We start from the raw sequence: 72,089 nt of genomic DNA, 5'->3' as shown, positions 1-72,089 counted from the left end.
AAATCCAAAATAGCAGAAACCAAATTTTGGAGGTTAGGTCTGGCTGAGCCCACCCACTGGTGGGGCTACAAATCCTTAACACACCCCTCTCCTGCCCTCTCCTAATCTAATCAAAGAAAAGGGGGAGGTTCTGAGGAGCTTTAAATGTCCTTCCCTCCTTTGAAGACCAGTTTGGCTCCTCACCCCCATCCTGTTTCGCAATCTGCTGAGGCAGATCTCCTACCCCAGGCACTTTCTTTGTGTTCAGCCCAGGCCACTTCACACCTCATAAAGGCAGCCTGGCCAGGCTCACAGAGGTTGGCCAATCAGAGATGGCCACTACATAGCTGAAACAGGTAACTTTTAGAAATAGTTCTAAAACTCTTTCCCTGAACTAGTTATATATTAAATCCAACAATGGCAAGTTGTTGCATTCATTATAACAATCAGGTTGAGACCAAACTTGCAATATCTAGCTCCTTTGGAGACTTTATCAATTAAAATAAAGTCTCCCTATTTTAGCCTATGGAGCCTATTCACTACAATGAGGGAAAACAAGTGTGGCTAGTTTTTCTCACCAAGGCTTATAAAACATATTTTATAAGGTTCCTACCTATAGTTCCACTGCACCCAACCTTAGGGATAACTCATATTCAGAAATAAGGTAGTTTAAGACTTTAGAAGTACTTTAAATTCCAAAGACGAATTTGCATATAACTTGAGTTTGAAAACAGCCAGCAAGGCCGGCTTGGCTTTCAAATGACCCTGGGCACCTCGGCAGTGCACCTATGGCTCCACTACCTATGCTGGGGGTCCCTAAACCTACATGCCCTTCCATAGACTAGGGACTAATAGGTAGGTTGACATATCCAATTATAATTAGCCTAATTTGTATACTTATTTTATACAGAGCACTGGTCCTATGACTGGTTAGCAGTACCCAGGGCACCATCAGAGCTAGGAAAGCACCAGCAAAAGTGAAAAATGGGTGCAAAAAGTTAGGGTGCTTCTGCAATCAGACCAGTTTACTCACATGTGCACCATCCCTTCCCTGAAGGACTTTAGAAAGCAGCTCAAGACTTGGCTCTTCAACCTCCAGAACCAGCCATATGAGGTCTGCAGCAACCCCAGCACCTAGAGACCCCCCGGGCGTGCCAAGATCATGCTACATAAGACCACATGATTTATTGATTGATTTAAGTGATATGAATGATTTCTTATGTAAGTTAACAATATCCCATTGAAATCCACCTATACAATGTTGACAATTGATTTGACCTCCTTGCACACCTCCATAAAACATAATCTTGGAATTAAAGCATGTTCATATTTCCTAAGACCTTGAACTATTAATCTTTTACAACATACTCAAATGTTGATGACCATGCTTCAATAGTGACTCACCTATAATGTGTTTTTTTTTGACAGCAGGATATACCTTCAGAAACAAGGAACACCTATGGTGATTTATCTTGCTCCATGTGCACTTTGTATTTATTGGGTAGTGGGAAAAAGTGATAGCATTGGCTGATGAATGTACAAGTTTTGTGGAACAGACAATAGTATGGTTATGTTTCATTGACAACTTTTCATTTGGAATGGAGAAGAGTCAACATTGAATGAATACATTGAGAGGTTGAATGATAACAAATGTAACATCCATTTAACTGCTAAAAGCAGTACAACCAGCATGAAATTTCTTGATGTATCCTTTTAGGTCGAGAACACTATACTACATTTTCGCAAGGAAAATACAGATAATTCTATATTTCACAGGAATAGTGGGTACTCTAACGCGTTAAAGTGGATGATCCCTTACGGTCAGCTACTAATAGCCAGAAAAATCTGCTTTTCTGATGACAAATTTGAAAATGAGGCTAATATGATGACTTAAATATTTTTGCAGCGTAGCAAGCTCGAAAAAAATACTTATGAAGCCTATCAACGTATCCATATACAAAACAGAGATAATTTATTCCAAAGGAATCAGAGGGATTACTCTGATGTACAATTGCCAAGAGATGGTGACTCCAGGAAGCATCAGATTAGATTTTGTATGGAATATAATGTGGAACATCAATCTAAGAGAAGAACTGTCATATCCTCCAACATGATGAACATTTAAGGGAGAAGTTGAGTCTGCATCTCCAGATCACAAATCACAAAACTAGATCAAGGAGCAATATACTTACTAGTAGCATGTATGTATCAGAAGGGAAAGGAAGCGAATGGCCAACATCAATGGGTTTTAGAAATGCAGGAAGTGTAAAGCGTATTTTACTGAGTGAACAAAAAAGAATATGAAACATTTAATGGCACAACCAGAGAGATTACTGAAGGAATTACTTGTAATACAGAGTGTGTGGTCTATGTATTACAATGTGAATGACAAATGAAGTATGTTGGGATCACTACCAATAGAGTAAAAATGTGTATTCTACAACATATAAGAACCATAAAGAATCGAGTCAGGAGTTATCCAATGGTAAAACATTTTTGAATGTGCATAACAAAGATCTCACTAGCTTCAGATATTATGGAGTAAAACATATTAAAATACATCCACAGGGTGGGAATAGTTCCAGGAAAGAACACTCTTTTTGGCATGTTTCTCCCAATTTCTGCCTGATGTCAGAGTGTTTTGACTGTGTCACTGGGATCCTGCTAGCCAGGGCTCAAGTGCTTATAGTCTGTGGCCTGCTTGTCAGTGTGTTTCACTGTTTTCTAAATTGTCACTGGAGTACTGCTAATCAGAACTCCAGGGCTCATGCTCTCTCTGTTTCTAAATTTATCCTTACATACTGATAAGTCAGTATTTCACTCTAAATTGGCACACTGGACCCCCCTTATAAGTCCCTAGTATATGTTATTTAGGTACCCAGGCTAGGTGCAAAGTTACTGTGTGTGAAGGCACCCCTTCACTAGCAGAGATGCCCCCACATTGTCCAGGCCCATTTTCCCAGACTTCATCAGTGCGGGGACGCCATTATAAGTGTGCACTACATATAGATCAGTACATATATGTAGCTTCACAATAGTAACCCCGAATATAGCCATGTAAGGTGTCTAAGAACTGGAAATTGTACCCCCCATACTGACTCTGGTATTGGGGGGCAATTCCACACACCATGGACCCCCGTACTGCCAAATCAGCTTTCTGAGGTTTCCACTGCAGCCCCAGCTGCTGCCACCTCACAGACAGGCTTCTGCCCTCGAGGGGCTTGAGCAGAACAATGCATTTCCTTTAGGAGAGGGTTGTTACACCTTTTCCCTTTGGAAATACGTGTTACAGGCATGGGAGGGGAAGCCTCCCAGAGCCTCTAGAAGTGCTTTGAAGGGCACAGATGGTGCCCTCCTTGCATAATCCAGTCTACAGTAGTTCAGGGACCCCCAGTCCCTGCTCTTCCGCAAAACTGGACAAAGGAAAGGGGAGTGACCATGCCCCTGTCCATCACCACCCCACGGTGGTGCCCAGAGCTCCTCCAGAGTGTCCCTGGGTTTTGCCATCTTGGATTCCCAGGTGGTGGGGCACTCTGAGAGTATTTGAGTGCCCAGTGCCAGCAGGTGACATCAGAGCCCTCCCCTGATAGGTGCTTACCTGGTTAGTTGACCAATTCCCCTTTCATGGCTATTTAGAGTCTCTTCTCTGGGTGTTTCTTCAGATTTGGATTGCAAGACTCCAGCAGGAATCCTCTGCTTCTTTTTCTTCATCTTCTACTGACAGAACTGCAGCTGAATCCTCCATGAACTCTACAAACTGCAACAAAGAAGCATAAACTACTTCTTTCACATTGTTTCTTCAGCTCCTGCCCATCTTCAGCCTGCACCAGAAGAACCGAAGGAATATCCTGTGGAGTGAGGGAGTCACTTCCCTGCTTCAGCAGGCACCTCTCTGCAGCGAGGACCAGTGGCGTGGGTCCCATCTCCAGATGACGAGTGTGGATCCAGCATCATAGGTGGTAGACTAAAGTGACTGCGACAGTCCCACAGTCGAGCTGTCCAACTTTGGACGAAGTAAGAGCTTAACTCCCCACGCAAGACAGTACCCCCATGCACCATGTGACTTGCAGTTGCCAAGGCTTATGTGCGACCTTCAAAAATGTTCTTCATGCACAGCACAGCATAGGCCCCCAGCAAACCATCCTGTGATGCACAGCTTCCTGAGTGGCTTACCGGAGGCATGGGATCCCTTTGAGTTGTGCAGCATGGGGCTCCATTTGCACCTTCTTTGTCCTCGTGCTGTGGGACTCCTGTGCGTGCTGCCTGGTCTTCTGGGGGCTCTCTGAATTGCTGAGGCCCCCCTCCGCCTCCCCCTTCTGTGAAGAGGCCACTAGGTCCCTCTTGGTCTGGGGCAGGGCCATTTTCTGCTAAATGCCAGCTTTGCATGTGCCAAGGTTTGTTGGCTGAATCCAGCAACGCAAACCAGACTGCAAACATCCATCTGGCGTGGGACATCTTCTGCACCAACCAGGAACCCTCAGCTTTCTTCTTCGGTGCATAACTGACTTTGTCTTCTCACTGGTGGTTCTTCTTTTGCAGCTTCATCCGGGTTAGCAGAGGCACCTGTTTTTCCTGGACTCTTCAGTGCTTCTTGGACTTGGGGCCATATGTACAAACACATTTTCCCATAGACACAGAATGGGTACAACCCTTTGCTACATCTGGCCCTTGGTCTCTTTCTTCCACAGGTCTTCAGGTCTAGAAATCCATCTTTGGTGTCATGCAGTCTCTTCTGGTTCTTGCATAATCTTCTATCAAGTCTTCTTGTGTATTTCAGGAAACGTATTGTGATTTACTCCTGTTTTCCTAGGCTCTGGGGGGAGTTCTATTACTTACCTTTGGTGTTTTCTTCCACTCCCAGCTCCACTCTACACATTACACTTGCCTAGGTGGGAAATCGACTTTTGCATTCCACTGTTTTAGTATATGGTTTGTGTTCCCCCTGGGCACATTGCAACCTATTGTGATTTTCACTATTTGCACTGTTTTCTGACTGTGTACTTTCCTGTTTTTGGATACTAGTGTATATATTGTGTATATTACTTACCTCCTAAGAGAGTATAGTCTCTAAGGTATTTTTGGCATTTGTGTCACCAAAAGAAAGTTCCTTTATTTTTGTAACACTGAGTATTTTCTTTCATGTGTGTGAGTACTGTGTGACTACAGTGGCATTGCAAGAGTTTTACATGTCTCCTAGTTCAGCCTCGGCAGCTCAGCCACAGCTACCCTTAGACAGCCTGGTTGCTAGACACTGACTACATTTCACTAATAAATAATAGCTGGACCTGATTAAAGGTGTAAGTACCTTTTGTACCCACTACAAACCAGGCCAGCCTCGTACAACAGAGAATTGGAATTATACAAATGTAAAACAAGAATTATAATATTACTGGTGTCTGATAGAACTTGGGTCCATAATCTTGATGCAGAACTCCATGTACATGTATGATTGCACATATAGGGGGTTATTACGAGCCTGGCAGTCTCATGACCGCCAGGTTTGCGAATGTAATTTAGACCGTCGCCAATGCAACGGTCTTATTGCCATAGCAGTCTGGTGGTTGCGGCAGTCCTAATCCACCAGGGCAGAGCTGCAAGCCGCTTTGCCCTGGGGATTACGACCTTTTTCTCCACCTGTGATTTCATGGCGGTAACACCACCATGAAATGGCGAGCGGAGAACGGGTGCAGGAGGCCCCTCTGGCCAACACCCTTGCAATGTTAACAACCTGCATCCTACAGCATTGCCACGGCTCAATTACGAGCCAGAGACAATGCTGTAGGGTATTTCCCGCTAGGCCAGAGGGCAGGAACTCAGGTTTCCGCCCACTGACCTAGCGGGTAACTCTCAATGGGCTGGGTGGGCAGGTAGACACTATGGCAGCAACCTCCCTGTTGGACATTTGGCGGATGGGCAAAACTGTCCATGAAACTCATAATGAGACCCATAATGTTTGATGTAGGCTGTTACCAATCATGTGATTTACAAATTGTAAAAACTACTATCTAAATATGTATTTCCCCATGCCTGTTGTAATATGTAAATCCTGTATCAAGGTAAGTAATCCTAAAAATGGGGAATGGAAATGGGAAACAGGAGTACCTGGACAGGTATTTTTGTCTTCATTGTCTTGATGTATACAGACATATTTGTACATATCCAAGTCTCATTTATGAGGTGGTGAAAAATCACACAGGAAATAGGATACAGGGGTACTTTGACATGACGTTTCATTCCTACTGATTTGTTTTGCACATATCTATAGGTTTCTTACATCATTTGATAACATTGGTTTTTAACATTTATAGACTAGTACTACTGTTTAGTTTTGCACATATATAAAGGTTTCTGCCATAAAAGAAGAAATTGCTTTTAATATTTATGGAATTATACATGTGGATTTTGTATTTATTCCATATTTATTGGAAGTAGTGGAATGTGGCAATATGAATGTAGATAGGATCAATAAGGATATACGGCTACAATTTCCACAGATTTTTGCCCTAGGACAGTTTAAACAATTTTAAAAATTTTTGCTCGCTTGGCACCTGTCACTTTATAATAGGATTGCCAAGAAATAGAAGTGCAATGGTAAAAAGTTGGGTACACGGAATTTAGTAATGAACAATATGTCTTAGATGAGATTACATTTAATTATCTATCAGTAGATAACACAGGGTTTGCCAGAGAAATACCTCCTGCATAAAAGATGACAACGTGATATTGGTGAGTTGGTCCAGTCTGAAGATGTTTGCTGAAACACATTGGCTGACTTTCTTTTATGGTGGTGGGACTGAAATAAGCAAGGAGAATCCTAAAATGCCTATGGAATTATCATTATATGTGGTGCATATTTGGTGTAGCTGTATCCTCGAAGAAGGAACATTTGAGGAGAACTCTACATATATATATTTATTATATATATATATACATTCACTGAAAAATAAAGTCTAAAGTAACGTTATAGTTAGGTAAAATGTTCAATAAGAAAGTAAGGTTTCAACTATAAAAAAACACAGTAATCCACCAGTTATATTTATATTTATAGTTATAGTTATCTAAAGTAACAATAACTCTTTCCGTAAGGTAATTATGACTTGTGCCCCTGCGTTGCACAGTTTTCTCATCAACAATGCTCATGTTGCAGTGATATTACCAATACTGTTATAAAAGATCAGGAGTAGTATAATTAGCAGTGCACAGGAGGGTGCAAGTTATAGTTACTTTAGAGTACAGCCCTATCCCCCTGAGCCAAATTTATTTAAAAAAAGTAAGGGAACCAGAGCCTCCCCAAACCCTATTAGGACATTGGGGTCCCCTCTTCTCTGACCAAATACAATTAAACAGTTGAGTCATTATGCAGCCCCTTTCCCTGATCCTTTTTGGCTCTGGTGACCCCACCTTCCAAGGCATTTCCACCTTATAGGTGGGTACCCTGGTGTCCACCTGGGGCATCCACTAAGTACCACATTAGCAGCCATGGAGGGAATGTCGCGTCACCTGTGGCCCCAGCCAGCTTCCTGCATGTTGCTAGGAGGCATTACTCTGGCCGTGAGGGAGCAGCTATCTTTGCATGCTCCCTCCGAGGGGAGCAATATTCATTCTGTTTCCTTGCTCACACTCCTACAGGAATGGAAACAGAACAGAAGTCTTCTCCCAGAAAGGCATAAAATCCTAACTATAACTTCCCACTGGCGACTGCCACTGAGTCATGTGTGTGTGAGTGTGTATATATATATAAATAAATATATATATATATATATATATATATATATATTTATTACCTAGAAGCAGTTCCCCCATACATTTTTCCATAGGGATTTTGAACAGGAGTAGCAGTTGTTCTTGTTTTGTAAACATCTTCCCGGTGGCAAGGTCCTGGGTACATTAAAAAAAATAAGAAGGGAGGTGCACAGGCCCCCTCCTGGGCTTACTGAGGCCCCCAGGGACTGCCACCTCCCTGTGAATCATATTACAATAATTTTGAAGGGGCCCCACCCGTGCACCTGGCACCACCAACTACCCGGGGCAAAATGCTTTCATTGAAATAGGGTGGTTCTGCAGCCCCCCGCAATCCCTGGGACTGTCAGCTCCCTGGGGTCAACTTTAATTATATGTGGTGGGGCTGCAGGGCCCCTGTAGCCCAGGGATCTCCACATCACCAGGGCAAATGTTGACTGAAATGCAGGGGTGCTGTCCACCCCCTTTCTCCCAGCAGCTCCGGAGACTGCCACCTTCCTGAGTAAATGTTCATAGAAATGCAGGAGGGCACACAGCCTCCCCAGCCCCGGGGACCACCACCTCCCCACGGCTAATGTTAAATTATATGCAGGGGGCCACAAGCCCCCCCATGCAGCCCCCGGACCTTCCTCGCCATGCACTGTTAATTACCCCACAAGTTACAGCACTCATGACATCTTTGATGACATCATTGCTAATATCAATGTAATATTTGCAGTAAAAGTATTGATGAAAAACTGGGCATGGCGGGGACGTGAGTTATAGTTACTTTAGGGTATGAGTTATAGTTACTTGAGATAACTCCAACCACAACAGGTGCATTTCTATGGTTTTCTATGTTTAGAATGTGAGCATAACCATAAGCTCCCTTTGTTTGATTTTTAAGTGAAGATATATATATATTTATATATATTATCGAACAAAATGTGCCCAGTGACAGAGAGGACCACTCTCGAAAAGTATAAATAGCCAAGAGTTTTCACTGCACTCCACGAAGTATCAATGATGTGTATTTTATTTAAGTAACAACCACCAACGTGTTTTAACTCCCCATGGAGTCTTGTTCACAGTGAATGAGTCCCTTTTCCCTTTTGCTTTTTATTCTCAATATCACTTCATCATGCCAATGCATTCTGGATATCGTAGTTCACATACATTACACTTAAAGTTAAAATTGATAGTTTTGGGAATTTAAAATTCAAAATCCCATTTTAAACACATAATCTTACTCACTTTTGTTTTTCTACATTCTTCCAACCCTTTATACTTTCACACTATTTGTATTTGATATTTTCTTTACACTACTTCTACTGCACATATAACAATATTTCTCCTTTATCATTTGTTTCATTTGACATAGACTCTTTTATGTATACGGTACCGCATCTATTTCTCATAGACATTCTAGTCTGATGATTGTTTCTTTCTATACACATTGATTTTTGAATTTTTGAAAAGTTTATTGCATTTATTCATTTACATGTTTCTCTTTTCAATTATTTTATTCTATCAATTCTACCACAAATGTCATAAAGACCTTTTCTCTCCAACTCAATGACTAACATTCTTTGACTAGAGTACCATATGATATAATAATGATAAATGACCACCCTACATGCTATCCTTACTATCATTACCATATGTCTTGTCATGTTCCAAGTTATAGATGTACATGTAATTCCTCATCCATGTTCAGCCCATACAGCATTTTCGTGCGGAGCTGGGTGATGTATTTACTCTCCAGTTGTTGTAACTTTCGAATTCTATCACCCCCTCTCTCACTCTTTTTCATCTGCGCTATTCCCATAAATCTTAATGATCTCCAATCATTGGTATGTGATCTCGCAAAGTGTTTTACCATTGTATAGCCCATGTCTTGATTAGTGATGGCTCTAGTGTGTTCCAAGAACATAATCTTACTCACTTTTGTTTTTCTACATTCTTCCAATCCTTTACAACTTATACTTTCACACTATTTGTAAATTTAGAAAACTATCAATTGTAACTTTATGTGAAATGTATGTGAACTACGATATCCAGAATACATTGGGCATGATGAAGTGATATTGAGTATAAAAAGCAAAAGGGAAAAGGGACTCATTCACTGTGAACAAGACTCCATGGGGAGTTGAAACGTGTTGGTGGTTGTTACTTAAATAAAATACACATCATTGACACTTCGTGGAGTGCAGTGAAAACTCTTGGCTATATATATATATATATATATATATATATATATATATATATATATATAGATATATATATATATACTGGGTGTATGTGTGTGTGTGTTTGCTATGCATACTTTTTTCTTCAGAATTTGACTGCTAATGTCTCATTGTATATAATGTTTCATGTTTTATTCATATTTTTAATTTCATTATGGAAGTTATGCGGACTTTCTATGGTTTTGTGCGAGTAAATTCAGAACCTAACCATAATGTCTCTTAACCTTTGTTTTTTTCAGTGACTTTTTATGGATTTCTTCATGTAAAATAATGTTAATTACTATATGTTAATCCAACCTCTGCCATGTACGGCCTTTGGCCTTGTGTGACGGGGGTTGGCTGCAGGGGTGGTCTCTATCAGTGTGAGAATAGGCGAGAGGGTGTTTCTGGTTGTGAGAGGGTGTCTCTGGGTTTTCATATTGGGGAGAAGGGCTGCACGGCCCACCTCCCCTGGCTGATTTTGGCCCTTGGGACCTCATCCTCCAGACCTTAGCCTTAAAACAAATTCAGGGCCAGCTCTAGGTTGGTGCGACCTGTGCCACCACACTAGGTGCTGACTTTGGTTGGGGGTGCCATGTTTGCAAGTTTATTAGGGTTTCAAATGCATCTGCTGCTGCACTTCTTGCCTCCAGCCATTTTTAGGGAACAATGCAAATGTCAAAATAACTGTGTGATTAAAGTTCTTCCTGGAGCCAGATCAGAGTTATGTCTAGTGGAGGTTTTGACTCATTATAAGGTAGCGCCCTCACAGAGGGTTATTGTGTCTGCTGTAAAGAATGTCTGCCTTGCAAATCACAAAGTGCTTGTAATTTGAATAAGTCAGTTGGTTACTGCTTTTGTCAGGTAGATCATTTTGTTGCTTGAAGTTTGGAAGTTAAAATCCTAATGTAGAATAGTGAGCAATTAACTGTCAACAAACAGCTGCATGAAAAAACGTCAAGGTATGGATTAGAGTATTATGATTTTATCCCCAGCTTTCATTAACCTGATATTGCAAAATGGGTAAATTTGAGCAGAGTTCAAATCTCATTATTGAAGAAACCCCCCAACCATGGTGTTACTGTGGGAAAACTGGGATGATTGCAGAAGCCCCCTCAATTTTTGTCCCTATTTTCACTCATACTGGTGTTTTTCCTGACTCGGATGGTGCCCTGGGCACTGCTAAACAATCCCAGGGCCTGTGTTGTGATTAAAATGGTATCTACAAATTAGGTTAATTATAATTGGCTGCACCACCCTACCTGTACGTCCGTAGTGTATGGTAGGGTATGTAGGTTTAGGTGCCCCAATATATATAGTATACCCATAGATGCACTTCTGTGGTGCCCAGTGTAATTTTAAAAGCAGGCCCGCCTTGCTAGCTGCCTTTAATTTAAAGTTAACCTCAAATTCCACTGGAATTCAAATTATTTTGAAAGTACTCAGCTTCCTTATGTTTACATATGTCACCCCTAAGGTATGACCTAAGTTCCCCCAGGGTTGGGTGCAGTGTAACTATAAGCTGGGACTTTATAAAGGTGTTTTATAAGCCCTGGTGAGTGAAAAATAGCCAAATGTATTTTTCCTCATTGTAGTGTATGGGCTTGTGAGAAACTTGGGCTAATTGCAGATCCCCCCTAACTTTTAGCCCCCATTTTTCACTTTTTGCTGTGGTTTTCTGTCTCTGATGGTGCCCTGGGTACTGGTAACCAGTCCCAGGGCCTGTGCTCTGTGTAAATAGTGTATGCAAATTAGACTAATTCTAATTGGCAGTATCAACCTACCTATAAGTCCTTAGTGGTAGGGCATATAGGTTTAGGGACCCCAGCATAGGTTGTGCCCCATAAGTGTATTGCTAAGGTGCCCGGGGTCATTTTAAAGGCAGGCTGTTTTGCTGGCTGCTTTTAAATTAAAGTTACATGCAAATTCAACTTTGGAATTAAAAGTACTTCCAAAGTCTCAAACTACCTAATATTTACATATAAGTCACCTCTAAGGTGTGCTCTAGGTGCCCACTGGGTGGGTGTTGTGTAACTATAAGGAGGGACCTTATAACATATGTTTTATAAGCCATGGTAGGGAAAGACAGCCAAATTTGTTTTTCCCTCATTGTAGTTAATAGGCTCCACAGGATAAAATGGGGAGACTTTATTTTAATTAATAAAGTCTCCAAAGGAGCTGAAGATGTCAAGCCCTGTCTCCAACTAATTGTTATAATAAGTGCAACAACTTGCCATTGTTTAATTTAATATAACTATTTCAGGTAAAGACTTTTAGAACTCTTCCTAAAAGTTACTAGTTTCAGTTCTGAGGTGCCCTTCTCTGATTGGTCAGCCTCTGGCAGTCTGGCCAGACTGCCTTGATGAGGTGTAAAGTGGCCTGGGCTCAACACAAAGGGAGTGCCTGGCAGAATGTATCTGCATCAGCAGAAGGTGAAACAGGAAGGGGGAGAGCAGCCAAACAGGTCATCAAAGGAGGGAAGGACATTTGGAGCAGCTCAAGACCTCCCCCATTTTCTGCTACCCCAGACAACCAGGTGTCCTCTTTATTAAATTTGGAGAGGGCAGGAAAGGGATGAGTTAAGGATTTTTAGCCACAACAGTAGGTGGGCTCAGCAAGACCTAACCTCCAAAATTCAGTTACTGCCATGTTGGATTTTTAAAGAATGTTGCTCCCTGGAATTGATTCTTGCCTCACTTCCCAGGAACTGTTCATCCAAAGGGGTAGTGGCCTGCTTGTGTTTGGACAGTTGCCCCCTTGCTTTTCACCTCCGGGACACAGATAAATATGGCAGATATACAGCCAAACCTCAGATCCTTACAAGGAACAACATCAGAAGAAGAAGGACTGCCCTGCAGGACACCTGACCTGCACCTGGCCACTGCACTCTGAAGGACTGCACCAGCTGCACACTTTGCCTTCACCACTAAAAGGACTTTGCCTGTCTTTGACTGGTTTAAGAAGGGACTCCCTGCTTGCTACAGGTGAAAAATAGCTAATCAGAGTCCCCTGTACCAAAACCTGAAGGAACTGACCAGCTGACCAGTGGCTAGTGGTCATTTTTGGATTTGAACCAGGTGCATACTAGGAGTTGGAGTCCTAACCCTTAAGGAGCAACTCAGAGCTTGTGGAACCTTGGGGTGAGCTGTGGACTCCTAAAGGCCCTACAAGGCCCTTCTGGAAGAAGATCTAGAAGTTTGGAGAAGTTTAGAGAACTTTTGGAAAAAAGCTCCATAAAGGGACCGACCCACCGTCGAGAGTCAAGCCAGCTTACGTTGACCGCGTCCCGGTCTGACTTGCAGGTTCATCCGGCTGAAAAGATCTGGAGACCCAGACTTCAAGGATTCCACCGGGGGTTCCTGGAAAGGCAATCCGACGACATTGAATCAAATTCGGCTTGCTTTGGAGGGTCGCCCGACTTCGGAGAGAAAAAGCTCCAAAAAAGTGACAAAGTCCGAACGTAAAAAGTTGACCGGTACTTCTTGCGCAGCACATCCGAGGAGGGCTCAAGGGACGTTGGATCAAGATTCAGGTCTGGCCCGGATGAAGACTTCCATTCTGGAGAATCATCTAAGTCCATGGAAGAATTCTTCACTGAGGTCTCCTACAAAGAGTATCTGAAGAAGGCTCCAAGGAAGTTGGATCGAAATGGTGACTTTGTCCCGCTGAAGGAAATCTTCAAGAAAAAGACTAAGGCCCATATTTATACTTTTTTTCGCCCTACATTTGCATCATTTTTTGACCCAAAAGCGGCACAAACTTTAAAAATACAATTGTATTTTGTGAGTTTGCGCTGCTTTTGCATCAAAAAGCAGTGCAAATGTGGTGCTAAAAAAGTCTAAATGTGGGCCTAAGTCTGAAGGTAAATTTTTTGACTGAAGCCTCCCACTTGCCGTAGCCGAGCAGGGCTCAATCATGATCAAACTTTGACTTTGCCCTGGTCTGTGACCACATGCCCAAATAGGCAGTTTTAGTTTCTATGCAGTAGAAAACATGAATTCTTTAGAAAATTCATATCTCCGGTTCCCCTCATCCAATTTAATTCATTTTGGTGTCATTATAAAGAAAAAAATATATTCTCTGTTATCATAAGTTAGTGGCAGATTTTTATTGTGTTTTACTTATTTACTGTTTTTTTATTTATTTTGAAATGCTTTACACATGTGTCTCCTAAGTTAGCCTTGTCGCTCGTTGCCAAGCTACCAAGGGTTAAGCTGGGTTTAATTTATTGAGACTTAACTGGACCTAAGTGGGGGACAGTTGCCTATTGATAAGTGTAGGTACTTACCTGCTCTTACCAATAATTCACTTTCTAACAGGGCTCCACAGGCTAACACAGAGAGATTTTATTGTAAAATATTATTGTAAAATATTAAAGTCTTATTTTCCATAGGAATGAACTAAATATATAGCAAGTTTAGTATCAAATTAAAAATGATAAAAAATCCAACAACTTGCCACAGTTCAATTTAATAGAAATTGAATAGGGAAAGAGTTTTACAACTCCTGCTAAAAGTGACCAACTTCATCCCTGTAGTGCCCTTCTCTGAGTGGTGAGTTTCTGGCAGCTTGAGCCGGGCTGCCTTGATTAAGTTTGAATTGGCCTGTGCTGAAACAAAGGAAGCATCTGGTGGGAGGAGATCTGCCTCAGAAGGAAGAGCTGCCAAACTGAACTTCAATGGTGGGAAGGACATTTGGGACAGGAACTGGACCTCCCCCATTTCCTACAGCCCCAGACAACAAAGGGCCCCCTGATTAGATTAAGAGAGGGATGGATATTGGTGTGTTAAGGGAATCTTAACCACACCAGTGGTTAGCCAGATCTAAACTCTAAGATTTTGCCATCTTGGATTTTGGAGGAATGTTGCTCCCCGGGATCGATTTTTGCCACATTTCCCAGGAAGTGGTCACTCATGAGGGTGGTGACCTGCACCTGATTGGACAAAAACACCCCTCTGCCTGCCACCCCAGGAACAAGGATAAATATGGCAGAGCTGCCCAACACTTCAGATCCCTACTGGAACAAAACAAGTAGAAGAAGGACTGCCCTGCTGGACCATTGGCCTGCACCTAGACACTCCACTCAGAAGGACTGAAGCAGCTGCAAACTTTGGGCTTAACCAAGAAAAGGACTTTGTCTTGCTTCTGCAACTCCAACAAGAGAGTCCCTGTAAGCTACAGGTAGAAGGGAGCTGACCAGAGTTCCCTACATCAAGACCTGCAAAAATAGCCCAGCTGACCAGTGGCCAGAGGTCATTTTATAATTTGGACATTTGTTTATTGTGGGAGTTGGAGTCCTAGCCCCTAAAGGGAAACTCAGAGCATCTGGAAATTTGGGGTGAGTTGTGAACACTTGAAGGACCTTAAAAGTACTTCTGGAAGAAGATCCAGACATTTGGAGCAACTTTGGAAAAAAGCTCCATAAGTGGACAGATCTGAAGTTGTGAGTCAATCCTGCATCGTTGACTGCGACCCGGCCTGACTTGAGGGTTCAACCTGCTGAAAAGCTCTGGAGCCCCAGACTTCAAGGATTTTATCGGGGGCTTGTTGAAAGGAAATCCAGAGACGTTGCATTGAAATCAGCTTGCTGAGGAGGGTCGTCCAAGGTTGGGTAAGAAAAGCTCCAGAAAAGATTCTAAGTCAGAAGGTAAAAGTTTGACCAAGGCCTCCCACGCAGTGCATCCGAGGAGTACTCCAGTGAGGTCAGCTTCAACTTTTGACTTGGACCCAGATAGAGGATTCGGTCCCGAAAAAGCTTCTAAGTTTGAATGTAGAAAACTGACCGGGGCCTCCCGTGTAGTGTATCCGGGGAAGGCTCCAGAGAGGTCAGCCTCAAATTGTGACTTCGTCCCAGTCGAGGAAAAATCTTCAAAAGAATGACTAAGGCCCAGATTTAAGAGGGTCTAGTGCCATTCCAATTCCACATTATAATTTTTTTTTTTTACGCTATCGTGGAATTGGAAGGCCAAAACTCCTGTGTCATATTTAAAAAGTGGAGCAATGCTTGCTTTGTGCCACTTTGTAACCCCTTGCTCCACATTATGCCTGCACCAGGCATAATGTATGCAAGGGAGTGTTCCAGCACTTACGGGGTGTGAACAAATCTAAGAGATTTCTTTGCGTATTTTTTATTGGTATTTTTAATGCCTGCTAAGAGCAGGTGTGAAAAAGAGGCTCCCATTGTTTTCAGTGGGCCTCTGGGTGCTTTGCAGGATTACTGTGAAAAAGAATTAGGCTAATCCTGCAAAGCGCCGGACCAGCATAAAAAATTATGACGCTAGTCTCCCTGACTTCTGCCATGGTGCGCTGTATTGTAAATAAGGCACACACATGGTGGCTTTAGCGCGGTGCTAAGGGGTGCAAAAAAAGTGGCGCTGCACTAGGTGCAGCGCCACTTTTCCTGAATCTGCCCTAAGTGTGAAGGTAAAACTTTAACTGAGGCCTCCTGCTCAGTGTAGCCGAGCAGGGCTTCATTGTAGTCAGCCTCAACTTTTAACTTTGCCCTGATCGAGTTCAACCAGGTGTCCTTGATGGTGCTATACATTTCTAGGCGCTACAAAACATTTAGGCCCTCATTATGACACTGGTGGAAAATCCTGCTTACCAACATGCTGAAGGCCGCCAACTTACCGCCGCGGTGGCAGCTATCCTTTCACCTTATTATGACACACCGATCTGACACAATATAGCCACATACAGAAATCCACCAGACCAAGGGTCAATGATGAATTGGCGGTCAACACTGTTACGCCAACAGAACAACGCCCATCACATTATGACCCACCAATCACCACAGCGGACATTTAACAGCAGTAAACCATTAGTGGTACATACCGCCGTGCTCAGAATGGACACCCACAGACAAAACAACACCACATTGGATAATTCAAGCAACACACACCTGACAACCATATACACACCACACCCACACCACTATAAAACACACACCCGCAGTACCCACATCCCATTATGAATACAAATCATTGTTACCAGACAGACACCAATACCACTGTGACAACTAGACACACACACACCACCCACACCCATACACTTCTCACGCACTCCACATCACACACCCCAACATATTACCCAACACACCCTCACCAACAGACATCACATAACACCATAGCACCACAAGGGCACCCTCGTTTCACTGAGGAGGAGTTAAGGGTCACGTGGAGCAAATTGTCAGGGTAGAGCCACAGCTATTTGGAGCACAGGTGCAGCAGATATCAATAGCAAGGAAGATGGAGCTCTAGCGGAGTATCGTGGACAGGATCAAAGCTGTGGGACAGCACCCCAGAAGAAGGAAGACATCAGGAAGAGGTGGAAAGACCTACGGGGGAAGGTACGTTCCACAGCAGCAAGACACCAGCTTGCTATCCAGGAGCCTGGAGGTGGATCCCCACCTCCTCCTCCACAACTCACAGCATGGGAGGAGCAAGTTTTGGCAATACTGCATCCTGAGGGCCTGGCCGGAGTTGGAGGAGGACTTGACTCTTGTAAGTCAACTTTCAACAATTATTAGCTCCCGTACCTGCATGCCATCACACACCCTCACCCTCACTCCCATCACTCCACTCCATCCCACACACTCCACCATCACATCATACTAATCCCAATGCCAAGCCCTGCATGCTGCACCAATGCATGGACACCTCTCATAGCACTGCATGTACACTAAGTCATGCACAGCATAGGGAAAAAATCCCACCATACACTAACATACACAAGCAAAAGCTGGCAGAGCAACATCAACCATAGAGGGGAAGCTAGGGAAGAACAAATGTCAGATACCTGAAGCATATTACATCATTTACATCCCCACATGTACCCCAGCCTACGTCACTGGAGAGGAGGTGCCGTCACTATCCAGTTCCCCCAACAGAAGGAGCCCAAAGTGATGATAGTAACTCTGGACTTTAGGATCTGGATGATCTACCTGGCTCATCAGGGACCACTGGACAGTCACAGACCACCACAGAGCCTCCCCCATCAGGAACCAACACCACAGCACCCACCCAGCGTCCCCAAACCTCTGTCCCCAGGACAGGTCAATCAGCAGTGTGCCCACCTGTACAGGAGCCCCAGCCTACACCTCGCACACAAGAAAATCAGGGACCTGGGGTCAGTGGCAGTGGGCACACAGTTCAGGGGACACAGACACATGCCAACAGGGACACTGGGAGTTCTGCTGTGTGCCAGGGGGAGGACAGGACAAGGAGGCACTCTCCGAGATCCTGGGAGCCTACCAACATTCCCATGATGGGTCCGATTCTAGACAACGTGTATGAGAACAGGTAGCTGTAGGAGGGACAGTATCAGGGGATCAGGGAGGACTTGCAGGCCATCAACAACACCCTGAGCTCCATAGCAGGGGTGCTGACAGACATGGCCAACATTATGAGGGTGGCAGTGTCCCACCAGCGAGCCCCTGCCACTAGCCACTAGTCATCTGAACAGCCCTCCACTTCTGCTGCCACTAGTGGCCAGGAGGCCCCCCACAGGACCAACAGGCCACCAGCACACCTTCCCTGCAGAAGGTGAACCACCCCACAAATGTTCCCTGCGAACCAGACAGAAGCCAGAGACACTTGCCAAGACCACCGTCAGGAAATTAGACTCTCCTGATTGTCTCCCTTGTGTCCTAATCAGACACCTTTTCTACCTTGAACTGCCATTGCTCCCCTTCCTATGTCTCCATGGACAATGCACCTGTGCTACAAACAGACTGGAACAATACCCTGGACTTTCCTTCATCATCACCCCATTCCATTGCACTTCCCTTCGATATTTTAGCACTACAATAAACACACTTGAATACAAATCAACTACTAGTATTTCATGTATTTCAAATATGTATTGATTGAAACAGCTAGCACCATTGCAAATAACTGTGCATAGAAGGAGCATAGAATTAATGACCTGTAGCTGGCTGTTGTCATCACACCAGGAGAATTTGCCAAATCACCAACATCTGCAAAATGAATATCCAAACGTAACAGTAAGTGGGCAAAGAAGTGGGAAATGCCAGCATGCCAATGCCACACAGAATACAATCAAAGTCATAGAAATGTAAAGTTGCACTGTCTCACCTGTGTGTCATTGGAAGAACTGACATATCACAGATGTGCTGTTGTCCACATCCTCATCCTCATCCTCTGCCTCCTCATCCTCACTCTCCTCAGGGTCCACTGCTGCCACAGGGGCATCTCCAGTCTCCTCATCCTGCAGAAAAGGCAGATGTCGTCTGAGGGCAAGGTTTTGGAACATGCAGCATGCCACTACTGTCCGGCAGACCTTCTTGGGTAAGTAGCACAGGGATTCACCGGTTAGATGGAGGCACCAGAACCTGGCCTTCAGAAGGCCAAAGGTCCTTTCAATGATCCTTCTGGTTCACCAATGTGCCTCATTATAACGTTCTTCTGCCCTTATCCTGGCATTCCTCACTGGGGTCAGCAGCCATGATAGGTTTGGGTAACCAGAGTCACCTGCAAATATTGAGGGACAACATTTAGCAACACAATATCCTATAGGGCCCACACCGTAGGCATGCACCAACATATATACCCTGTGCCTCTGTAGTTGGGACATCACATTTGGGATGCTGCTATTCCTCAGGACAAAGGCATCATGCACCGACCCTGGACACTTAGCATTGACAATGGAAATGTACTGGTCCGACAAACGCACCATCTGCACATTTTTGGAGTGGAAACTCTTACGATTCCTGAACACCTGTTCATTCTGGTGTGGGGGAACAAATGCAATATGTGTTCCGTCAGTAGCACCAATTATATTGGGGATATGTCCCATTGCTTACAATCTGGCCTTTACTGTGGCCAAATCCTCCACCTGGGGGAATGCAATGTAGCTGCACATGTGTTTTATCAGGGCAGACAACACTCTTGTAAGCACATTTGAGAACACTGGCTGTGACATTCCTGCTGCCAAGCCCACTGTCAATTGGAAAGAACCATTTGCCAGGAAATGGAGAACTGATAGCACTTGCACAAGAGGGGGGATCCCAGTGGGGTGATGGATAGCAGATATCAGGTCAGTCTCCAATTGGGCACACAGCTCTGTGATTGTGGCCCTGTCCAATCTATAGGTGAGTATTATGTGCCTTCCCTCCAGTGTAGCCAAGTGCAACAGGGTCTGTACACAGGGGTATGTCTCCATCTCCTATTCATCTGCAGCGGTAGGTATTTAAGGGACTCAAGAGTCACAAACTGAACAATGGAGCCATACAGCAGTCCACAATGTGCAAACATGTTATAGGACAGTGTAATGTGCGAACTATGTGCCTATTTATCCTGTTACGCAGCATTAATCCATAGGCCTGTTCACCCCCACTGAAATGGCATCTGCTTGTCCTGTGTGGAGGGACAGGTGGAAGTAAAGTAATGCCGCTGACATTGTGCGCCGTGGTGGTAGGCGGTCATGAACCGCCATGCAATTCCTCATTGGTTATAATTGGGCCCTATTGGGTACAGTGGCCAATAGTGATCTACGCCGCGGTGACAGTATGCACCGCCACGGACGTGACCGCCATTTTCTATCAGATTCCTCACTTGTTTCCTGACCTTCCATAGGAGAGGACCTACACTGCATGTGCTGCTTTGGTCTGTGTCTGGAACCTACCATGGCCCGTGTGACCGTGTAAAGGGCCCCAGCCTTCACTTCGGAGGAATTGGAGAGACTGGTAGATGGGGTCCTACCCCAGTACAGACTACTGTATGGGCCTCCAGACAAACAGGTAAGTACACAGTGGGCACGATGCAAGTAGAATGAATGCATGGAGTTGTGTGTGAAGGCCTTGTGTAAGCGGGTGGGCAGATGTCCTCTTGGCTGTGTACACATTGTGTGCTGGGCTATGTATGTGCCAATGGTTATGAAAAACAGGTATGGTGGGCCATTTGTGTGACTGGCTGGACTGCTGGTCTAATGGTGTTCTCCTGTCTGTATTGCCTCTGCAGGCCAGCACCGATCAAAAGAAGGGAATATGGCATGCCATCTCCAAGGATGTGCGGTCCCTGGGGGTCTATGGCAAGCGGAGCACCCACTGTCACAAATGGTGCGAGAACCTGAGACGCTGGGCACGAAAGACTGCGGAGGCCCAGCTGGGGATTTCCTCCCAATGTGGAAGGGGTACCCGCTGGCCCCTGACCCCCCTGATGCCCCACATACTTGCGGTGGCCTACCCTGAGCTGGATGGGTGCTTGAGGGCATCACAGCAGCCACAAGTCGGTGAGTACAGTGGTAATCATTGAAACGCACAACTGGAGGGGTGGTATCCAGGTGGTAGTTGTGTGTCAGTGGGTGCCCCTAGGTGAGGCCAGACATAGCAGCATAGATCATCTGGTGGCTAAGGGTTTGCTTGTGAAATACTGCTTACCTAGCTTTTTAGCTTTCACTACTGGTCAGGGCTGCGTGGGTTCTAGGTGTGCTGCAGTTGGCAGTGTGTACCCATCCTCATTCCTTGTTGAGTAGCCATTTCACTGGTAGTTCCAATCATAGTGTCTAGGCCTATTCCCTTTGTGTGATGGTGCTATGTACGCCAACTGTGGTGTTGGTGCAGTCATTGACCCAGTGTAGCCTTTGTTTCTGTCACCTATTTCTTGTTTTGTCATCCTGTCTATGTGCATAGGCATCATCTGGCAGGAGAGCAGAGGCACTGGTGAAGGAGGGAGCTGCATCCCACAGGACCCTGGAGGCAGAGTCCACCAATGCTGAGGGCACCAGTGGGACAGAGGGCGAGGGGAGCACCATGGCGGAGACTGAAGGGGACAACACGGACTCTGATAGGAGCTCCCTGGTTGTGGCAGACACCTCTGTGACCACCATAGCTGCAGGTACAGCTCCGTCCCCCGTACCAGCACCGCCCTCCCTGTAGCCCCTCAGCGAGTTGCCGGGCCCGCTCATCCAGGAGGGTGGGCATCTCGCCCAGGCACCTCAGGCCCTGCCCCAGTGAACCCTCCTGCCCTGAGTGAGGAGGCTGTTAACCTTCTGAGATCCATCTCTGTAGGGCAAACAACCACTGTGAATGCCATCCAGGGGTTGGCAGCCCAGATGTAGCAATCTAATGCATTCCTGGAGGGCATTCACAATGGATTGGTGGCCCAACAGAGATCAATTCATGCTCTGGCCTCCTCTTTGATGGCAACCATTGTCCCTGTTTCAAATGTCCTCCCTCCAGCTTCCACTTCCCAGTCCCATTTTCCTCAACCCCGACCCATCCCAAGCACACAGCCAGATGCGCATGCACACAAGACAACACCCAAGAGTGTCACAGGTAAACACAATCACCACACTACATCCCACAGGCACTCACACAAACACCATTCTGTTGCAAACACAACAACATCCACTATCTCCACTGTCTCCCATTCCTCCTCCTCGACCTCCCACCCAGTTATGTCCACACTCACACCTGCATACACTACATCAGTGTACACTACCAGCATCACCACACCAAGCAGAACACACACCTCACTGGCAGATACCTCCACAACATCCATGCACACGTCCCCTGTGACCTCTCCCACTGTGTCTGTCCCCCCTCCTAAAGTACACAAACGCAAACACTCAGACACCCAACAGCCATCCACCTCACAACATCACACAGCCCATGCACCTTCACCCAAATCCAGCAGAAAAATACCTCCAACAACCACTCCCTCATCTCCCACTCCCATTACTCCTACCTCTTCCCGCCCCAACATCCCTAAAAAGCTTTTCCCAGATTGACCTGTTCCCTACCCCTCCACCCCCATCCTGCACATATGTGCAGGGTAGCAAGGACCCAGCCAAGCACCTCAGCTAAACATTCCGTGGGCCCAGTGGTAGCACCACCTACTCGTGGTGGAAAGGATACCAGGCCAACAGTACTGAAGGGGAAGGGGCCTGTAGCTGCTGTGAAGAAGGGGAAGGAGCTTGCACTAGCTGCAAAGAAGGGGAAGGAGCCTGCACCAGCTGCAAAGAAGGGGAAGGAGCCTGCACCAGCTGCAGAGAAGGGGAAGGAGCCTGCACCAGCTGCAAAGAAGGGGAAAGAGCCTGCACCAGCTGTAAAGAAGGGGAAGGAGCCTGCACCAGCAGGAAGGGGGGCAAGAGCCCATACACCAGTGCCAGGAAGGGTAGGGGACCCCCAACCCATGAGCAGAAGGAGAGGAGGTAATCTACCCCAGCGAAAGCTGACAGCCAAACACCACCACCTCCAGCAGCTTTCACAGAGCCCCCACCACCAGCCGTGGTTGTGCAGCCATGAGAGAGTGCAGATGCTGAGCAGGAGCCTCCCACAACCACCACCACACAGCAGCCATCAGAGGGTGCAGGGGCTGATCAGGAGCCTCCCGCAACCATCACCACAGAGCAGCCATCGGAGGGTGCAGGGGCTGAGCAGGAGCCTCCCACAACCAACACCACAGTGCAGCCATTGGAGAGTGCAGGGGCTGAGCAGGAGCCTCCCACAACCACCACCACAGTGCAGCTGTCACTGCCGGCGGATGCCATATAGGCCTGACCCCTACAGAACCAGTGGGCAAGTCACCCACTTGAGAGACTGTGGCCTTGCACTCCCCAGAACCAAGCACAGGGCATGCTGCCCCCTCCAGAACCAGTGGGCAATTCACCTACTTGAGAGACTGTGGCCTTGCACTCCCCAGGACCAAGCAATGGGCATGTTGCCTCTTCCGGAACTAGTGGGAAAGTCATCCAATTGAGAAACTGTGGCCTTGCACTCCCCAGGACCATGCACAGGGAATGTTGCCCCCTCCAGAACCAGTGGGCAAGTCATCCAATTGAGAAACTGTGGCCTTGCACTCCGCAGGACCAAAAACAGGGCATGTTGCCCCCTCCAGAACCAGTGGCCAATTCACCCACTTGAGAGACTGTGGCCTTGCACTCCCAAGGACCAAGCAATGGGCATGTTGCCCCCTCCAGAACCAGTGGGAAAGTCACCCACTTGAGAGACTGTGGCCTTGCACTTCCCAGGACCAAGCACAGGGCATGTTGCCCCCTCCAGATCCAGTGGGCAAGTCATCCAATTGAGAAACTGTAGCCTTGACCTCCCCAGGACCTAGCACAGGGCATTTTGCCCCCTCCAGAACCAGTGGGCAATTCACCCAGTTGGAGACTGTGGCCTTGCACTCCCATAGGACCAAGCGATGGGCATGTTGCCCCCTCTAGAACCAGTGGGCAATTCACCCACTTGAGAGACTGTGGACTTGAACTCCCCAGGACCAAGCAATGGCCATGCTGCCCCTCCGGAACCAGTGGGCAAGTCACCCACTTGAGAGAGTGTGGCCTTGCACTCCCCAGGACCAAGCACAGGGCATGGTCCCCCCTCCATAACCAGTGGGCAAGTCATCCACTTGAGAGACTGTGGCCTTGCACTCCCCAGGACCAAGCACAGGGCATGTTGCCCCCTCCAGAACCAGTGGGCAATTCACCCACTTGAGAGACTGTGGTCTTGCACTCCCCAGGACCATGCAATGGGCATGTTGCCCCCTCCAGAACCAGTGGGCAAGTCACCCACTTAAGAGACTGTGGCCTCGCACTCCCCAGGACCAAGCACAGGGCATGTTGTCCCCTCCAGAACCAGTGAGCAAGTCACCCACTTGAGAGACTGTGGCCTTACACTCCCCAGGACCAAACACAGGGCATGTTGCCCCCTCCAGAACCAGTGTGCAAGTCACCCACTTGAGAGACTGTGGCCTTGCACTCCACAGGACCATGCAATTGACATGTTGCCCCCTCCAGTACCAGTGGGCTTGTTTTCCCATCTGGCTGAGGTGCCCCCCAAGGTAACTGCCTATTTGCCAACTGGTGCCCCTGCAGTGTTCTCTCCAGATTGGTGCAGGATTCGAGTGGGCATTGAACTTTGCCCTATGGCCATTTGGCCCTGTGAACTGTGAACTGGGCAGTCTCCCTTTTTTATACACATGTACAGATCTGTTTAATGTGTAAATCGGATTTCTGATTTTATTGTTCGTCTGATTACAATCATTTTCGTAAATTCCTGTTGCCTTTGCATTATTCTGCAGATTTTCATTGGTCAAATTGTTTTTGTAATGCATATGATTGTGTGTATGGCATGTGGTTGTTGGGTATGTGTGGTGCGTGTGTGTGTCAGTCTCTTTTTCCTCCCATCCTCCCTTATGTGCTAGGCATCTGTACTCACTGCCATCGTCTTCGTCGGTGTTGGTGTTCCAGGTGGAGCATAAGGTAGAAGATCATCGGAAAGACTTGCAGTTCGGGTTCCATGGCGGCGTCGTTCATCCCTGTGTCTCCGAAGGTGAATCCTTTCTCTTCTGTGATGTGTTTCCTCTAGGCTTTTGATGCCATTGGTACCGCCCCGGAAAAGGTGGTAGAATTGTGAGTCAAAATATGGTGGGTGGGATTTTGTCTTCCGCCTGGCTATAGGCACCTACCGCCGTGGTGACTGTTTTTTGCGCCCTGGCGGTCAGTGTGGTACATTGGCTGTCTATCGGAGATATCACCACCATGGTCATAATTTGGCGGTACTTACCGCCAGCCTGATGGCGGTATTTCTGCCACTTTATCACCCACCACCAGGTTCGTTATGAGGGCCTTAATCTTTAAATATTAATTTCTCCAGTTCCTTACATTGGATGTTTGTTCTTTCAGTGTCATTTTAAAGAAAAAAATATAATCTATTTTTATAAATTGGTGTGGGATTTTTATTATGTTTTGTGTTTTACTTATTTACTGGTGGTCCACGGTGGTCTGCAACGGGTCTGCAATGGGTCTGCAATGGACCCCCTTCATTCTTTATCCAGGGGAGGTGGTAGCCACCAGGGCTGTGGTGTTTGGCTGCACAGTCCCCCCTTATTTTGTTTAAATTGCCCTGAGGATTGGCGGTCTGTAGGACTGTGGAGGGGGCCATGCACCCCATAGGTAATTGAATGAAATAGCTCTAGGCAGGTGGTGGCACCTGGGGCTCTGAGGGGCTATGAGGCATCCCCTTATTTTGAAACAATTGCCCCAGGGATGTGGCGGTCCTCGGGCTGCAGGGGGGACCATGCAGCCCCAAGTATAATAGATTGTTAACCCTGGGGAGGTGACAGTTCCTGTGGGTTCCACATGTCATCGCCTACTATAATTCAAAGATTTACTCTGAGAAGTAGTGGTCCAGAGGGTGCAGGGGGCTGCTCACCTCCCCGCATACTAGTTAATTTAAGTCCCAGGGAGGTGTTATTCCTAGGGGCAAAAAGAAGGTCGGGGGCCCGGTGCACCCCCTCCTTTATTTTGTATACCCCCCGCAGGACCTGGCCCACCCAGGGTCATTACTAAAACAAGCACTAGAGACCACACTTGCTTTTGGTTTTTAATTTTTGCTGCAAATTTGAGATGTCATTGTGAATTAGCGGCAAACTGTTTTTTTTTTTTTAATGCCTTTTTACCCTGGGACCCTAGAGCAAATGGGTAAAGGTGTCCCTACCATTGCCTTTTTTTCTTTTTTTATCTTGTTTTTTTGGAACTAGAAAGATGGCTGGCAACATTTGAACCAGGTCTCTTCACAAGATCAGGAGGCTTTGGGAAGCCTTGCTTCTTGGGTAGAAAGCAGGGTGGAATGCAGGGGGGTCCTGGTTGCCCAATCACAGGCAGGCTTCTTTCCCCTTTGATGACCACTTCCTGGAAAGTGTGGCAAAAGTCAATCTCAGGGAGCAACATTCTTCAAAAGTCCATCATGGCTGAAAGTGATTTTTGGAGGTTAGATCTGGCTGAGCCCACCCACTGGTGTGGCTAGAAATCCTAAACACCTCTCCTGCCCTCTCATGATCTAATCAAAAGGACACCTAATTTTCTGGGGTTTCAGGAAGTGAGGGGGGTCCTGAGCTACTCCAAATCTCCTTCCCGGCATTTGAAGACCAGTTTGGCTGCTCTCCCACAACCTTTTTCACCATCTGCTGAGGCAGATCCCCTTTCCTCAGGCACATCCTTTGTGTTCAGCCCAGGCCACTTCTTACCTCATCAAGGCAGCCAGGCCAAGCTGCCAGAGGCTGGCCAATCAGTGAAGGGCACTACAGAGCTGAAGTTGGCCACTTTCTGGTACCGTTTTAAAACTCTTTAACTTAACTAGTTACATTAAATCCAAGTGGTGGGATTTATCATAACAATTAATTTGATACCAAACTCAAGGTATCTGTCTCTTATGAGGAATGTGTTAATTAAAATAAAGTCTCCCCATTTTAGCCTATGGAGGCCATTCACTACAGTAAGGTGAAAACAAATTTGGCTTTTTTACCTCACCAGGGCTTAAAAAACAATTTCTGTAAGGTCCCTGCTTATAGTTACATTGCACCAAGCCCTAGGGGCACATAGGGCACACCGTTGGGGTGACCCATATGTAGAAATAAGGTAATTTAAGACTTTAGAACTACTTTTAATTCCAAAGTCAAATTTGCATATCACAATAATTAAAAGCAGCCAGCAGTGTTTCATTAGGCACCTCAGCAATGCACCTATAGGGGCACTACCTATGTTGGGGTCCGTAAACCTACATATCCTACCATATATAGGGACTTATAGGTAGGTTGACCTAGACAATTACAATTAGCCTAATTTGTATACTCATTTTGTACAGAGCACAAGCACTAGACTGGTTAGCAGTGCCCAGAGCATCATCAGAGTCAGGAAAACACCAGCAAAAAGTGAAAAATGGGGGAAAAAAGTTATGGGCCTTTTCAAGCAGCCCCTTTTCTCACACTCATGCACCTACTCACAGCCCCAGTCAGATCCTCACACGCCCCCTCACCGACCCACTTAGACAGTTACGCACCTACTCACAAAACCACTCAGACTCTCATACACCCATTCACAGACCCACTGACAAAATGGTTTGGGGGGTGGCCGCTGAGTTTAGCTGCATGCCATATCTTTCAGGCAACCTCGACTGTGCATGGCCAAAGGCAGATGATGGAGCAAGGTTGGCCCACAAGGTCATGCGCAGCAGTTGTTGGATTGACATATAGTAATAAACACTAATATATGTTGAAAAAATCATAGAAATTCACTGAAAAAAACTATTGTTATGGGGTCATTATACTTAGGCTCAGATTCTAAATGTACAAAACCCCCAAAATTCATCAGTTATAATTAGAGTTGCCACAAGTAACTATAATGCATGCCCTAAGGTAACTATAACTCGCACCCTCACCATGCGCTGCTAATGACCCCACAATATACAGCACTCATGACACTTTTGTTGACATCACTGATAATATCCATGCAATATTTGCAACAACATTTTTCACAAAAAAGCTGTGCGTGGTGGGGAATCTAACTATAACAGGTGAATTTCTTTGGTTTCGTACATTTAAAATGTGAGCATGTATTACATCCCTGTAACCTATGACTATATATATTTATATATAGGCAGTAGGTTATATATATATATATATATATATATATATATATATATAATAACACCTACTGGTGGTTGCCAGTAGGTATTTAAAGTTAGGACCTAGTTTCCATAGAAAAAGTATTTTTTGACTTGCTATATCTTTTGTGTGGTTTGACAAATCTTCACACAATTTTCATAAAAAAGGCTTGAAGTTGGGTCTTAGTTTGCATGGAGAGTTTTGGGACGATCTGTCAAGCGGGCCTAGAATAAGGAGGGGTGTCAAAAAAGTGTGTTTCCCTTATTAATTACTATAGACTCTTTAGAACCGCTGGATGGAATTATACCAAATTTGTCAGAAAGGTAGATTTTTTGTCCGCAGAGCGCGCTCTTTGTTATTTGGTGTAAAGCCATTCTGTAGTTTTCCAGATATTAAATGAAATCCAAATTTGTATACCTAGAAGCATGAATACTTTGAAAATAGTCCTGATTTTGTGCTGAGATTTGCTTTGCAGTCAACACTTCAAACAGGCACAGTGTTGGCAGCCAAAAATGCTCAAGAACATAGGGACAGAGTGCAGTTACCCTAATCCCTTAGCCCTGGTCCAGCAGTCCCCGTGGGACCAAACAAGGGCAAAAAATATTTTTCTATTAATTCATGGCAATATTCTCAAATATTTGTGAATTTTGCCAATAATCCCCAAAAAAACAAGCTGTGGCTCCTGCCCTTGTTATTTTTGTTGCCCTCAGGTGGCCCAAGTCCAAGGGGCATGCAGGCTTATGTGATGAATAATGGAAATGGCCACCGGGTTCCCCTCAAAATGTTTAATAGTGCCCCGGGGACCCCACCTCCCCAGGGCTTATATTAAAATTTGGGGGAGCTGCATTGATCCCTTAGAGCCCCGGGGACAACCACCTGCTTGGAGCAATAAATAAAAAATAAAATAGGGGGTCCTGGGGACCACCACCTTTCTAGGGTGACAGCATTACAGATGTAGAGGCTCTGCATGCCCCCCCCCCAGTCCCCAAGTACCACAACCTCCCTGGGGCTAAAACAAATTATGCAGGGGTGCCAAGTGTACCCCCCAGGCCCAGGGGACCACCACCTCCCTGGGGTCAATACTTTAACCAAAGTATGGGATAGGGCCCCCCTTCTTGGTCACATACGGCCCTGGGGACCACCAACTCCCCATGGCCAGCCTTTGGAGATCAAAGGAGGGGGCCATGTGGTCTCCCTCCTGGAGCCATATATGGTCGTGGGCACATTACGCCAGGTCTGGCTCCTGCACCTCTTGAGGTACCAACATTTGAAGTTAACTATTTGCAAACACTCTGCCTTCATCTCTTTCACTGCCCACAGACATGCTGTCAGGGAAATATATGAAATTATTGCTCTAACACGCCGGGAGTTACATTTACAACAGCTCCCTGCATGCGGGAGCAATACAAGCTCTCACAGGAGGCGGGGAGGTGGCTGGGGCCGCAGGGGCCGCAGGGGCCGCAGTGGCCTTGGGGATTCCGCCATGGTCCCTGACAACAACAGAAAAAACTGAAGCACTTGCTTCTATAAAGTAAAAATCATCCAAGTGTGTCTTCTATTCAGTGACACCCTACTGAATTATCTGATGAAGACGCTCGAGGAACAATCACAATTGTAACTTTACAGACACACAACATCACTGGAGACATAGTTAGGCTTCATTTACCTAGCTGTGTTGTAGTATAGGAGGTACAATATACATTTACCCAAGGAGGAGGCACTTACTAATTAGCCATCAGAAAATACACAACCATTGAAAATCAGCTGTTAAAGTCAGAGGTATTTCAAGTAATTATAACTTGTGCCCTAAGGTAACTATAACTTGTGCCCTTGACAAGCACTACTAATTATCCAAAGTATAACATCACACATTACACCTTCTATGACATCATTGATAATATGACTGTAACATATGCATTAAAATTATTGATGAGAAATTTGTGCATGATGGGGTGCAAGTAAAAGTTACCTTAAGGCACGAGTTATAGTTATTTGAAATAACAAGGGAGTACACAGACCTCAGCAGGTCAGGAGGAATGACATCTGGCAAGTCCCAGTCAGTATCCCAAACAAGGAAGAAAGGACAGCAGATACTAGGTATGATAAGAAATCCAATCTTCTTCAAAATTTCAGAACAAAACTCATGGACCTACATGCTTGATACCCTCTATGGGGGAAATATTTCAAAGGAATTAGGTCACCCGTCTCCGTTTTTATGAGGACTTGGATGGCTTGCCAGAGCCACTAGCCCTAGACGTTTTGCTTGACAGCCACATCCAAACCATTTTTCCAACTACCCTGGGGGTAGCCAGCCCAGAGGGAGGGTCCCAAGCCTTCAGGTTTCTTTCAGACAGGAGCAACAGGATGAACAGGATTACCAGCCCTCAAGATCCAAAGAGTTTGGCATGATAGTAAATCTGGCAGACTTGGCTACACTTATGATACGTCCGCCTCAACCCACAAAGCCGCTTCTAAAGGTGGATGCCGAGGTTTATGGTCAAGGCCTAATAGGCACACTAGCCCTAGAGGGAGTAGGAAATGGAACATGGTGCTCATCAGCATACCTACCCACCCGGGAACAAACTCTTGCTGTTAATTTTCCTCCCTGTCATCTACAGACTCTACCAAAGCTACCAGCACCAAGTGTGCACAGTTATCGGCCCAAGCGTTATCTCCACTAGGCATTGCTGCATCAATGAAGTTAACACTTGCACATATGGCCGAGACTATCAAAGGTGCATTTCCTTTGGCACTGGAGCAGGAAACGGCTGGCTCATCCTCAGATAATACATCTTTGCAGATCCATGTGACTCTCTACGGTGCACCTACTAGGCCCTAACCCATCTGCCTTCGAGGAATGGTTCCCTGAGTAGGAGCTCAAGTCAACGCAGTGCCATTGCAGACACCTGTTCTTTCCTATTAAAAACTTTTCAAGCATCTATAGATGCTCTTTTAAATCACTCAGTCAGCTGGAGCAGCAAGTAGATCTTCTCAGTGTTCTTTCCATCCCTGTCTCACATATTGACAATAAACTGTTTAAATTAAATAACTTAATCATCAAAGCTCAGGCTGTGACATACCATCATATATAACTCTAAGGTTCTCTCAGCTTAATTCGTCCAAACACTAATAACCAAAAGAAGTGACCTCCTCCTACCATATAATTCCAGGCCCTCTGAGATCTTTCTCAACAGACCCTCAACCACGTATTCTACTCTCAACAGTGAATGTTACCACTGCAGGGTGATTTTGTGCGTAGCATCATCACGGGGTCTCCATTCACTTCAGTATCCCGTTTTCCAAATTACCTGAAGGATATCTCGGTGAGAAGGTGAGTGAAAGAATGTGAGTTAAAATGACCTCATATGCTAAGTTCCTATTTATTAGTGTCTTAAAAATGTAAGGGTGAGATTAAAAACAGGGGACGTTGTGAGGATCAGCAATAAATCCTATGCAACTAAAACTAAGGTTGACATGTTTCAGCCTGACATGGCCACTCAGGGTCCATGGCTTTTATCAGGACCTAATGCTAATTAGATTACCTGCAACTTTTAAGTAATTACCAAATGTAGTTATGCTTTGTGGTTTAACTAGTGCTGCTACATTGGGAGCACAGAGGGGAATATGAAATAATCAACAGACAAGAAGAAAAGAATAATCAATATTATTAATTATGTTGTCAACCTATATCTCCCTTGTCTACTCTGTGAAGGCTGCATTTTGAGTGCATTAAAAAAACATAACTTAGGTCTAGGTGAAAAAAGAGTGCCATTCACCAATTTATATGTGTATTTATTGACTTAATCATTAAAAAACATTTTTTTTACAAATAAGTGGCAGTAAGGGTGTCATCTTAGTTGAGAGGAGCCCACAGATAAAATGAGCAATTTGATGATGGTCTACAACAGTCAAAATGGAAAATATTGACGAGGAACTATATACAAAAAGATTTACAAAAAAGAAAGACTCAAGGGTCAAATACCTGAATGGAGCTCTCCTTCTATCCCACCACAGGAAAAGGCTTCTATCTGCAGAACAATGCATATTTACACACATAATAGTTATGTGTCGAGATAGATGTCTGGACTTAAAAGGAAGCATTCAAAATTCTAGATGTAAGGAGAAGACTTACTTTTTGAGAAGCAATCAACATCTTCCAAAGATCCGTAATGCCGTCCTGGTCCAAGTGAAAAGGATGGCAAAGATGGCTGTGCTTAAATACAGGCAGCTCAAACCAGTTAGTACAAAATGCAAAACTGGTGTGTACAGGCACATTTAGCCATTTAATGCTCTCACCCCAAGATGCTCAATGCCAAGTACAAATTGTTCCCTGCATTTGTCCTTACATTTCCTAAAATTGTTGTTAGAAAGTGGGTTATTTGTAAGAGCAGATAGGTACCTACACTTAGCAATAGGCCACAAACCCCCACTAGCTCCATTCAAGGTCTCAGTAAATTAATCCTTGCTCAGCCCTTGGTAGCTTGACCCATGAGCAGTTAAGTTTAACTTAGGAGACAGGTGTGTAAAGTATTTGATATAAACAAAACAGTAAATGGGTAAGTCACAACACACAATAAAACTGCAAAACTAATTTATAAAAACAGAAAATATTTGTATCTTTGAAATTACACTAAAATTAAAAAAATCTGATGTAGGGAACCGTGGATATGAATTTTTGAAAGATTAAATTTAAAAAATGCTTTCTAGTACCTAAAAAACAGAAGCACCAACCGGGGACAACTGGACGCTCTCGACTAGGGCAATGCCAAAAGTTGAGGCCAACCACAATGGAGCCCTGCTTAGATACACTGAGGGGGAGGCGTGGGCCAAAATTTTACATTCACAACATTTTTGGAGCTTTTCTTCTTCAACATGATGGGGTGCTCCTCAGCAAGTTGATTTTGATGCAACACACTCAGATTGACTTTCCACAAGCCCCTGGTAAAACCCTAGACGTCTGGAGCTCTGAATCTTCCAGTGGGATCAACGTGAAATTCAGGGTGGGTCACGGTTGAAGGTAGCTGGCTTGACTATCGATGCAGGTTCAGCCCACTTATGGAGTTGTTTTTCAAAGTTGCTTCAAACTTCTCTAAATTTCTGGATCTTCTTCCAGAAGTAATTTTTGGGTCCTTGTAGTATCCAAAAATGTGATCCAAGGTTCCAGAACCTAGGAGTTTCTCCTTAGTAGTTGGGACTACAGTTCCCAGAATGCATCTGGTCAGAATCCTCAAATGGCCACTGGACACTGGTCAGCTGGGATATGCTTGCAGGACTTGATACAGGGACTCTGGTCAGCTCCTTGTACCTGTAGTTTACAGGGAGTCCTCTCCTGGAGTTTCAGAAGCAAGGCAAGTTATTTTCATGGTAAAGTCAAGAGTATGCTGCTGGTGCAGTCCTTGTGGATGCAGTGTCCAGGTGCAAGTCAGGGGGACGTGCAGGGCAGTCCTTCCTATATCTTCCTCCAGCAAGGATCTGAAGTGTGGAGCAGCTCTGACATATTTGTTCTTGCTCCTGGGGTGGAAAGCAGGGGGGTCTCCAGTCCAATCAAGTGCAGGCCGCCACCCTCTTGGGTGACCACTTGCTGGGAAGTGAGGCAAAAATAAATCCCAGGGAGCAACATTCTTCCAAACTCCAAGATGTCAAACATTCAATCTTAGAGTTTAGAGTTTATATCTGGCTGAATAAGATTCCCTTAACAAACATCTTTTTGTGACTAAGATTCCCTTAACACACATCTTTCCAGCCCCTCTCTTATTCTAATCGTGGGCACCTAACTGTCTGGAGCTGCAGGAAATGGGGGGGGGGGCTCCAGTTTCTGTACCAAGTGGCTTTCTCTCGTTTGAAGACCAGTTTGGCTACTCTTTACCCATCCTGTTCTACCAACTGCTGTAGTAGTTCTCCGACCACCAGATTCTTCCTTTGGTTCAGCCCAGGCCACTTCACACCTAATCAAGACAGCCTGGCTCTCAGTGGCGGCCGGCAATTTTAGGAGGGAGGGTCATGGGCAGGAAGCACACTCACACTCATTCATTCACACACGCATGCACATCCATTCACAACACTCATCAACATTCAAACATACATGCACGCACCAAACATTCATTTAAAATCATACACACACTTACCTTCAGCTCCGAGGTCGCAGGAGGGTTGGGACTGCTGCCTTCCCTCACTGGCTGACCTTAGGTCAGCCAATGAGGGAAGGCAGCAGTCCCAACTACATCACAGAGTGGGATGGGGTCAGTGAGACTGCTGATCCCACCCTAGTCTGTGAGGATGTCACTGATTGACACTCGCCCTGGGCGCTTCAGAGCTTAAACCTGAAGCTCCCAGGTCGGAGTCAATGGGTGACACTTCTCTCATCACTGAGGGGGAGGGCCTCAAGGCACCTTTGCTGAGGCGAGGAGGTCATGCCATAGGAGCTGTGACCTTTTCAGCCCAGCAAAGTTCAGCTCAGGCAGCCAGGCGTCTGCGCAAATCGTGTATCTCTCGGTCCTGGCTGCCTGAGCTGAATATGAAAAGTGTCTGTCAAGCTGACCTTTGCTCAGCCTGACAGGCACTCTTCATGAGGGGCAAAAGGTGTGGGGGTGTGGCCCCTCCGCCCTAAAGGTTAGGCCCCATCAGCTGGCTCTGGCTGCCAGAGGCTGCCCAATCAGGAAAAGGCACTACAGGGCTGAAGTTAGTAACTTTCAGAAAGTGTTCTAAAGCTCTTTCCCTGGGTTAGTTATATTAAGTTCAACTTACGCTGTTGATGTCTTAGAATGTAAGTATGTCCTGAGATATGTTGAGAGTACCATTTGCCCCTTGAGAAATAGAATTTTGGAACATATCAGAGCAGTTGAGAACATGGACACTATGTATGCGGTGGCCAAGCACATAAACAGAATACATACTGGGAGCACCTAGAAAATAAAAAAATTATGGCACAGATGCAGTACCTAAGTTACCCAGAGGAGGGATAGGACACAGTTATTGAGACACAAGGAATCAAGATATATTCTTAGACTTTAAACAAAATGCCTGAAGGGCCTGGATTATGACGAGGAACGTCTTGTACATATGTAAGGATTTAATATTATTGTTTTTGTATAGGTGAGCATAAATGTACAGACACTGATACATGCGAGTCCCACTGAGGGAACAGAGTAGTTTAATTGCCACTTATTTTTTTATTTTATTTTTATTGTTCTCTATGATTTCCTCACTTAACGGGAGTAGAGATATGATGGAATAATGATAGAATTGGTTAAGATGCCACATGAATATGAACTTGTAAGTGATGAGATGTTTACAAGAAAATAAGTTATATATGTACATGATATATTTATATTATATATATATATATATATATATTTATATATATATTTATATATATCCTAGAGGCAGAGTGGCAGTTGCTTGGTGATTTTTGTTGCGCACAGAAGGTTTCGGGGTGATCTATGAAGTGGGGGCCGGGAAAAAGGAGGGATCAAAAAAGTTGTGTTTCCTATGTTCATTCCCTAAGGACCTTTAGACACAACTGCAGCCCAAACCACTTGACGGAATTGCACCAAATTTAGCAGGAAACTAGCTTTCAGTATTCAGATTGTGCTTTTGCTTATTTGGTGCAAATCTATGAAGTAGTTTTGGAGATATTAAAGGGAAAATATACATGTATATCTCGGGCTTCAATGACAAGCTTGTCTGCCAACACTTCAAACTAGGAAGTGTTGGCAACCATGTTGGGACTTGGCTTTAGCACAGTCCCACAAAAAAAGTAAAAGAAAAACATGGAGCCAGGGTAAAGTCACCCTGACCCCTTAGCTCTAGTGCCGGGGTCTCAGAGCATTTTGTCTTTAATTTTTAAAGAGATTCACAGCAGATCTGCAGATCCAATGACAATTTAAATAAAAAGAAAAGCACCCATTGTTCATTGTACTAAGAAGCGACTGCTGGAGCATAAACGTGACATTAGGCACAATGATCACAATGATCAGCAATACCCAGTGGCAAGACATTTGTTGTCATTCATGCTATTGCTCCCAATGTATGAGGTGGTGACAGGGAACACAAGGTATGTATATTGAAATCACAATATATTTTGAATTTTGATACTTTGATGCACATTGGTTCGAACTCCAGTGAGGAGATGTCAGTACATTTGTATTAAGCATGTTTGATATTTTGCTTAGGTAGCAACTCTCTTTCAACTTCTTGATCATTTAATGTGATTAGATTTTACAGTAACATAATTTTTTTATGATGCATTTTTTTTATGTTTTACCACAGGGATTCTGGAGACCTACTGCATGTCTGCACTATGTCACAGCTCACCATTATTGTTATGCCCACACAGGACTTGAATTACCCTGATCTGTGCAGTTTCTGCAGTATGTGGCATGTGGTTGGGGGGTTTAAAAAACCATAGTAAATTACTGACAAACCATAGGTTGCAAGGAAGTTACAGTTAAGTTCTGAATTTACTTATACAAAGCCATAGAAATTCAGCAGTTAGAGTAATTTCAAGTAAGTATAGCTGGCGCCCTAAGATAACTATAAATCGCAAATGTTTTTTTAAATGTAAAGTAATTTTACTTACTATATGTCTATCCAACCACCACTATGCACTGCCTTTGGCCATGCACTGCCTGTGACAAGGCACTACAGACAACCTCCTATATCCCCCATTTTTGTATGTGTCTTTTTGAGACTCAGCTGAAGAGCCAAGAGCTATCTTCTTGCCAAATTTTGTGAAATGCTGTCCAGCATTTCGGGCTGTAGTTGTGTTCAAATTCCCTATGGGAATTACAATAGGAAACACACTTTTTATGACCCCACCCTTTTTCTCATCCCGGACTTGACAGATTACCCAGAAACGTTCCATGCACAACAAGAACAGTTTTGAAATGTGAAGATTCGTCAAACAGCACCAAAGATAAAGCCAAGTCAAAAAATGATTTTTCAATTGAAACTAGGCCCTAAATATAGCTACCTACTGGCAACTCAAAGAAGCTGCAGTTTGTCGGCTTACACCTAACCGCAGGTGGTGCAAGTAAACGCTCTACTGCTAGCATGTAAAATAACAACAAACCTCTCAAATAATGAAAGAGTGTTATTGTAGTAGTTCAAGGTGATTGTCATATATTTATCTAATTCACCATTTAAGCATACAAGATTGAAAGACAGCTAAAGCCACTATGCGCATAAGAAATGCACAGTTTTCAATTTGGAAAAAAGCACTTTTTAATGTTTGCAATATATATGGAAATGGTTAGTATTAACAGTGAATGGTGCAAACAAATAACAGGACAGTATTTTTTCTATATTTAGCATAATGTGAGTATATATGGAGGAACAAAATGGTGATAGATTGAGAGTCTGTTTTCTTTTTCTGTGTTTTTCTGTGTTTGGAGTTGCCTGATGTGATAAAGGAGTGGATTTCCTACAATCCTTGAACGCAAACACTCCTGTTATTTGCGAGGTTTTGTGGTATATATATATATATATATATATATATATATATATATATATATATATTTATATATATTTATATATATTTATATGAGAAAAGGACGAGAGAACTGTGGGTAGTTCCCCATTTAGCTGGAGAGCAGCTCCAGTATGGAGTACCCTGCAACACCAGCAACACTCTAGATTTTCTCAACTCAAATGTCTGTTTATCTAGCAACGTTTTTAAGTATAGGATCAACACAGTGCTATGCACACCGAGCTAGATAGGGACAAAACATTTTGCCATTAGTACAGCCAAGTCTTTACGCATAAGACTGACACATTGTCATCCTTGCCAGGCTGTAAAATGACAAAATACATTTTCCACTCCAGGCACAGTATAACAGCTTTGGACTGGTAAAAATACCATCCGAGCCAACCTTGAGTGAGTAAATGCAACCCCTGACACATGTTTCGCTCTCATTAGAGCTCTTCAGAGAGGTGTAGCTTTTTCCGGACACAAGTATATATATATATATATATATATACATTTATATCACAAAACCTCTTAAATAGCATTTGGGTAACTCCTTACAGCAAAAAGCAAAAGGAATTGTAGGACAGATATAACCTTCAAGGATGAGCAAAGAATATACTCACAAAGTTCAAAGAAAGAGGTTATCCTATATGGGTTCTTAATAAAGCAGTCAAACGGGTTGCAATTATGAACAGCGAAAACTATTCTCTATCACCCCCTTTTTCCTGTTGGAGTACTCAGCACTTTTTATAAGATAAGCACTTTGGTGGGTTTTTTTGTTAGTGTGTTCATATTATTAGTATATACATTGTATTGTATTGAGGAAGTGATGGGGATGGGAGTGTTGCCAACAAGATTTTTACAATATATGGTAACCCAGTAAAGATACAAGTTGTATAGTATTTCAGGTATGTAAAGGAAGAGCCTCAAAAAGGACAGTATACATTGACAGACCTGCTCAATTTATGTCTAGCATGTAAACCTATACACCTAAGATTCTATAAGATCTGCCATATAGGGCTCGAATGTTGATTAAAACTTTGAATGGATCAATGTTCCAATTAGAATTATTAGAACTATTAGAACTACCAAAATTATGGGTGTTCAGGTAATAGATTCACCTGTTTATATGTCCAATTTAGTAATCTACAGGAATAACTTTACGTATGACTGGCCCACTTGGGCTTGATTAATAAATAAAACTTTTAGAAACAAACAAAAAAAGTAAAAATGTAAATATGAAAGAAGAAATACAATGATGTTCAAAAATGGGGATACAAATATTTACACATTTACATTTGGTGTTTGCAAGGTAGGAGCGACAACCTGCAAAAAGTGGTATTAATTCTGTCAAAAATATTTACAAATGAACTGAAAAGTATTTGTGATGATGATTGTTTTGATGGTTTAGTGGGACAACATGAATCAGTGTATGTATTTTTTACCATTCTGACATGGCAGCATTTTGCACAGGTGTTTTTTGTCTTTCTTTTATGTTCACTAAGTATATATGACACAAGGGATGAAGTGCACAGGTCATGTGATCAAGGCTGCATAGTCAGCCAAAACGTGTTAGTTTTGAAGTAAAACCCTTTCAATCTTTCCATCTGAGTGGGCGTTTTTCTAGTGTTGTAAAATTGGGATGATATGCACTGGTTAGCTCTGCCGGTTAATGCTCCACCCCACAAGGGTAACGGGCCCACTGCGAGCAACATGGTGGGTCAGCATATATATATATATATAAATATATTTATATATATTTATATATATATATATATATAGACACATACATACATAAAATTCCGGAGCCTCTGGGCACAAGCTGACAAGCTACGGCGGCAACCCCAAAATAATGCTCAAACATCCAAAAAGTTAAAGATGCCATGGACACTACCTGTATGGCACGTGTGGTTTATTTGCCACGAAAGTCAAAACCAACGTGTTTCAGCCTTGTTCATGGTAATTAACCACAGAAAAGTAAGTGCTATTTACATATTGGAGTGGTAAACATAAATCAGAGACTAACATGACAAGTGCAACTTCACACTGGACAAACACTGTTGTAGGTCCTTAAATGCAATGAATCAATCACAGCACCACAATAATTCATACATAATGTAAAGTAAATGATAAATAGCATAATGATAATGGTACAGGCACCCTGATCCCTTAGCTCTAGTGGTGGGGACTCAGAGGGACCCCCCCCCAGGGCTAAAAGCAGATGTGCCAAAAATAATTAACAAATCGTAGTAGAGGCTTCAGAGCTTCTATTTATTATGTTCCTGGGTGGACCAAGTCCCGGGTGCAATCAGGGACCACCACCTCACTGTGGAAACATGAAAATTCTGTGTGGGGGGGGGGTCATATGTCCCCTTGCACCCCATAGATCACCACCTCCTGGGGGGAAATTGTTTTAATGGTGTGGGGGAGGCCCTTTGGCCTCTCCCTCAGCCTTGGGGACCACTACCTCCCTAGGGCTTAAATTACTTACTAAGCAGGGGGGACATCTGCTTCCCTGCTGCCCCAGGGATCACCACCTTGTTGTGGGCACACTAGCACATCCAAGAGCTTGATTACAGTAAGATGCTGTTGCTTGCAACATTCAGACTTATTTGGATATATTCATTACATCACATCTTTGAATATAAAGTTTGCAATAACCAATGCTCATTAAATGTCTTATTTATTGAAACCAATGCATGTTGATTATACACATTGTATTCCACCTGCTCTAACTGTAACTGTTAAAACGTGTTCTTCACAATGCAATCTGTATTGAACATGTGCCACAATCAGGAGGGTAATTGTTAATTTCCTTCAGAAGCAATCAACTGCCAAAAGTCACAAGTGCACATTTGACTATTTAAGGATGCCTATTAGTCTGAGGCCTTGCTTGGCTTTATGCCTATTGCTCTGCCCACCTGTTTCCAGCTAAGTCAAATTCCTTGTCCTCCAGCCTGCTCCCAGTCAAGTTCCAGTGCAAATGAAGTTACTTGTTCCCCAGGCTGCCTCCAGTTGAGTTCCAGTGTTCCTTGTTCTCCAACCAGCTTCCAATTGAGTTCCAGCATTTCTCGTCCTCTGGACAGCCTCTAGCCGAGCTCCGACATTCCTCTCCCTCCAGTGGCTTCCTGCAGAGTCCCAGTTCTCTTCTTACATCTTTTGCTGATGATCTCATATTTCCTGTAAATGGGAGATAATAAGATAGGTTAAAAATCAGTTTGGGTTTTTCTGATATTTTCAAGCAAGTAACTTCATTTCAAGGTAAAGAAAGAATATTTGTTTACATGAAACAAAACAGAGCTCTGTTTAAAAAAAAAAAGTATGACAGTAAGAACTAGTATGATTTATCGTTTGAGTGGGAATCCAAGATACCGCTAAACAGACATCATATTTCATGTAACAAATGCTACCTTGATAATTAGGAGATTGGAAATAGAACAAGTTTATTAAAATTATTATTAGCAAGAGGTTACGCCAGAACACAAAGAAGCCCTTTAGTGAAGTTGATTGTTTTTGGGTGTGGACATTACTTCAGAGACTCTGAAAATATTGTAAAAGAGGAAGAGACCTGTTCAGCCTTATAGAAACATATGCACAATGTGAAAAGAATAACTGACATTATGCAAGGTACAATAGTTTATGCAAGTTCAAAGTATTAATGAAGTCCTTCTTTTGCAGCCCAGAATCCTTAAAACCAAGAACCCAGTATTTTGAGAAATCAGAAGTCCTGACACCCAACATGGCACGCAGTGCAAGGTCCAGCAGCAGTTATTCTGCAGTCCACGAAGCAGAAGCTGGTATTTTCTCTTTTTATCTTACCCAAACCCACTTCTCTTGAGGACTTGTGAAAGGGCAATGTTCTCTTCATCGTGGTCACGTTAGTCCTCACCAGGAGTGGGGAACTGCCATCGCCCAATTGGAACGCCCGGAATTTAGGTGAGTGGCTCACACAGAACAGAAAGCCAAGCCAGAACATTAAAGTTCCCTTGGGGCCAAGTCATGGACCACAAGTCGGTAACTGATTCGGATCACTTAACCCATACTGAGCAGTTGGACTACAAAATTTACAGGTGCAAGTCCTGAAATTATGTACCACGAATCAAGAGCTCAGGGAGACCCTAAAATGTTTCACATCCTTCGGGCAATAGAGGGATACCTCAGGTCCAAGGCCCAATATTAATACCCCAAAATCTGGTACTCAACCCTCCACTTCTCCGCCTGCTAATCCCTTAGACCAGAATCTACATGTAACAGTGACCATTTCGATATCTGTGCCGTTGGCCAACCCTGGAAAATTAAATAGGGATAGTTCTTGCTTTGCTCATTTATGAGCAAATGCCAATTGCATTTTTGTGTAAACCTCAAATATTTACACATGATGCTGTTAAGGTAGCTTTTGTAGTTTCCTATTTTGGTGGTGTTGCCGCCAACTGGTCTAGTCCACTTATGGAAAACAATGATCCCATCCTATAACATTTTGCCTTGCTTGGCTTAGTACTTATTGCTCTGCTCACCTGTTTCCAGGAGTTCCTTGTCCTCCAGCCTGCCTCTAGCTGAGTTCCAGTGTAAGTTAGGTTCCTTGTTCTCCAGCCTGACTCTAGTTGAGTTCCAGTGTTCCTCGTTCTCCAAATAGCTTTCTGTCGAGGTCGAGTTTTGGTTGTCCTCTGGACATCCTACAGTTGAGTTCTGGGGATCCTCACTCCCTCTGGACTTCCTGTGGCGTCCCAGGCTCTCCTCTTCCATTTTCTGGTGACGATTCCATCTTTCCTGTAAATGAGAGAAAATAATAAAGGAGAAAGAAACCCAGTTCTGGATTTTTCTGAACTTTTCAAGCAAGTACCTTAATTTCAAGGTAAAGAAAGATTATCTCCTGAAATGACACAAAACAGAGCTCTGCCTTTCAAATAATTTCTGACAATACAAACTAGTGTGATTTATCGTTTGAGTGGGAATCCAAGATACCGCTAAATAGACATTAAGGAAAAGACGTATTTCCTGTAACAAATGTTCCCCTGACAATTAGGAGATTGGAAATAGGACAAGTTTATCAAAACTATTACTGGCAGGAGATTAAGCCAGAACATAAAGAAGCTCTTTAGTCAAGTTGATTGTTTTTGAGTGTGGACATTGTTTCAGAGACTCTGAAAATATTGTAAAAAGAGAAAGGGACTTTTTCAGCCGTATAGAAACGTATGCATAATGTCTCAACAATAATTTTAATTATGCAATGTACAATAGTTTATGCAAATACAGTGTATAAATTAAGTAATTCTTTTGCAGCCCAGAATCGTAAAAACCAAGAACCCAGTATTTTGAGAAATCAGTAGTCCTGGCGCCCAAAAGGACACACATTCCAGGGTCCACCAGTACGATTTTGCAGCCCACGAAACAGAAGCTGGTATTTGCTTCTTATCTCTTCCCAAAACGCCCTTCCCCTTGGGGACTTGTGAGACGGCAATGTACTCTTCTTCGCAGGCACATTAGTCCTCACAGAGCTTGGGGAATTGTTAGAACCCCACCAGTTCACTTGGAATTGAGGTGAGTGGCTCGCACAAAACACACCTCCCTGGGGATCTATCAAATAAAGAGAGGGAGCTCCCAACCCCTCTCCCATGCCCTAGGGACAACCATCTCCCCCGAGTTTTGAATATAATATATGAGGGGAGCCTGTGCCCCCTGGTGCCCTGGGACCACCATCTCCCTGAGGCTTTGAATATAACATATGTGGGGGCCCACAGCCCCCCACATATCAGGGAGCACCACCTCCCTGGGGCAAAGAGTAAAAATATGGAAAGGGGGTCTGTTTCTGATCCCTATTAGCTCTAGGGCCCCCCACCTCCCTGGGACTATATTCACATTGGAAGGGCGCTGTGCCGCCCCCCTCAAGTAGCGTCTCATGCCTCTGGGGACCAGCACTTGCCAGGGCCAGCTCCTGCTATCTCCCAGGATGCTCACCATTGGGACATAGCTGTTTGCTGTGGCTTGGCTGCAGCTTTGCAGCAGCAGACAAGCTACAGAAAACACTTCGGTCATTGAGTGCTGTCAAACAGGTCCAGCTGTCCAAAACTGAAGATTTCATCTCTCTCCCCTGCAAACATGCGGGAAACAGAGATGAAATTCTTCAGCAAGCTCGGAGCTGCTGTTAAAGCAGCTCCATGCTTGCAGAAGCAATGGCACTGTGAGGGAAGTCTTCAGGCTTAACCTGTGGTGCCAGAGAGCCCTTAAAGGGCATTTTTAATAATTAAAAATAAAATAAATAAATAAATAGGGTCAGCCAGTGAGTTCCGCTCTGCTAGCATAGCTGATGGAGTATTTGGCACTCCGCACTCCACTTGGAGCGTGGATTTTGCAAATAACTCTGCTAGCCCTGCCAGTAGAGTGGAGCTCACCGTGTGCGCACTGCAGCCCAGTTATGGACCATACAGCGCAAGTGCAGACAGTCTGTGCTTGTGCTGTGTAGCCCATAACTGGGCTGCAATGCCCACTCACCCGACGTCAGTTGCGTGGAGCTGCTCGCCGTGGCCCAGCAGTTCTGGATTATCCAGGGAGGCAGAGAGCCAGCCAGGCCAGTGGCAATGAGGGCCCCTTGGGAAAGAGGACCCAGGTAAGTCCTCATTTTTTTTTCTATGCACACACTGATGCACAAAAGACCTAAATAAAGACCAGGGCAGTAGGCAGCGAAAGCTGCCATTTCAGTCCTCTTGTGCATCGGCCTGCCCCTAGTGCACTGACTGCATATGGGGCCTGAAATGGGCAGCTTTCGATGTCTATGGCCCTGCCCTTAATGCGCTTGATATCAGAAGCACTAAGCAGGGGTGGGCCTAAACAGGCCTGACCCTGTTTAGTGCTTCTGAGATTTGGTGCTTTCAGGGCCACTCTGCAGCTCACGGACCTCTGCCTCCCCGGAATTCCATGGAGTTATTAACCACCTCCACAGAATCCACTGAGTGGAACTCCATCAGCTCCGCTCACCCCTATAAATAAGTAGCGACCACAGGGGAAGCCCTTGAGGGCTCCCTCATGGTCCCAGGTACCCATAAAATGCAAAAAAAAGGTGTAGCTCAGTATGAAGGTTGGAGACCTCAACACTGAACACTCAAGGTTTGAGTCCAGCCGGACTCGCTTAATACTTTCTTTTATTTACACATTATTTTAAATTTTAAAAAATGACAGATAATTTTTTAATTTTTTTTTACAGAAATATTTCATTCTAAGTATATCATACATCAAAGCCTAAAGAACCCTGTATCTCTCCCCCTCTCACTTTCTTTCTCTCTCTCTCTGTCTCTCTTCCAATTTCTACCCCTCACACACACCCACTCAGACACTAATGCCCCAGTCAGACCCACATGCACAAACTCACAGACCCACTCTGACAGTTACGCATCCACTTACAGACCCACTCAGACTCTCACACAAACATTCACAGACCCAGTGACAATATCATACACCCACTCACAGACCCACACACACACTGACACACCCACTAAAACTCTGATGTACGCACTCTCACACCAAAACAGACACTCTCACAGCCACTCTCATTCCCAGATACACCCTCTCACACCTATTCTTATATCCTGAGAATGCACAGCTAACTTACAGAGAGAAGGCACAGCCAACTTCCATTGCACACGGCCAAAGGGTTGTGCACAGCATGGGGTTGGGTGTTTAGGGGGGTTTGCTGCAGGATCTGGCTGCAGGCCAGGTTTTGTAGGCAACCTCTGCTGTGCATGAGTGAAGGCTGTGCATGGTGCAAGGTTGGTGTTTATACGGGGTGGCTTCAGGGCCTGGCTGCAGGCCAGGCCCTCTGGTCAACCACCACCGCGGGCAGTGGCAGTTGGATTAATGTGTAGTAATGAAAATTACTATACGTTAAAAAAACATAGAAATTCATTGAAAAAACAAAGGTTACAGAGACGTTATAGTTAGGAAACAGAATTTTTAAAAAACCATAGAACTTCACTTAGAAAAACCAAAGGTTACATGGATGATAGCTCACATTTCAAACATACTAAACCACAGAAATTCACCAGTTGTAGATAGAGTTGTCTCAAGTAACTGGAACCTATGCCCTAAGGTAACTATGACTCGCGCCCTCGCCATGCACTGCTAATTACCATGCGATTTCTGGCACTCATGACATATTTGACAATATGATTGATAATATCAATGCAATATTTACAGTAACATTTTCAATGAAAAAAACTGTGCATGGCGGGGGCACAAGCTGTTTGAGTACATATGTTTGGGTACATATTGCATTAATCTTTTTTCATGACCCGAGTTCCAGAGAATAAAGTGCATCAAAATAGATTTTAGTACACTCTCCCGAATTTACCTTTTCCTTTATCGTGATACAACTTGCACAACATTCCTTCATCACAAGTGGTCTAGAGGAAAGGAGGGGAGAAAAACCTTTCAAGTAAAAATGTCTCACAAATAGACATGTAGCTCTGCATCCAAATTATAAATAAAGGGGGCCATTAGTATAATTAGCCTTGATTCCTTTCTTCTCAATTTTAATTCACAAGTACCACCCCTTTATCCTTCATTTTGATGTGTTTAATACCAGAGTAGCTAACTTCTTTCATCTTTCCGTTGTGTTTTTCTCAGAAATGCTTTGCTATTAAATAAGAAAAATATTGATTCATTATGGCACATTTATGTTGAAGAATCTTTGGCTTGACTTTATTCGTTGTGATATCTACATAAGTTTTATTACAGGTACATTGTAGCATATCAACAACATAATCGGTTTTACATGTGATATTTGCAAGCTCTGCATTTTGCACATTTCCAAAAGCCAAATTCTGTCAACAAACTTATTTTGGAGGGTTTAAATGGAAGTATATGACTTTGCATCAATAAGTCTTCTAAAGAGGCTACTTTTCTATAGGTAATCTGTGAATGACCAGAGAGAACTCTTTTTAAGTGTTTACCCATTAGTACGATTCTCCAATTAATTTTAGTGATTTTTCTTAATTGATGATGCTTTGTTTTGTAATCCATAATGAGAATACATATATTTTTTTTTCTTTAGGTTGTTTGTGATGGGTTACTAACAATTCTTCTTTTTTTTGGCTTGAACTCTTAGAATTACATTTTGAAGGACATCAAATGGATAGCCTCTGTGTTCAAACCGTGTAATCATTTCCTTTACCTGATCTTCAAAATCCATCATTTCTGAACAGTTTTGTTTGACACATAATACTTTTCCAAAGGGCACACCCCTCTTCAAAGCTTTGGGTTGCCCACTATTTGCATGTAAAATGCTATAACAGGAAGTGGCTTTACAATGAACTTTGCTACACATTTTCTTGTCTTTCATATAACCCTCAATGTCCAAATTATCAATTTCCTACTTATGTATGGTATGGGTAAATCCCACGTTGTACTCATTATCAGTCATGGATAAGATGATAATTTGAAACTTTCCATATCTCCTTCCCAAATGATAAACAAAGCATCAATAAAACAAGTCCATAATTTAATGTGTCCTAACATATTCAGATTTTTGTCGGTCCATACAACTTCTGCCTCCCAATAGCCCATCATCAAATTTGCATATGATAGAGCAAAAGATGTCCTCATTGATGCTCTCTGTTTTTTAAAGTTAAAAGTGCCATCAAATATAAAGACATTTTTGTTCAAACAAAATTCAAGCATTTCTAATAGAATAGTTGAGTATTCCAGATAACTCACAGACCTGGCTCTGAGAAAATATTTACATGCGTTGGAGCCATTACAATGCTGGATAGATGTGTATAGTGATGTTACATCTATTGGCACCTTTAGATAATTCTCCTTCTAAGGAATATCATGAATTTTATTCAAGAAATCAGTTGAGTCTCTCAGATATGATGGGAGTGCTGTTAAGTATCAGAAAAGAAATATATCTACAAATCTTGATGTACTCTCCAATAAATAACCCATTGAACTGCCAATTGGGGGAACTGGTGGATTGTTAATGATTTTGTGTACTGTGGGGAGAAAATAAATAGTTGGCATAATAAGGTGATCCATTTTCAAGTATTTTTTGTTCATCTTGATCAATTAAATCCAATTCTGCTCACTTCATAAGTTTGTTATAGTATTCTGTGGTGATCACTTTTGTTGGGTTTGTGTTCATTTTGATACAATGCTGTTTAATTTTAAGTTGCCTTTCAGCTTCCAATATATATTTAAAGTGATCCTAAATCACTACATTCATGCCTTTATCAGAACCCTTGTTGATTTGTTGGTCCTCTAGTAATTCTATAATTACTTCCTATTCTTTATTCGTCAAGTTGTTCCTCCTTTTTGTCATTGTGTTTGTTAGCAAGTTGGCTGATCTAATCTACCATGTGTTTCTGAAATAAATTAATCTTATTACCAGTAAACATTTGCACAATGATTGAGGTTTGCAACCACTTTTTCCATTGACTTTTACAAAATTGCACCTCAGAAACTTCTTGAATAGGATTTCCACTGAATTCTTCCTGAGATTCCTTTTTTGGGGATGTCAGATCTAATAAACCTGATACATGTTTTACTCTCAGCACATATGCCCTTATCTTTTATCAATAGTTGTTCTAGTATGGATCACAAATATTTTTCAGTTTTAATTTCCTTGAGAACTAACATAAATCTACTCTCATATATGCATGATCAAAATCAGCCTCTGGGCAGAAGGAGAAGCCTTTCTTCAGTACTGTTTTTGATCTTCAGTAAGGCCTTTTGATGAGAGGTCAATGAAATAATTTTCATTATTTTGTATCTACTTAATTCTCTTTATTTTCTCTTTTCTCCTCCTGGTCTTGTTCTTCCATCTTCTATTACTTCCATGAACCTTGGTTTTCCCCTGCCTCTTTTGATTGTACTTCCTCTCCCTCTTTGCATTGTATACATCTGTGTAAGTCCAATTTCCCCAGCAAATCCAGGTTCAATAATGAGAGCCCTTCATCCGCTGAACTTATTTCTGAGTTGTCCCTAAGTTCTGGCACCTCTGTGTGCCCAAGACTATATCCATGGTTTCTCTATTGCTCATAGAGTTTAACCTCCTTGCAAAGGTATACATCTTTCTATTAGCGTAATCTAGTCTGTCTGTATTGACCGTTTTAGATTTTCTAGCTTCCACTTCAATTTCATGTTTTGTGACCCATCCACTCCAAAGCACCTTTTCTTTCATTGTTCATTTTTAAAAATTTCAATTCTTGTTCCAATTCTTTATCTTTCTCATTGTTTAACATTCTTGCTGCCTGTGAACTAAGTGTTTGTATTAATTAAAGAAGCATTCCATTGAGTCAATTTGCTAATTTTTTTATTAGATCTTCATCCAAATCACTGTTGGCATTATTATAATACACAGGTCTCTAGCAACTCTTACATAAAGGATAAAGAATAAGACCACATAATAGTTAGGTAAAAATTTCAATGAAAGCATAAAATTGTAATTCTCACAAAACACTGAAATTCACCAGGTATGTTACACTCAAGGAACTATTACTCTCACCCCTGCCATGCACAGTGCTGTTATCATTGATGTCATTTCAGATGTCATCAGTGATGTTATCAATGACTTGATAGAACATGTGATGAATGATGCAATACATGTGGCCCTAAGCAATGCATGGTAAGGGCAAGAGTTATAGGGGGTGATTCTAACCCTGGCGGTCGGTGATAAAGCGGCGGCCAACCCGCCAACAGGCTGGTGGTCCAAAAAATGGAATTCTGACCCTGGCGGGAACCGCCAACACAGCCCGCCACATTAACACTCCGCCCGCCACGGCGGTACAGACAAACAGCGCGGCGGTCACCGCCAACAGACAGGCGGCAGACAATGTACCGCCCACAGTATCATAACTCACCAATCCGCCACCTTTTCCGGGGCGGGAGCCCCGCCGATAAAAACACGACGGAAACAGACTACGAACGGGAAAACGCTCACCTCTACGCACTCCACGAGGAAGGAGGACAGCATGGAACCCGAATTAAACATCCTTCCTGCTCTCGTCTACCTGCTCGTCTACCACGAGTACGAACGCCGGCGCAGACGACAACGGTGAGTACTGCACCTAGGACACACGGGAGGGGGGATGAGGAAAGCTTACGGCACACACATATGCGACCCCCAACCCCCCAAACTATGTACACACCAATGCAGAGCAACAAGTCACAGTGACACCACCCAAACCCCCCTGAAAAATGCAAAGACATAATTAAATTGTGAATAAAAATTTATGTACAAAATAGGCTCTGAAAAGTATTGGTCAACTAGCCAAAAAATCAATATCAAAATAATTCTATATACAGTGCAATGGATAACCGACGCAATTAGTCCTGTACATCAAAAGAAAATCGAAGTGTCCGTGGGCCAAAGTGTAACAACACAAGGGCAAAGCCCACACAGGAGACCTGAGTCCTTTGGAGAGAACACTGCAGGGGCATCTGATGACAAAACTACAGGCACCTCAGGTGGAAGGGAAGGGGGGGGCACCACAGCCACATGAGTCCACGACGCCAGATCCAGGAAGGGGCCACCATGCCTACTGTGCCATCCTGGGGAGTGCAAAGCCACAGTCTCTCAAGTCTCTACAGTAGGTGGGTTGCCCACTGTTCCATCCTGGGGAGTGCAAAGCCACAGTCTCTCAAGTCTCTACAGTAAGTGGGTTGCCCACTGTTCCATCCTGGGGAGTGCAAAGCCACAGTCTCTCAAGTCTCTACAGTAGGTGGGTTGCCCACTGTTCAAGCCTGGGGAGTGCAAAGCCACAGTCTCTCAAGTCTCTACAGTAGGTGGGTTGCCCACTGTTCCATCCTGGGGAGTGCAAAGCCACAGTCTCTCAAGTCTATACAGTAGGTGGGTTGCCCACTGTTCAAGCCTGGGGAGTGCAATGCCACAGTCTCTCAAGTCTATACAGTAGGTGGGTTGCCCACTGTTCAAGCCTGGGGAGTGCAAAGCCACAGTCCATCAGGTGGATTACAGTCTCCACTGGTCAAGGAGGAGGCATGGTGGGCACAGTGAACCGTTCACAGTGCATGCAGGAAGGGCCAAGCGGAGTGGTGCTTGACAGGAAGGGCCCAGCGGAGCGGTGCTTGAGACGGCGGGGCCCAGCGGAGCGGTGCTTGACAGGAAGGGCCCAGCGGAGCGGTGCTTGAGACGGCGGGGCCCAGCGGAGCGGTGCTTGACAGGAAGGGCCCAGCGGAGCGGTGCTTGAGACGGCGGTGCCCAGCGGAGCGGTGCTTGACAGGAAGGGCCCAGCGGAGCGGTGCTAGAGTTGAAGGGCCCAGCGGAGCGGTGCTTGAGTTGAAGGGCCCAGCGGAGCGGTGCTAGAGTTGAAGGGCCCAGCGGAGCGGTGCTTGAGACTGCGGGGCCCAGCGGAGCGGTGCTTGACAGGAAGGGCCCAGCGGAGCGGTGCTTGAGGCGGCGGGGCCCAGCGGAGCTGTGCTTGACAGGAAGGGCCCAGCGGAGCGGTGCTAGAGTTGAAGGGCCCAGCAGAGCGGTGCTTGAGACGGCGGTGCCCAACGGAGCGGTGCTTGACAGGAAGGGCCCAGCGGAGCGGTGCTTGAGTTGAAGGGCCCAGCGGAGCGGTGCTAGAGTTGAAGGGCCCAGCGGAGCGGTGCTTGAGACGGCGGGGCCCAGCGGAGCGGTGCTTGACAGGAAGGGCCCAGCGGAGCGGTGCTTGAGACGGCGGGGCCCAGCGGAGCGGTGCTTGACAGGAAGGGCCCAGCGGAGCGGTGCTTGAGACGGCGGGCCCCAGCGGAGCGGTGCTTGACAGGAAGGGCCCAGCGGAGCGGTGCTTGAGACGGCGGGGCCCAGCGGAGCGGTGCTAGAGTTGAAGGGCCCAGCGGAGCGGTGCTAGAGTTGAAGGGCCCAGTGGAGCAGTGCTTGAGACGGCGGGGCCCAGCGGAGCGGTGCTTGACAGGAAGGGCCCTGTTCAGCGGTGCTCTTCTGCACGGCGGGGCCCTGTTCAGCGGTGCTCTTCTGCACGGCGGGGCCCTGTTCAGCGGTGCTCTTCTGCACGGCGGGGCCCTCTTCAGCGGTGCTCTTCTGCACGGCGGGGCCCTCTTCAGCGGTGCTCTTCTGCACTTTGGGGCCCTCTTCTTCTGCACGGCGGGGCCCTCTTCAGCGGTGCTCTTCTGCACGGCGGGGCCCTCTTCAGCGGTGCTCTTCTGCACGGCGGGCCCTGTTCAGCGGTGCTCTTCTGCACGGCGGGGCCCTCTTCAGCGGTGCTCTTCTGCACGGCGGGCCCTGTTCAGCAGTGCTCTTCTGCACGGCGGGGCCCTCTTCAGCTGTGCTCTTCTGCATGGCGGGGCCCTCTTCAGCGGTGCTCTTCTGCACGGCGGGGCCCTCTTCAGCGGTGCTCTTCTGCACGGCGGGGCCCTGTTCAGCGGTTCTCTTCTGCACGGCGGGGCCCTGTTCAGCGGTGCTCTTCTGCACGGCGGGGCCCTGTTCAGCGGTGCTCGTCCAGTAAGTCAAGGGAGCCAGACCTGGCCTGGACTCCCTGCTCAGTCGCCCTCCGACCGTGCTGTTGCTGGACCCTTCAGTGATGGAGTCCTGGGCCCTTTGGTGTCCTCCCTAACACCCGGGATGGGGCTTGTGGGCCCCTCCTGCTCCGCGCTCCTGCTGGCTGACTTCTCCGCCCTGCTGCCCTTTCGCTCCTTAAATGGGGCTCTCGGGCCCTTGCCTCCCCTAGATGTTGTGGCTGGTGAAGTGGGCGAACTTTGCTCCTTGGGGGCAGCCGTGTCAGTCCTCTCACGGCGGCCCTTTAGTTTCCTGGTCCTCTTGCCTGGGGGGGGGCTGGCTGTCCCCTTGCTGCTGACCGATGTATCACTGCTGGCAAAGGGTGGACTCCAGAACCCATGCACCACAGTGACACTCGAAGCTGGGCTGGTGGTGGCTGAGGTGCTCTTGGGACTCTTTGCAGATGGAGGGGGTGGGTCAGGGGAGGGAAAGAGGTTAAGATTAGCAAGGAAAAGTTTTTTAGGACCAAGGTAAAGGGTAGGAGAAGTGGTGATGGGAGTGGAGGAAGAGGATGTGGTTGAAGGAGAGTCAGGTGTGCTGTCTTTGGGTGCAGGTGCTTGTGCTGGAGGCTGTCGTGAGGTGGATGGCTGTTGGGTGGGTGTCTGCCTGCGTTTGTGTGTCTTGGAAGAGGGGGTGATAGACACAGTGGGAGAGGACACAGGGGACGTGTAAATGGTAGTGGGGGTGGTGACTGCACGTGTGCGGACTGTACTGGAGGGTGTGCTGGTGATGGAAGCACTGGCTGATGGTGGTGTGCATGCAGGTGTGAGTGTAGACGTCACAGGGAGGGAGGAGGGAGACGAGGAGGAGGGAGACACAGAGGTGGTAGTGACTGTTGGAATGTCTGCATCTGGGTGTTGCTTGCGTGAATGCTTGTGGGTTCTGTGGTGCTTGTGTCTGGATGAGCTGCCCTTGGGTGTTGAGGTGTGTGCAGGCTGGTCTGATGGTGTGGATGGGATAGGCTGAGGAACAGGAGACAGAGACAGGGTGGAGGCAGTCAGAAGAGGGAGGCTGGAAACAGGGACAATGGCTGCCGTCAGTGCTGAGGCCAGAGCATTGAACGATCGTTGATGGGCAGCCTGACCCGAATGAATGCCCTCCAGGTAGGCATTGCTCCAATGCACCTCCCTTTCTACCCCCTGGATGGCATTCAAAAGGGTAGTCTGCCCAACAATGATGGTCTGAAGGAGGTCAATGACCTCCTCACTGAGGGCAGCAGGGGTGACAGGGGCACGGGCTTTCATCTTTCCGTTGTGTTTTTCTCAGAAATGCTTTGCTATTAAATAAGAAAAATATTGATTCATTATGGCACATTTATGTTGAAGAATCTTTGGCTTGACTTTATTCGTTGTGATATCTACATAAGTTTTATTACAGGTACATTGTAGCATATCAACAACATAATCGGTTTTACATGTGATATTTGCAAGCTCTGCATTTTGCACATTTCCAAAAGCCAAATTCTGTCAACAAACTTATTTTGGAGGGTTTAAATGGAAGTATATGACTTTGCATCAATAAGTCTTCTAAAGAGGCTACTTTTCTATAGGTAATCTGTGAATGACCAGAGAGAACTCTTTTTAAGTGTTTACCCATTAGTACGATTCTCCAATTAATTTTAGTGATTTTTCTTAATTGATGATGCTTTGTTTTGTAATCCATAATGAGAATACATATATTTTTTTTTCTTTAGGTTGTTTGTGATGGGTTACTAACAATTCTTCTTTTTTTTGGCTTGAACTCTTAGAATTACATTTTGAAGGACATCAAATGGATAGCCTCTGTGTTCAAACCGTGTAATCATTTCCTTTACCTGATCTTCAAAATCCATCATTTCTGAACAGTTTTGTCTGACACATAATACTTTTCCAAAGGGCACACCCCTCTTCAAAGCTTTGGGTTGCCCACTATTTGCATGTAAAATGCTATAACAGGAAGTGGCTTTACAATGAACTTTGCTACACATTTTCTTGTCTTTCATATAACCCTCAATGTCCAAATTATCAATTTCCTACTTATGTATGGTATGGGTAAATCCCACGTTGTACTCATTATCAGTCATGGATAAGATGATAATTTGAAACTTTCCATATCTCCTTCCCAAATGATAAACAAAGCATCAATAAAACAAGTCCATAATTTAATGTGTCCTAACATATTCAGATTTTTGTCGGTCCATACAACTTCTGCCTCCCAATAGCCCATCATCAAATTTGCATATGATAGAGCAAAAGATGTCCTCATTGATGCTCTCTGTTTTTTAAAGTTAAAAGTGCCATCAAATATAAAGACATTTTTGTTCAAACAAAATTCAAGCATTTCTAATAGAATAGTTGAGTATTCCAGATAACTCACAGACCTGGCTCTGAGAAAATATTTACATGCGTTGGAGCCATTACAATGCTGGATAGATGTGTATAGTGATGTTACATCTATTGGCACCTTTAGATAATTCTCCTTCTAAGGAATATCATGAATTTTATTCAAGAAATCAGTTGAGTCTCTCAGATATGATGGGAGTGCTGTTAAGTATCAGAAAAGAAATATATCTACAAATCTTGATGTACTCTCCAATAAATAACCCATTGAACTGCCAATTGGGGGAACTGGTGGATTGTTAATGATTTTGTGTACTGTGGGGAGAAAATAAATAGTTGGCATAATAAGGTGATCCATTTTCAAGTATTTTTTGTTCATCTTGATCAATTAAATCCAATTCTGCTCACTTCATAAGTTTGTTATAGTATTCTGTGGTGATCACTTTTGTTGGGTTTGTGTTCATTTTGATACAATGCTGTTTAATTTTAAGTTGCCTTTCAGCTTCCAATATATATTTAAAGTGATCCTAAATCACTACATTCATGCCTTTATCAGAACCCTTGTTGATTTGTTGGTCCTCTAGTAATTCTATAATTACTTCCTATTCTTTATTCGTCAAGTTGTTCCTCCTTTTTGTCATTGTGTTTGTTAGCAAGTTGGCTGATCTAATCTACCATGTGTTTCTGAAATAAATTAATCTTATTACCAGTAAACATTTGCACAATGATTGAGGTTTGCAACCACTTTTTCCATTGACTTTTACAAAATTGCACCTCAGAAACTTCTTGAATAGGATTTCCACTGAATTCTTCCTGAGATTCCTTTTTTGGGGATGTCAGATCTAATAAACCTGATACATGTTTTACTCTCAGCACATATGCCCTTATCTTTTATCAATAGTTGTTCTAGTATGGATCACAAATATTTTTCAGTTTTAATTTCCTTGAGAACTAACATAAATCTACTCTCATATATGCATGATCAAAATCAGCCTCTGGGCAGAAGGAGAAGCCTTTCTTCAGTACTGTTTTTGATCTTCAGTAAGGCCTTTTGATGAGAGGTCAATGAAATAATTTTCATTATTTTGTATCTACTTAATTCTCTTTATTTTCTCTTTTCTCCTCCTGGTCTTGTTCTTCCATCTTCTATTACTTCCATGAACCTTGGTTTTCCCCTGCCTCTTTTGATTGTACTTCCTCTCCCTCTTTGCATTGTATACATCTGTGTAAGTCCAATTTCCCCAGCAAATCCAGGTTCAATAATGAGAGCCCTTCATCCGCTGAACTTATTTCTGAGTTGTCCCTAAGTTCTGGCACCTCTGTGTGCCCAAGACTATATCCATGGTTTCTCTATTGCTCATAGAGTTTAACCTCCTTGCAAAGGTATACATCTTTCTATTAGCGTAATCTAGTCTGTCTGTATTGACCGTTTTAGATTTTCTAGCTTCCACTTCAATTTCATGTTTTGTGACCCATCCACTCCAAAGCACCTTTTCTTTCATTGTTCATTTTTAAAAATTTCAATTCTTGTTCCAATTCTTTATCTTTCTCATTGTTTAACATTCTTGCTGCCTGTGAACTAAGTGTTTGTATTAATTAAAGAAGCATTCCATTGAGTCAATTTGCTAATTTTTTTATTAGATCTTCATCCAAATCACTGTTGGCATTATTATAATACACAGGTCTCTAGCAACTCTTACATAAAGGATAAAGAATAAGACCACATAATAGTTAGGTAAAAATTTCAATGAAAGCATAAAATTGTAATTCTCACAAAACACTGAAATTCACCAGGTATGTTACACTCAAGGAACTATTACTCTCACCCCTGCCATGCACAGTGCTGTTATCATTGATGTCATTTCAGATGTCATCAGTGATGTTATCAATGACTTGATAGAACATGTGATGAATGATGCAATACATGTGGCCCTAAGCAATGCATGGTAAGGGCAAGAGTTATAGGGGGTGATTCTAACCCTGGCGGTCGGTGATAAAGCGGCGGCCAACCCGCCAACAGGCTGGTGGTCCAAAAAATGGAATTCTGACCCTGGCGGGAACCGCCAACACAGCCCGCCACATTAACACTCCGCCCGCCACGGCGGTACAGACAAACAGCGCGGCGGTCACCGCCAACAGACAGGCGGCAGACAATGTACCGCCCACAGTATCATAACTCACCAATCCGCCACCTTTTCCGGGGCGGGAGCCCCGCCGATAAAAACACGACGGAAACAGACTACGAACGGGAAAACGCTCACCTCTACGCACTCCACGAGGAAGGAGGACAGCATGGAACCCGAATTAAACATCCTTCCTGCTCTCGTCTACCTGCTCGTCTACCACGAGTACGAACGCCGGCGCAGACGACAACGGTGAGTACTGCACCTAGGACACACGGGAGGGGGGATGAGGAAAGCTTACGGCACACACATATGCGACCCCCAACCCCCCAAACTATGTACACACCAATGCAGAGCAACAAGTCACAGTGACACCACCCAAACCCCCCTGAAAAATGCAAAGACATAATTAAATTGTGAATAAAAATTTATGTACAAAATAGGCTCTGAAAAGTATTGGTCAACTAGCCAAAAAATCAATATCAAAATAATTCTATATACAGTGCAATGGATAACCGACGCAATTAGTCCTGTACATCAAAAGAAAATCGAAGTGTCCGTGGGCCAAAGTGTAACAACACAAGGGCAAAGCCCACACAGGAGACCTGAGTCCTTTGGAGAGAACACTGCAGGGGCATCTGATGACAAAACTACAGGCACCTCAGGTGGAAGGGAAGGGGGGGGCACCACAGCCACATGAGTCCACGACGCCAGATCCAGGAAGGGGCCACCATGCCTACTGTGCCATCCTGGGGAGTGCAAAGCCACAGTCTCTCAAGTCTCTACAGTAGGTGGGTTGCCCACTGTTCCATCCTGGGGAGTGCAAAGCCACAGTCTCTCAAGTCTCTACAGTAAGTGGGTTGCCCACTGTTCCATCCTGGGGAGTGCAAAGCCACAGTCTCTCAAGTCTCTACAGTAGGTGGGTTGCCCACTGTTCAAGCCTGGGGAGTGCAAAGCCACAGTCTCTCAAGTCTCTACAGTAGGTGGGTTGCCCACTGTTCCATCCTGGGGAGTGCAAAGCCACAGTCTCTCAAGTCTATACAGTAGGTGGGTTGCCCACTGTTCAAGCCTGGGGAGTGCAATGCCACAGTCTCTCAAGTCTATACAGTAGGTGGGTTGCCCACTGTTCAAGCCTGGGGAGTGCAAAGCCACAGTCCATCAGGTGGATTACAGTCTCCACTGGTCAAGGAGGAGGCATGGTGGGCACAGTGAACCGTTCACAGTGCATGCAGGAAGGGCCAAGCGGAGTGGTGCTTGACAGGAAGGGCCCAGCGGAGCGGTGCTTGAGACGGCGGGGCCCAGCGGAGCGGTGCTTGACAGGAAGGGCCCAGCGGAGCGGTGCTTGAGACGGCGGGGCCCAGCGGAGCGGTGCTTGACAGGAAGGGCCCAGCGGAGCGGTGCTTGAGACGGCGGTGCCCAGCGGAGCGGTGCTTGACAGGAAGGGCCCAGCGGAGCGGTGCTAGAGTTGAAGGGCCCAGCGGAGCGGTGCTTGAGTTGAAGGGCCCAGCGGAGCGGTGCTAGAGTTGAAGGGCCCAGCGGAGCGGTGCTTGAGACTGCGGGGCCCAGCGGAGCGGTGCTTGACAGGAAGGGCCCAGCGGAGCGGTGCTTGAGGCGGCGGGGCCCAGCGGAGCTGTGCTTGACAGGAAGGGCCCAGCGGAGCGGTGCTAGAGTTGAAGGGCCCAGCAGAGCGGTGCTTGAGACGGCGGTGCCCAGCGGAGCGGTGCTTGACAGGAAGGGCCCAGCGGAGCGGTGCTTGAGTTGAAGGGCCCAGCGGAGCGGTGCTAGAGTTGAAGGGCCCAGCGGAGCGGTGCTTGAGACGGCGGGGCCCAGCGGAGCGGTGCTTGACAGGAAGGGCCCAGCGGAGCGGTGCTTGAGACGGCGGGGCCCAGCGGAGCGGTGCTTGACAGGAAGGGCCCAGCGGAGCGGTGCTTGAGACGGCGGGCCCCAGCGGAGCGGTGCTTGACAGGAAGGGCCCAGCGGAGCGGTGCTTGAGACGGCGGGGCCCAGCGGAGCGGTGCTAGAGTTGAAGGGCCCAGCGGAGCGGTGCTAGAGTTGAAGGGCCCAGTGGAGCAGTGCTTGAGACGGCGGGGCCCAGCGGAGCGGTGCTTGACAGGAAGGGCCCTGTTCAGCGGTGCTCTTCTGCACGGCGGGGCCCTGTTCAGCGGTGCTCTTCTGCACGGCGGGGCCCTGTTCAGCGGTGCTCTTCTGCACGGCGGGGCCCTGTTCAGCGGTGCTCTTCTGCACGGCGGGGCCCTCTTCAGCGGTGCTCTTCTGCACGGCGGGGCCCTCTTCAGCGGTGCTCTTCTGCACTTTGGGGCCCTCTTCTTCTGCACGGCGGGGCCCTCTTCAGCGGTGCTCTTCTGCACGGCGGGGCCCTCTTCAGCGGTGCTCTTCTGCACGGCGGGCCCTGTTCAGCGGTGCTCTTCTGCACGGCGGGGCCCTCTTCAGCGGTGCTCTTCTGCACGGCGGGCCCTGTTCAGCAGTGCTCTTCTGCACGGCGGGGCCCTCTTCAGCTGTGCTCTTCTGCATGGCGGGGCCCTCTTCAGCGGTGCTCTTCTGCACGGCGGGGCCCTCTTCAGCGGTGCTCTTCTGCACGGCGGGGCCCTGTTCAGCGGTTCTCTTCTGCACGGCGGGGCCCTGTTCAGCGGTGCTCTTCTGCACGGCGGGGCCCTGTTCAGCGGTGCTCGTCCAGTAAGTCAAGGGAGCCAGACCTGGCCTGGACTCCCTGCTCAGTCGCCCTCCGACCGTGCTGTTGCTGGACCCTTCAGTGATGGAGTCCTGGGCCCTTTGGTGTCCTCCCTAACACCCGGGATGGGGCTTGTGGGCCCCTCCTGCTCCGCGCTCCTGCTGGCTGACTTCTCCGCCCTGCTGCCCTTTCGCTCCTTAAATGGGGCTCTCGGGCCCTTGCCTCCCCTAGATGTTGTGGCTGGTGAAGTGGGCGAACTTTGCTCCTTGGGGGCAGCCGTGTCAGTCCTCTCACGGCGGCCCTTTAGTTTCCTGGTCCTCTTGCCTGGGGGGGGGCTGGCTGTCCCCTTGCTGCTGACCGATGTATCACTGCTGGCAAAGGGTGGACTCCAGAACCCATGCACCACAGTGACACTCGAAGCTGGGCTGGTGGTGGCTGAGGTGCTCTTGGGACTCTTTGCAGATGGAGGGGGTGGGTCAGGGGAGGGAAAGAGGTTAAGATTAGCAAGGAAAAGTTTTTTAGGACCAAGGTAAAGGGTAGGAGAAGTGGTGATGGGAGTGGAGGAAGAGGATGTGGTTGAAGGAGAGTCAGGTGTGCTGTCTTTGGGTGCAGGTGCTTGTGCTGGAGGCTGTCGTGAGGTGGATGGCTGTTGGGTGGGTGTCTGCCTGCGTTTGTGTGTCTTGGAAGAGGGGGTGATAGACACAGTGGGAGAGGACACAGGGGACGTGTAAATGGTAGTGGGGGTGGTGACTGCACGTGTGCGGACTGTACTGGAGGGTGTGCTGGTGATGGAAGCACTGGCTGATGGTGGTGTGCATGCAGGTGTGAGTGTAGACGTCACAGGGAGGGAGGAGGGAGACGAGGAGGAGGGAGACACAGAGGTGGTAGTGACTGTTGGAATGTCTGCATCTGGGTGTTGCTTGCGTGAATGCTTGTGGGTTCTGTGGTGCTTGTGTCTGGATGAGCTGCCCTTGGGTGTTGAGGTGTGTGCAGGCTGGTCTGATGGTGTGGATGGGATAGGCTGAGGAACAGGAGACAGAGACAGGGTGGAGGCAGTCAGAAGAGGGAGGCTGGAAACAGGGACAATGGCTGCCGTCAGTGCTGAGGCCAGAGCATTGAACGATCGTTGATGGGCAGCCTGACCCGAATGAATGCCCTCCAGGTAGGCATTGCTCCAATGCACCTCCCTTTCTACCCCCTGGATGGCATTCAAAAGGGTAGTCTGCCCAACAATGATGGTCTGAAGGAGGTCAATGACCTCCTCACTGAGGGCAGCAGGGGTGACAGGGGCACGGGCTTTCATCTTTCCGTTGTGTTTTTCTCAGAAATGCTTTGCTATTAAATAAGAAAAATATTGATTCATTATGGCACATTTATGTTGAAGAATCTTTGGCTTGACTTTATTCGTTGTGATATCTACATAAGTTTTATTACAGGTACATTGTAGCATATCAACAACATAATCGGTTTTACATGTGATATTTGCAAGCTCTGCATTTTGCACATTTCCAAAAGCCAAATTCTGTCAACAAACTTATTTTGGAGGGTTTAAATGGAAGTATATGACTTTGCATCAATAAGTCTTCTAAAGAGGCTACTTTTCTATAGGTAATCTGTGAATGACCAGAGAGAACTCTTTTTAAGTGTTTACCCATTAGTACGATTCTCCAATTAATTTTAGTGATTTTTCTTAATTCATGATGCTTTGTTTTGTAATCCATAATGAGAATAGATATATTTTTCTTCTTTAGGTTGTTTGTGATGGGTTACTAACAATTCTTTTTTTTGGCTTGAACTCTTAGAATTACATTTTGAAGGACATCAAATGGATAGCCTCTGTGTTCAAACCGTGTAATTATTTCCTTTACCTGATCTTCAAAATCCATCATTTCTGAACAGTTTTGTCTGACACATAATACTTTTCCAAAGGGCACACCCCTCTTCAAAGCTTTGGGTTGCCCACTATTTGCATGTAAAATGCTATAACAGGAAGTGGCTTTACAATGAACTTTGCTACACATTTTCTTGTCTTTCATATAACCCTCAATGTCCAAATTATCAATTTCCTACTTATGTATGGTATGGGTAAATCCCACGTTGTACTCATTATCAGTCATGGATAAGATGATAATTTGAAACTTTCCATATCTCCTTCCCAAATGATAAACAAAGCATCAATAAAACAAGTCCATAATTTAATGTGTCCTAACATATTCAGATTTTTGTCGGTCCATACAACTTCTGCCTCCCAATAGCCCATCATCAAATTTGCACATGATAGAGCAAAAGATGTCCTCATTGATGCTCTCTGTTTTTTAAAGTTAAAAGTGCCATCAAATATAAAGACATTTTTGTTCAAACAAAATTCAAGCATTTCTAATAGAATAGTTGAGTATTCCAGATAACTCACAGACCTGGCTCTGAGAAAATATTTACATGCGTTGGAGCCATTACAATGTTGGATAGATGTGTATAGTGATGTTACATCTATTTGCACCTTTAGATAATTCTCCTTCTAAGGAATATCATGAATTTTATTCAAGAAATCAGTTGAGTCTCTCAGATATGATGGGAGTGCTGTTAAGTATCAGAAAAGAAATATATCTACAAATCTTGATGTACTCTCCAATAAATAACCCATTGAACTGCCAATTGGGGGAACTGGGTGATTGTTAATGATTTTGTGTACTGTGGGGAGAAAATAAATAGTTGGCATAATAGGGTGATCCATTTTCAAGTATTTTTTGTTCATCTTGATCAATTAAATCCAATTCTGCCCACTTCATAAGTTTGTTATAGTATTCTGTGGTGATCACTTTTGTTGGGTTTGTGTTCATTTTGATACAATGCTGTTTAATTTTAAGTTGCCTTTCAGCTTCCAATATATATTTAAAGTGATCCTAAATCACTACATTCATGCCTTTATCAGAACCCTTGTTGATTTGTTGGTCCTCTAGTAATTCTATAATTACTTCCTATTCTTTATTCGTCAAGTTGTTCCTCCTTTTTGTCATTGTGTTTGTTAGCAAGTTGGCTGATCTAATCTACCATGTGTTTCTGAAATAAATTAATCTTATTACCAGTAAACATTTGCCGATAAAAGAATGATTGAGGTTTGCAACCACTTTTTCCATTGACTTTTACAAAATTGCACCTCAGAAACTTCTTGAATAGGATTTCCACTGAATTCTTCCTGAGATTCCTTTTTTGGGGATGTCAGATCTAATAAACCTGATACATGTTTTACTCTCAGCACATATGCCCTTATCTTTTATCAATAGTTGTTCTAGTATGGATCACAAATATTTTTCAGTTTTAATTTCCTTGAGAACTAACATAAATCTACTCTCATATATGCATGATCAAAATCAGCCTCTGGGCAGAAGGAGAAGCCTTTCTTCAGTACTGTTTTTGATCTTCAGTAAGGCCTTTTGATGAGAGGTCAATGAAATAATTTTCATTATTTTGTATCTACTTAATTCTCTTTATTTTCTCTTTTCTCCTCCTGGTCTTGTTCTTCCATCTTCTATTACTTCCATGAACCTTGGTTTTCCCCTGCCTCTTTTGATTGTACTTCCTCTCCCTCTTTGCATTGTATACATCTGTGTAAGTCCAATTTCCCCAGCAAATCCAGGTTCAATAATGAGAGCCCTTCATCCGCTGAACTTATTTCTGAGTTGTCCCTAAGTTCTGGCACCTCTGTGTGCCCAAGACTATATCCATGGTTTCTCTATTGCTCATAGAGTTTAACCTCCTTGCAAAGGTATACATCTTTCTATTAGCGTAATCTAGTCTGTCTGTATTGACCGTTTTAGATTTTCTAGCTTCCACTTCAATTTCATGTTTTGTGACCCATCCACTCCAAAGCACCTTTTCTTTCATTGTTCATTTTTAAAAATTTCAATTCTTGTTCCAATTCTTTATCTTTCTCATTGTTTAACATTCTTGCTGCCTGTGAACTAAGTGTTTGTATTAATTAAAGAAGCATTCCATTGAGTCAATTTGCTAATTTTTTTATTAGATCTTCATCCAAATCACTGTTGGCATTATTATAATACACAGGTCTCTAGCAACTCTTACATAAAGGATAAAGAATAAGACCACATAATAGTTAGGTAAAAATTTCAATGAAAGCATAAAATTGTAATTCTCACAAAACACTGAAATTCACCAGGTATGTTACACTCAAGGAACTATTACTCTCACCCCTGCCATGCACAGTGCTGTTATCATTGATGTCATTTCAGATGTCATCAGTGATGTTATCAATGACTTGATAGAACATGTGATGAATGATGCAATACATGTGGCCCTAAGCAATGCATGGTAAGGGCAAGAGTTATAGGGGGTGATTCTAACCCTGGCGGTCGGTGATAAAGCGGCGGCCAACCCACCAACAGGCTGGTGGTCCAAAAAATGGAATTCTGACCCTGGCGGGAACCGCCAACACAGCCCGCCACATTAACACTCCGCCCGCCACGGCGGTACAGACAAACAGCGCGGCGGTCACCGCCAACAGACAGGCGGCAGACAATGTACCGCCCACAGTATCATAACTCACCAATCCGCCACCTTTTCCGGGGCGGGAGCCCCGCCGATAAAAACACGGCGGAAACAGACTACGAACAGGAAAACGCTCACCTCTACGCACTCCACGAGGAAGGAGGACAGCATGGAACCCGAATTAAACATCCTACCTGCTCTCGTCTACCTGCTCGTCTACCACGAGTACGAACGCCGGCGCAGACGACAACGGTGAGTACTGCACCTAGGACACACGGGAGGGGGGATGAGGAAAGCTTACGGCACACACATATGCGACCCCCAACCCCCCAAACTATGTACACACCAATGCAGAGCAACAAGTCACAGTGACACCACCCAAACCCCCCTGAAAAATGCAAAGACATAATTAAATTGTGAATAAAAATTTATGTACAAAATAGGCTCTGAAAAGTATTGGTCAACTAGCCAAAAAATCAATATCAAAATAATTCTATATACAGTGCAATGGATAACCGAGGCAATTAGTCCTGTACATCAAAAGAAAATCGAAGTGTCCGTGGGCCAAAGTGTAACAACACAAGGGCAAAGCCCACACATGAGACCTGAGTCCTTTGGAGAGAACACTGCAGGGGCATCTGATGACAAAACTACAGGCACCTCAGGGGGAAGGGAAGGGGGGGGCACCACAGCCACATGAGTCCACGACGCCAGATCCACGAAGGGGCCACCATGCCTACTGTGCCATCCTGGGGAGTGCAAAGCCACAGTCTCTCAAGTCTCTACAGTAGGTGGGTTGCCCACTGTTCCATCCTGGGGAGTGCAAAGCCACAGTCTCTCAAGTCTCTACAGTAAGTGGGTTGCCCACTGTTCCATCCTGGGGAGTGCAAAGCCACAGTCTCTCAAGTCTCTACAGTAGGTGGGTTGCCCACTGTTCAAGCCTGGGGAGTGCAAAGCCACAGTCTCTCAAGTCTCTACAGTAGGTGGGTTGCCCACTGTTCCATCCTGGGGAGTGCAAAGCCACAGTCTCTCAAGTCTATACAGTAGGTGGGTTGCCCACTGTTCAAGCCTGGGGAGTGCAAAGCCACAGTCTCTCAAGTCTATACAGTAGGTGGGTTGCCCACTGTTCAAGCCTGGGGAGTGCAAAGCCACAGTCCATCAGGTGGATTACAGTCTCCACTGGTCAAGGAGGAGGCATGGTGGGCACAGTGAACCGTTCACAGTGCATGCAGGAAGGGCCAAGCGGAGCGGTGCTTGACAGGAAGGGCCCAGCGGAGCGGTGCTTGAGACGGCGGGGCCCAGCGGAGCGGTGCTTGACAGGAAGGGCCCAGCGGAGCGGTGCTTGAGACGGCGGGGCCCAGCGGAGCGGTGCTTGACAGGAAGGGCCCAGCGGAGCGGTGCTTGAGACGGCGGTGCCCAGCGGAGCGGTGCTTGACAGGAAGGGCCCAGCGGAGCGGTGCTAGAGTTGAAGGGCCCAGCGGAGCGGTGCTTGAGTTGAAGGGCCCAGCGGAGCGGTGCTAGAGTTGAAGGGCCAAGCGGAGCGGTGCTTGAGACTGCGGGGCCCAGCGGAGCGGTGCTTGACAGGAAGGGCCCAGCGGAGCGGTGCTTGAGACGGCGGGGCCCAGCGGAGCTGTGCTTGACAGGAAGGGCCCAGCGGAGCGGTGCTAGAGTTGAAGGGCCCAGCGGAGCGGTGCTTGAGACGGCGGTGCCCAGCGGAGCGGTGCTTGACAGGAAGGGCCCAGCGGAGCGGTGCTTGAGTTGAAGGGCCCAGCGGAGCGGTGCTAGAGTTGAAGGGCCCAGCGGAGCGGTGCTTGAGACGGCGGGGCCCAGCAGAGCGGTGCTTGACAGGAAGGGCCCAGCGGAGCGGTGCTTGAGACGGCGGGGCCCAGTGGAGCGGTGCTTGAGACGGCGGGCCCCAGCGGAGCGGTGCTTGACAGGAAGGGCCCAGCGGAGCGGTGCTTGAGACGGCGGGGCCCAGCGGAGCGGTGCTAGAGTTGAAGGGCCCAGCGGAGCGGTGCTTGAGACGGCGAGGCCCAGCGGAGCGGTGCTTGACAGGAAGGGCCCAGCGGAGCGGTGCTTGAGACGGCGGGGCGCAGCGCAGCGGTGCTTGACAGGAAGGGCCCAGCGGAGCGGTGCTTGAGACGCCGGGGCCCAGCGGAGCGGTGCTTGACAGGAAGGGCCCAGCGGAGTGGTGCTAGAGTTGAAGGGCCCAGCGGAGTGGTGCTTGAGACGGTGGGGCCCAGCGGAGCGGTGCTTGACAGGGAGGGCCCAGCGGAGCGGTGCTTGAGACGGCGGGGCCCAGCGGAGCGGTGCTTGAGTTGAAGGGCCCAGCGGAGCGGTGCTAGAGTTGAAGGGCCCAGCGGAGCGGTGCTTGAGACGGCGGGGCCCCGCGGAGCAGTGCTTGACAGGAAGGGCCCAGCGGAGCGGTGCTTGAGACGGCAGGGCCCAGCGGAGCGGTGCTTGACAGGAAGGGCCGAGTGGAGCGGTGCTAGAGTTGAAGGGCCCAGCGGAGCGGTGCTTGAGACGGCGGGGCCCAGCGGAGCGGTGCTTGACAAGAAGGGCCCAGCGGAGCGGTGCTTGAGACGGCGGGGCCCAGCGGAGCGGTGCTTGACAGGAAGGGCCCAGCGGAGCGGTGCTTGAGACGGCGGGGCCCAGCGGAGCGGTGCTAGAGTTGAAGGGCCCAGCGGAGCGGTGCTAGAGTTGAAGGGCCCAGCGGAGCGGTGCTTGACAGGAAGGGCCCTGTTCAGCGGTGCTCTTCTGCACGGTGGGGCCCTGTTCAGCGGTGCTCTTCTGCACGGCGGGGCCCTGTTCAGCGGTGCTCTTCTGCACGGCGGGGCCCTGTTCAGCGGTGCTCTTCTGCACGGCGGGGCCCTCTTCAGCGGTGCTCTTCTGCACGGCGGGGCCCTCTTCTTCTGCACAGCGGGGCCCTCTTCAGCGGTGCTCTTCTGCACGGCGGGGCCCTCTTCAGCGGTGCTCTTCTGCACGGCGGGGCCCTGTTCAGCGGTGCTCTTCTGCACGCGGGGCCCTCTTCAGCGGTGCTCTTCTGCACGGCGGGCCCTGTTCAGCGGTGCTCTTCTGCACGGCGGGGCCCTCTTCAGCGGTGCTCTTCTGCATGGCGGGGCCCTCTTCAGCGGTGCTCTTCTGCATGGCGGGGCCCTCTTCAGCGGTGCTCTTCTGCACGGCGGGGCCCTGTTCAGCGGTGCTCTTCTGCACGGTGGGGCCCTGTTCAGCGGTGCTCTTCTGCACGGCGGGGCCCTGTTCAGCGGTGCTCGTCCAGTAAGTCAAGGGAGCCAGACCTGGCCTGGACTCCCTGCTCAGTCGCCCTCCGACCGTGCTGTTGCTGGACCCTTCGGTGATGGAGTCCTAGGCCCTTTGGTGTCCTCCCTAACACCCGGGATGGGGCTTGTGGGCCCCTCCTGCTCCGCGCTCCTGCTGGCTGACTTCTCCGCCCTGCTGCCTTTTCGCTCCTTAAATGGGGCTCTCGGGCCCTTGCCTCCCCTAGATGTTGTGGCTGGTGAAGTGGGTGAACTTTGCTCCTTGGGGGCAGCCGTGTCAGTCCTCTCACGGCGGCCCTTTAGTTTCCTGGTCCTCTTGCCTGGGGGGGGCTGGCTGTCCCCTTGCTGCTGACCGATGTATCACTGCTGGCAAAGGGTGGACTCCAGAACCCATGCACCACAGTGACACTCGAAGCTGGGCTGGTGGTGGCTGAGGTGCTCTTGGGACTCTTTGCAGATGGAGGGGGTGGGTCAGGGGAGGGAAAGAGGTTAAGATTAGCAAGGAAAAGTTTTTTAGGACCAAGGTAAAGGGTAGGAGAAGTGGTGATGGGAGTGGAGGAAGAGGATGTGGTTGAAGGAGAGTCAGGTGTGCTGTCTTTGGGTGCAGGTGCTTGTGCTGGAGGCTGTCGTGAGGTGGATGGCTGTTGGGTGGGTGTCTGCCTGCGTTTGTGTGTCTTGGAAGAGGGGGTGACAGACACAGTGGGAGAGGACACAGGGGACGTGTAAATGGTAGTGGGGGTGGTGACTGCACGTGTGCGGACTGTACTGGAGGGTGTGCTGGTGATGGAAGCACTGGCTGATGGTGGTGTGCATGCAGGTGTGAGTGTAGACGTCACAGGGAGGGGGGAGGGAGACGAGGAGGAGGGAGACACAGAGGTGGTAGTGACTGTTGGAATGTCTGCATCTGGGTGTTGCTTGCGTGAATGCTTGTGGGTTCTGTGGTGCTTGTGTCTGGATGAGCTGCCCTTGGGTGTTGAGGTGTGTGCAGGCTGGTCTGATGGTGTGGATGGGATAGGCTGAGGAACAGGAGACAGAGACAGGGTGGAGGCAGTCAGAAGAGGGAGGCTGGAAACAGGGACAATGGCTGCCGTCAGTGCTGAGGCCAGAGCATTGAACGATCGTTGATGGGCAGCCTGACCCGAATGAATGCCCTCCAGGTAGGCATTGCTCCAATGCACCTCCCTTTCTACCCCCTGGATGGCATTCAAAAGGGTAGTCTGCCCAACAATGATGGTCTGAAGGAGGTCAATGACCTCCTCACTGAGGGCAGCAGGGGTGACAGGGGCACGGGCTGAGGTGCCTGGGGCAAAGGAGACGCCCGCCTTCCTGGGCGAGCGGGCACGGAGCGTAGGCTGAGGGGCTGCTGGGAGGGCGAGGCTGGTGCGCTGGGTGGCGGCTGTACCTGTAGAGGCGGGGGGCCCGGATGTTGCCGCCACCGCTAGGGAGCTCCCATCCGAGGACGTGTCGGTGTCGCTGGTGTCACCACCGGTCCCCGTTGTGGTGCTCCCCTCGCCCTCCGGATCACTGGTGCCCTCGGTGTCTGTTCCTGGGCCCACCGGGGCCTTGTGACTTGCAGCTCCCTCGTGCTCCGATGCCAATTCTCTTCTGCCTGATGATGCTAATGCACACATGCACAAGAAGATGAAGAAAAAGGGTGGGGGAAGAAATAATAAAACAGGTTGAGTGCATGCAATGTCAACACCGTTGGCGGAGAGGACAGACAAGCCTCATGCACTACGCTGCGCAATCGGGGTATACTACTCAGTAGTTGTGACCAGGCCTACAGGTCTATGACCAACAGATACACACATGGATGATGCAGGACCATGGATAGCTGTACTTGGCACCCTACAGAGGTGGGGGGCGGGGCACAGGGCCATGCCTAAAGGAGAGGACTACACTACAGAAAACGCCCTGGCCTAATGTCACCCACAACCCTCCTCCCCCACCCAGACGCCTCCACTGCGCATTAAGATAGCAGAATGTGCTGATACTCACCCCCTTGTGTCTGCTGTGATGTCCTCAAGCGCCCATCCAAATCAGGGTAGGCCACCGCCAGGATCCGGGACATCAGGGGGGTCAGGGTACGACTGGCACCCCTCCTAGGTTGGGAGGCCATCCCCAGCAGTGACTCGGCGGTCTTCCTGGTCCCGCGGCGGATGTCCTCCCACCTCTTGCGGCAGTGGGTGCCCCGTCTGACGTGGACCCCCAGGGCCCAGACTTCCTTGGCGATGGCACGCCAAATGTCGACTTTCTGATGGGCGCTGACCTATTTGACATGTACAGGGTGGGAAAGGAAAATTCATCATTTATCTGCATGTTAGATGTAATTGCCCCCCCCTCCCCGAATTTGCCATGTGGCACATGCTCTCATCTGTCGTGCGTTGCACTCCTCATTCGCTCCCCACCCCACCATCTTACATCCACCCCACTCAACACAGGCATAGCCCATTCCATGTGCACCCAGTGTACTTACCTGTTGGTCTGGAGGACCGTAGAGTAACGCATACTGGGGGAGGACCCCATCCACTAGTTTCTCCAACTCTTCAGACGTGAAGTCAGGGGCCCTTTCCCCAGTCGCAGCAGCCATTGTCTCTTCCAGACCGAGGTCACAGCAGCACTTGCAGTATAGGTCCTCTCCTGTGGATGATCAGGTCTCGAGTGATTAAGCAGATAGAAAATGGCGGTCACGCCCGCGGCGGTGCGTACCTCCGCGGTGCGTACCGCGACCGCCAGCGCACCTCGTCATTGGCTCCTGAAACCCATAGGCTTCAATGTTAACCAATGCGGCTTCGTATAGCGGTCTTCGACCGCCTACCGCCACGGTGTGCCACGCCAGCGCATTGACCTCACATCCCATTGTCCCACTTCACAGGTCAGGCAGCCGCCATTTCAAGGGCCCACATGGCATAATTTGTACTGCGTCACACAGGCCTAGGCCTTGCATTGCCACACATACACGCCTTTCAATACATAGATAATCGTGTGCTATGCATGCTGGGGTGAACGTACCTGTGATTTGCTTGACTCTGTGCTCCATGTTGTCCTTCCTAGGCACCGTCCGCTGGGACTTGCGAGGAGAAGGATGAATCCTCGCGTCTACCGACCGCTGGTGGACCTGTCGACAATGGAAGAACGCCATATCATACTACGATACCGCCTTGACCGAGCCACTATACATGAACTGTGTGCCCAGCTGGAGCCAGCCCTGATGTCCCCCATCCGCCAACCCACAGGAATTCCCCCTCTAGTGCAGGTTCTGTCAGTCCTCCATTTTTTGGCAAGTGGCTCATTCCAGACAACAGTGGCCATGTCATCTGGAATGTCTCAGCCTATGTTTTCAAAAATTCTGTCTAGAGTGTTGTCTGCCCTGACGAAACACATGCAGAGCTACATTGTATTCCCTGAGGAGGTTGATTTGGCCACTGTGAAGGGTGATTTTTATGCCCTTGGACATATCCCCAACATAATTGGTGCCATTGATGGGACCCATGTGACTTTAGTACCCCCAAAAGACGATGAGCAGGTGTACAGAAACAGGAAAAGTTACCATTCTATGAACGTCCAGGTGGTCTGTTTGGCTGACCAGTACATCTCCCATGTGAATGCCAAGTTCCCTGGGTCAGTGCATGACGCGTATGTGATGCGTAATAGCAGCATCCCTTATGTGATGGAACAGCTACAGAGACAACGTGTGTGGCTAATTGGTGACTCTGCTTACCCCAACCTGCCTTGGCTATTGACCACAGTGAGGAATCCCCGGACCAGGGCAGAGGAACGGTACAATGAGGCCCATGGGCGAACTAGGAAGATCATAGAAAGAACCTTTGGCCTCCTGAAGGCCAGGTTTAGGTGCCTGCATATGACAGGGGGATCCCTGATGTACTCACCAAAGAAGGTGTGCCAGATCATCGTGGCCTGCTGTATGCTTCACAATCTGGCATTGCGACGTCAGGTGCCTTTCCTGCAGGAGGATGGTCCAGATGGTGGTGTTGAAGCAGCTGTGGAGCCTGCGGAGAGTGAAGAGGAGGAAGACGAAGAGGACGACCCAGACAACAGGGACAGAGTTATCCAACAGTATTTTCAGTAGCACACAGGTAAGAATCACCCACGCCATTTAACATTTACTGAAAGCCCCCTGCATCTTTACTTTGTGTATTTCCCCCCAGTTCTTGTATACTGATGTTTGATTTTCCCTTCCCTTTTCAGTGCTGTATGCCCCACTGCGTGACTTCTGTTTGGTTAGCCCATGGACTAATGCTTATTGACATCGGTATGTTGTCATCACAAAAATAACAGAACATTATTGATCAGTAATGTGTTAAACATTTGTAAATAATACAGGCTGACTCCTGAATGATTTCAGTGCAATGAGTGATTTATTTTTAGTGCTAGATATTGGTACATGATATTAAAATGGTGATGGGTGAGGGTGGAGTTATGTCCATGGCAGAGCCCAGTTCTCAGGTTCACAGGTGCATTTTCCATATGCCTGTGGAAGGATGGAGCAGGGGCAGTTCAAGGTTGGACAGGGTGACACTGTGGGACAGTGGGATGACATCAGGGGGTATCTTATGCTGGCGGGGGTCTTGGCATCCTACTCTGTCTTCCGGTGAGATCTCAGGTTCCTCTTGCGGGGTGGTTGTTCTTCAGCAGGAGGTGGGGTTCTGGTGGCCCATCGTTGTGTGGGGGCCTCCCGACCACTAGCGCCGGCAGAGGTGGTAGGCTGTTCCTGGCTAGTGACAGGGGCCCTTTGTGGTGCCACATGGTCTCGCAATGTGGTTTCTATCCGGTTGAGGGCCTGGACTATGGTCCCCATAGCGGTAGCGATGTTCCTGAGTTCATTGCTGAACCCCATGTACCGTTCCTCCCGCTGTGCCTG

The sequence above is a fragment of the Pleurodeles waltl genome, chromosome 9 (genome assembly GCF_031143425.1).
Source record: "Pleurodeles waltl isolate 20211129_DDA chromosome 9, aPleWal1.hap1.20221129, whole genome shotgun sequence".
Lineage (NCBI taxonomy): Eukaryota > Metazoa > Chordata > Amphibia > Caudata > Salamandridae > Pleurodeles > Pleurodeles waltl.
The sequence above is the reverse complement of the archived record's forward strand: the minus strand, read 5'-3'. Positions refer to the sequence as shown.